At 36.9% G+C, this 72,089-nt stretch overlaps 1 protein-coding gene and 1 pseudogene across 1 annotated transcript; both read left to right on the top strand.

Moving 5' to 3' along the window:
* The first annotated feature begins 26,669 nt into the window (after positions 1 to 26,669).
* Positions 26,670 to 51,302, top strand: LOC114082165 (rho GTPase-activating protein 29-like). Its single transcript, XM_071603842.1, has 10 exons — positions 26,670 to 26,705; positions 29,672 to 29,898; positions 40,087 to 40,219; positions 40,867 to 41,055; positions 41,326 to 41,463; positions 44,648 to 44,880; positions 47,609 to 47,924; positions 48,051 to 48,159; positions 49,934 to 49,958; positions 50,459 to 51,302. The coding sequence occupies exons 1-10, from the start codon at positions 26,670 to 26,672 to the stop codon at positions 51,300 to 51,302; spliced, it is 2,250 nt and encodes a 749-aa protein (XP_071459943.1).
* Positions 51,303 to 52,104: 802 nt separating this feature from the next.
* On the top strand, positions 52,105 to 54,067 carry LOC114084243 (endoplasmic reticulum chaperone BiP-like; annotated as a pseudogene).
* Positions 54,068 to 72,089: the final 18,022 nt, after the last annotated feature.

The raw sequence follows: 72,089 nt of genomic DNA on the forward strand, positions 1-72,089 counted from the left end.
ATACAGGTGTTAGTGTGAATAGACAAATCCTTCTTGAAAGTACATAAGATATAAATAATGGATAATTGTCTCTAACATGCAGTAGGACAGAATCAGACTTTTCCATCTTAAGGGGCTAGATGAAATCAGAATAACTGCTCTTTGCCCCATCAGGAGTTCCTGTCAACCTTTGCCTCAAAGTTCTGAAAGTCTTTAAAATTTACTCTGTGAGGCTTATTTTTCTCATGTTCCTCTCCTCCATCTAGTGCAGATGATATCCTCTAGGACTGAAACACCTGGGTGGTCTCTCTGTTCCACAATGGCATCATGGAGCTCCCTCAAGAATATTAAATGTGTGGAAATATTTAAAAATATACATATTTATTTGGTCTTTGTCCCCACTTCCTTACACTAAGTTTTTAAAACCCTCAGAGTTTCCCAAGTGTCAGAGTATATGCTATCATTCCTGAGAAGCCCCTTTGACCATACTTGAATCTAAGCTCTTGACTTAGGATAAGGACCCTAAATACCTTTAGGAGAGAGGACTGATCACCAGATAGATCAAGTGATTGGAGAATTGGAACTTTCACTCCCATCAACAATCTCTGGAAAGAGGTGGGAGCTGGAGATTGAGCTCTGTGAAAACTCCTGGCCAATGGGATTTTAAAAGATTCTCAATAAATACATCAACTTTGTGGGAGGATTGTACACCGGAAGGGTTGCAGATGGTCCACTCATGCCCCTTTCCCTACACACGAACACACACACACCCTGCCTTGCTGTCCTATGTGTACTTTCCCTGTGGTTACAATAATAAATTCATTATATACACATTTTTTAAAAAGTGAGAAACACAGGAATTTCCTGAGTTTCAGGTGCCATTCTAGCAAGTTATTCAACATAAAGGGAGAATCACAGGGTACTTAGAAATACTGGTAGCCCATGACCTCCTCCCAGCCTCTGAAAAGGAGACCGAACATTTAAGCCATCGGAAGGGAAAGAAACATGATAGATCTAATTGATGTTGGAAAAGGGATAAAAATAAGGGAAAAGAATATGAAAGGGAATAGAAAACGATATTCAAAACAAGTAATTTCAAGTCACAATGTTGAAAACAAAGAGTCAAATAGGAATACAAAGATTCAAGTAATTTTGTTACATAAAAGACATACTAAATTATATTAAAGAAAAATGGGGAGTCATACATCCAGCAAATATTGACATCAACAACAACAAAGACTATGTAGTAATGACAATATGTGGCAAAATAGGCTTTACAGCAAAACATAACTCTAGGAATAAAGAGAGTCATGAATGGTGGAAAATAAAGATGCAAGAATTGTGAATATCCTCATATTTGATATCATCTCTAAATAAGTAAAGGTTGAAATACTTAAGCTGAAATACTTCTGAGACTATCTTTACCAGAATGGCCCACAGACTCCAAGATTTTACTTCAACAGAACAAATCACAATTGTCAAATTGGGGGCCCATGCTCACACAGCTTTTAAGAAGTTCCATGATGCTTCTTAAGCACACTGGTGTTAGGAACCTGATATATGCAGGTCAATCATCCTTTACATACACTACAAAATTTCAGGAGACTGGTAAGCCATGACATGGAGCAGTGGTTTCTGACTTGAGCATGTGGCTGTTATGTGGAGATGTTCACCAGTGGGTTTCAGGCATCTCAGAGTTTCTGACTGAGTCAATCTGACCTGGAGCTAAAGCTCTGCATTTCTAATAACTCCCCAGAGGAAACTCACAATCCCAACCTAAAGACTGTACTTGGAGAATCAATGATATAAAGAAATATCCAATTAGCTCACGGCAATATGTAGTGGGGAGCCAATTCCCTCTATGAAAGATACTTCATTAGCACACGGTGATGATTAGAAAGTCCTTGGGAAATACACATATCTACTCTAAGAGTGAAATCAGCCCTTATAATTAAGTTTCTGCCTATTTTAGTCAAATGTAAACTATGAAAAAAGAACAATAAAATACTTGTTTTTAAAATTCTACTTTAGGATCATAAGTAACACTCAGAACAGAACATTCAAATTATCTGGTTACTTTGATCTGAAGTAACTTAATGTAGGTGATTTTATTCAATCTATTACTCAGCAATTGAAGTGTTTTCATCTCCCTTTTTGACATTTTCTTTTATTTTTCCAGTGGCCCAAATCCTCCAAAGTGACCTAATGTTCTGCTCAAATGGGTTTCTTTCTTTTGTTTCCATCTTCAATTAATGTCACCTTCAGTGTCATCGTTGAAGTATAACTCCTCACCCCTCACACAGAATTACATTGCTGATCCTATTGATTCTATTTATATTAGAACATTTTAATTCCTGTGATCTTCTCAATTTTCATCTCACTCACTCAGAGCTTCTCAGTTGGATATTGCAATATATTCTGAGTGATCTCCCTACCCCCAGTTTCTCCTGCTTCCCATTAAATCCATTTTATAAGCCTTACTTGTTATGTTTGAAGTGTGTCTTCAGTTATTTCACTTTTACTTTTTAAGTGCTTATTTCTGTCTCTCCAAAGTGGAGTAACTGCAAATTGTTAACACAACATTAACTTGTTCATTTAATTAATATTTACATTTATAGAATACAATTGCCTAATGTGTGCAAGCATCTCTGCTAGGCTGTGGTGGTAAGGTGTTTAAAAAGGTAAAAACTATTATTTTCCATTGAGATGGACTCCAATGGAGAAGACAGACACAGCACAGGGGATCACAGGGAGAAGGGTAACCGGCAATAGGGTTGCTTACTGACTTTCCTTATATGAACTAAGTTCTTTTTAGGTACAAATTTCTTCCTGCTCCTCTCCATACTTTGAGTCACATTGGATTACATTCCCTTCTCAGAAAAGGGCTGATTATTTTGTGTCTTAATTTGTAGTTTTACCTCCATTTGGAATTCCCTTCCCCCATTTCCCCACTTGAGATTCCACTCATCTTTGAAGACCCAATTCAAAAGTCTTCCTTTATCCACGAAGTCAGAATTGATGGCTCCGTCTTCTGCACTCCTGCAGCATATCGAATTTCAATTTGTATAGTGACTTACTTATCAGTCACTCCCACCAGATGCATCCTATGGGAGGGCAGAAGCCGTGCCTGCCATAGCCAGCACAGCCTCCTGTGCAGAGCGTAAATTTAAATCATGTTTGTTGAATAGATGAAAAATATAATTTAAACTTATTTTCTCTTGCTTTACAGACAACATAGCATTTGGTGATGGTTTTTTCCCCCCACTTTTTAACCCATTGCTATAGTGGCTTACAGATAAGGAAAAAATAATCCTTCTTTTCAGTACAACTTAAAGTGAAGAACTGAGGCATAAAAAAATATGCTCTTTCTCAATTATCCATTAATCAAAAATTAATCAAAATCACAAGTGATAGCTATTTCTGAGTTTGGAGTAATTATATGTATAGCCCTTCTCTAATGAATTTAAATCAAATTTAAATTTATCTCTTAATGGATCAAATCTGTATTTGAGCTGCATTTTGTTTCTCTGTAATACTTCAGTCGCCTCGTCTGAAAATTTCAGCCTCTTAACCAAGGATTCGATATTCTATCATTTTACACAAAACCCAAGAGCTTTGCCAGTCAAACTTCTGTAGTTAAAAATCAATGGAAAGGAGTGCAAATGATGAGGAGGGATGATACTAGAATAAGCCTCGTGATTTCACAAAATGATGAGGAGTTAGCTAGATCTTCAGCTTAATTCATGCTTTATTATGGGAAATACTGCAATTTGAAAATCCACTCGTGTATTGAACATATGAATTCCGGTTGCTGCCATGAGCACAGCTGTTCTGAAGTAGAACCATCTCACTCACAATCTGCCATTAGGAAGCAGTGTTGGGTGTCATGAGTTGGTGACCCCATTGCAACAGAGCTGATGGAGACAGGAATCCAAATGCTACAGTGCAGCAAGATCCAAGATCTTGTAACAAGTAAGGGACAAAAAAAAAGGTACTAACTGAACCTTTAAGTGATCTAAAATCAGGATTATCTAAGGTTAACCTACCTTCTTGGATCTGGATGTTCATACCTTTTTGATGAGTGGAGAAGTTTTCAGCCATTATTTTGTGAAATAGGTTTTCAAAGCCTTCCCTCTTTTCTTTGTCTTCAGGAATTTCAGCTATGGGTGTATTTGGTGACTATGTCCCCCAAATTGCACAGGCTTTCTTCATTATTTTTAGTTTGTTTTCTTTTGAATGTTAACTTCACACCTGCAATCCCAGTGGCTTGGGAAGCTGAGACGGAAGGATCGCAAGTTTAAGGCCAGCTTCAGCAACGTAGTGAGGTCCCTAGCAAATTAGTGAGACCCTATCTCAAAATTAAAAAAAAAAAAAAAAAGTTTCAAGGCACAAATAAATAGCTGACTAAAGGGAAATCCTTGAGGCACATTAATAGTAAAAACGGAGAAACAAAAATCAAAGAGCTCCTGCTTCTGGATTCCTAAAGCTGTCTTGGTTTATTCATGACCCCCACTCCTAATGTGCATTTCATCTTTAAAGATAGGCATGTTGCAGTTGTAATTTACAAATATTAAAATCCATTCTTCTGATGTATGTAGTTCTATGAGTATTTTCAGATGTAGATTATTGCAGAACTACCATCACTATCAGGGTTTAGGATATTCCCATCAACCCCAGAAGCTAGTTCAATTCTTGGCTCTACTACTCTTCCTGGGGGGCCTTCTTGATTCCCATGAAGTATGACCAAGCTGCACACCCGTGGCACACACTTGTAATTCCAGTGGCTTGGGAGACTGAAGCAGGAGGATCACAAGTGTGAGGTCAGCTTTGGTAACTCAGTAAGGCCCTAAGCAACTTAGTGAGACCCTGTCTCGAAACAAAGGTAAAAAGGGCTGGGGATGTGGCTCGGTGGTTGAGTGCCTCTGGGTTCAGTCTTTGCTACAAAAAAAACCCACACAAATAATTGACCAAATTGTGCCTGAGAAGTTAAAACTAAAAAGGTACACACATCCTTTATAAACCCATTTATCTATATTGAATCTTCCATTACTACAGTTACATGTTTGTCCATTCATCTATGCTACTAGAAATCAAGAAATTTTCTTCTTGGATACTTGGGAAGAGACTAATGGCTGGAATGGGACCTGAATGGAGCCACTGGGATGCTGACAATATTCTGTTTTAATATGGGTACTGGCTGCAAAGGTGTATTTAACATGAAAATTCCTTGATTTCTATGAGTATACCTTTTACAATTTTCTACATGTGTTATAGTTTAATACAAACATTGACTCCTCTCTCAGAAAACCTTTAAAAACACCCTACAGAGGCCCTAAGTAAAACTCAAAATCCTTACTTTGGGCTGAACTCCTGGGCGAACTCTGTTGCTCTCTGCTGCTCTTCTCTCTTTGCTTATTCTTATCCAGCCATCCTGGTCTCTTTGCTGATCCAAACACACAGGCTGCGTGCTTCTCCCTCCGGTTGTGGTACTAGTTACTGTATTGTTTGAAACACTTTTTAGATATGTGTATGATAAACTCCCTCCTGTTCTTCAAGTCTGTGTTTGAATGTAATATCACAAAGGTCTACCCTGATCACCCTTATTTTTATACAGGAATTACTCATCTTTTCCACCCCTGAAATGTAGAAGCCATAGGGTAAGCAGCACTGTGAAGGAGTGAGATGTTCTTTCACTGATGAACAAAATGCCATTTTCTGTTAGTCACCAGGTGGGCACTTTGAGGAATTAGTTTGATTTACAGACATGAACATCAATCCAGATGTATAAATTTGGAAGTTCTGGACCTAGAAAGATGTTTAAAACCTTGGATTCCCGAGAGTACCAGGACTGAATACATAGTGAAGAGAAATAGACCAAGAACCGGACACTAAAGTGAACCAACTTCAAGAGGCTGAGGAGAAGAAATGATAAGTCAGGAGGAAGAAAATGGTCAGTCAGTGAGGCAAAAGAAAAGTTAAACTACTGTGATGTCCTGGGAATGGGGGGAAGAGAGGGGCAGAGAGGAGAGTATGTTAGACACTGGTTAAAGTTAGTGGCCATTCAATCTGTTATATAAACACATTAGAGAGTAAAAACAATACCTGTGTTGCTCGACAGTTTAAAAACAGAACAGCCATGATCCATATCAATCAAGTAAGATGAGGACATAGAACTGATTCAATTTAGAAATGGGAAGGTTGTTGGAACAAGGAAGATAAATCTACCAGGAGAACTGGGGAATTCTAGTGGATCTCCCCCATAGTGTCTATAACAAAATTCGTAAGTGACTTTATTTGGAAATGGAGTCCTTAGAAGTATAATTCATTCTGGTGCAAGATGAAAACATACTGGAATATAGAAGGCTTTAAATTCGGTGAGAGCGCCACTATAAGAAGAGGAGAAGACTCAGAATCAGGCCATGTGAAGAGGGAGACAAAGACTGGAGTTTTGGAACCCTAAGCCCAGTAGACCCTGAGGCCACCAGCTGGATAGGCTCAGAAGGGTTCTCTCTCAGAGCTTTTCAGAGGGAGCAGGGCTCTGCCAGCATCTTCATTTCTGACTTCCAGATTCCAGAAGTTAGAAAGAATACATTTTTTTTAGTGTTTTAAGTTTCCCACTATCTTTCGGTACTTGGGTTATAGCAGCCTTGGGAAACTAATAGAGAAAGTAAACAAAAGCATATTTTGGAAACAGGTTGAGCAAAGAACACAATAAGAGAGCCTGGCATGGTGGCACACTCCTGCAATCCCAGCATCTCCAGAGACTGAGACAGGAAGATGGAAAGTTCAAAGCCAGTGAGTTCAGCAACAGCCAGATGCTGAGCAACTCAGTGAGACCCTGTCTCTAAATACAATACAAAATAGGGCTGGGGATGTGGCTCAGGGGTTGAGCGCCCCTGAGTCAATCCCTGGTACTAAAAAAAAAGAAAGAATAAGGAGAGAGAAATCATTGTTTGGGTAGCACAAAAGAATGCTATTCTAATTGCCTTACAAACTTGAAGGACAAGCATTTTATTTTCTAATTTATTACAGAACAATGTCTGTGTTAAATATAATAAAAATAAACTAATTACCAGAAAAAAACTGAAATTAGGAAACAAATATGTTGAAAACACATGCCCTGCATTATTTGATTGAATTTGTCTGTAAACATTTACTATAATTATCTCTAAAATTTTCCTCTCAATCTTTGTCTCCACATAGAAGGGACTCACAGTTCAGAAACTTAAATGGCCACATACTAAGACTATCTTGCTGTTGAAGACAATTCTTAAGGAGATCTTAGAGAAAATCAAGTTCATTCTTGGAAGTGATATATGAAGATTACATAACTGTCTTTTTTGTATACACTTTCCTATATATTCTGAGAATAATTATATACAGTCTTAATAAGTATGACTTTGCATTTTGGGAAAGACTACATCCTTGATGAATTCAAGCTACCTGTAGCAAATGTGTAGTAGCTACTATTGGTCCTCTGCTTGGGTACTCTGAGATGCTTTGAGACAGGTCTCTATTACTGTGTAAATTTGCTTCTGAAGACCTACAGTAAAACTCTCTTCTGTGATACAGGTCCTTTGGTTACTGAAACTCCTTTTGTCCACAAAGGACATGGGAATTTTATTCATCTTAGGGTTCCAGTGCAGAAGTGTGAGAGCCCAGCTCCCTGTGTCCAGTAGAACCAAATGCTGAGGCACAACCAAAGCCCAGAGCTTCCTCTAAGAATAGGATGAGAATGGAATTTTCAAAACTCACACAGATTTGGCTTCCTCTTCTTCTTGCTATTTTCTCCACATACTTTCTAGTTTTTTAGGGAAACATTTCCACAGCAAGCAATTGCAAATGAATCTTCTTGTCAGAGTGTGCTTCTGTGGAATCTGATTTAAGGCAAAATATAGCTACTTGAAATCTTAAAAAAAAATGATTCCTTAAGTTGGTATCTTTCTAATATATTATTTTGGTGTTAATTGATGTATCATTTTGGTATTAATTAAGATATTATTTTGGTATAAATTTATTAGTCATAGCTACTATGACTTGATTATAAGGAATAAGGAAGAAAATATTCACCAAACTTTGATCTTTTACATAAAGTTTGAAAAGCATAGAAATATAAGAGATGTTTTATTTATTAATAAACTTTGAAAGTATTTTTCAATGTAAAATTTCTCTCAGGAGCACAAAATTTGTTTAAGTTTTAGAAGTACAATATGGTCTATAATTAATGTGTTTTTATTTTTTACTGTACCATGATTATTTTAATTGGTATTTTGATGTTTTTTAACTGTAGCTAGTATTCTTAAACTCAGATATTTTCATTTTATAATATGTACATATAAACTTTGTATATATCATAAATTCATTAAGTAAAGTGTATATATTATATAAATACAATCAAATGTAGCTTAAAAGCACTCAATATGTGTGTGGGGGAAAAGGAGAGCAATAATAATTATATAATTCTCTTTCCTTAGACTTTTACAGTAAAAGTAGACTCTGACAAAGCATTAAGCAAAATCAAATATAATTTACTTGACCTGCAACCAATTTAAGTTTTATACAAGTTTAAGGATTAAACTATGAATGCCTTATAATTTTCACTTAATATAGCCTTAATAAGATGAATTAATTCTTATTCTTAAATATGCTTATTTGGGAGCAAACAAAGCAAACAGAGATCACTGCTATATTGCCAACCCAAAGCTCTGGGCTATTGTATAAACTTTGGATAGGAACACAAATTTCCAGAAACTGACATGTTGATGATAAATTAAGACTTTGTATAAGACATTTAGGATATTATTAGGAGCATCTCCCATTTAAGAAGACTATGTAGATTACAGTTAGCAGAAGAGATTTTTTTATAAAGTTGCAATACATTATTAAATCCATATCCATTCCTTCCTTCTGAATACTCTGCCAGCCCTGCCCTTCTCTGGTGCTGCTAACAGGCCTGTGGATGATACACCCATCAACTATGTCCTAAGGCCAGATGCAGACTCTGATTCTGGCTTGCTCTGGTAGCACATGGAAAGTCATTTAATATTTCCATCTTTTTCCTACTGTAAAAGAAGGTTTGAATGACATAAAAGGTAGTGCATTGCAAAGAGAAGGAAAAAAAAAGGTCTCTGATAGCAATGATATAATAATCTATGGAAAATCATCCTTTTGCTGTTGTGTGTAATTTCTATGTGGGAAATCATATAAAAGATGACACGAAAGATCACAAATCTCTGATTACGTTTGGTGGATGACAGAGTAGCAGGGCTGAATGGGACTTCAAAAATCCATTTAGCCAGACCTCTTTCCTTTAGGTTATGGAGATTCTGAGAGAGCACAGCCCATATGCTTTGTAGGCTGTGAAAAATCAAATGAACGGAAAAAAGCATTTTTGTGAATCAGTGCAAAACGCATTGGCATAATGTCAGTGAAGATAACAATTTTAAAAGAAGGAAAATATTTCAGTGTGAACTGAATTGGACTCTGATAGGCAAATGATGAAAAGCTCAAGCAATTCTGCAATGAAGTTATATTATCGCCAACAGCTGGAGAACAAAACATATCCTCGTATCTACTAACTCATCCTCACTTGCTACCCAATCCTAACTTGAAACAAGAGGAACAGATAGCTAATGGAGATATCAATGCTGAAATCTATAAATCTGCATTTAGATACTATGTAATTATCAAGCTGTTTTGGGTATGTGCATATTGTACTATTATCCAATTGAAGTTAACTCTATAGTTGTGAATCAAGACAGGGAGGTTATAAATGAGTCTGATTATACGAAATGGCAATGTTTGTCAGATAAATGTAGCAGTTATGTTGAAGGATATGAGTAGGGTTTTCCACATTGCCATTGGTATTGTTTATTTGCCTCTTTGCGTTTGTTTCATACTGAAATGATCACACAGATTCAAAGCCTTGAACTCTCAAATAGTCATTTTAGCTTTCTGATCTTGGAAGAACCTCATCCCTGCAATGAATAGGAATGGCACATTGTCATTGTCATTGAAATGCAACAGCCTTCTGCCTCATTCTAACTGTTCTTGAGAATTCTGGCAACTTGTTTGCCTAACCTCAAGCACAAGTGTAGGTTCCTGAGAAGTCAATGGCAAGCCAGATGTCCCCAGGGATTTTATCATAATGTCTCCAGGCTGTTCTGCACTTCTGTTATATTCCTTTATTTATGGAATTTTAATAATAAATTTGGCTTAAGGATCAAAACTATGAAGCTCTTTCCCAAGAACACCAAGTCACACTTACCTACCAAGAGGTTAACTCTCGATGATGAAAAATGAAGTCCTTTCCACTGCAGCCAAGAAGCATAGGATATCTCTGACAACAGCTGAAGTAGATGTGCCAATCTCTTCCCTTCTTGAAAGGGCAAAAGTCTCCTGAAATTGAGAAAATTAATATATCGACTTTCTAAAAACTGAGTTCTATTTGAGCAAATAGCTCAAAAGAGAAAAAGTAACACTGAACACCAAAGTGATCTGACAGTGAGCATTTAAATATAGTGGTTGTGGTGGAGGAAATGATCAGAGAATCTCCCACAGAGGAGTGGGACGAGTCACATGGAGAGCGTACCCTGCACTGGTTAACTCAGGGCTACAGCAGAGCCTCAACCGCAAGTCTGGGTGTTTTTTAGAAAAATGAGAATATACTTGGCCACTTCTGGGACAGTCAATCCTTCCTAATTTGTTTTAGTTTTCCAAGAAACTGCATTTGTTTCTCTTCTAGATTGAACCTACTGTCTTTGATGTCTGTCTTGACCTTCACAGAGACTCCACCCACTGACATATCTCCTTTGAAATGTTGAGTAAAAACAAGCTCAAAAGCACCTAATTGAGTGTCTCATCAGTCATACATCTAAGCTACCCAACTCTGGATTTTCCATGTGGCTATGGTTTCTATCTTTATTTTGTTGTTCATCTTCCAAACGAACTGCATGAAGTTATCATGATCTGTGCCATTCATTTTCTTTCTTAATCCAGTCTTTGTGGTTTCAACCTACGGAAATTTTTAATAATTCAGTATAGTTATATCAACATTATTTTGTCCATTTGCATCTTGAAGGAACCTACGTGGGGGCCAGTGCTCTGATTAATGAGAGCCTACTTTTTTTTTCCCCTAAATAACATTTCACTGGACTTTCACTTCAGTCTTTAATGGAAGGATTAGAGATGTGTAGCGTTCTTTGATATTGCCAACAAAGCTACTTTTTAATATTTATAAGAATTAAGGTGACCATGTAGAATGTCACATATGCAGGTAAACCAAAGGATGTACTAGACTCTTATTGGGCTCAGCTAGTAAGGAAGATGAAAGGGGTATAAGTTGAGACTAGAGAAAATTGGCTGTAGGTGTTGGTCCTGAAGAAAAAAAATATAGTAGCAAAAATCAAAATGCCCAGTGAGTGAACTTAAGTTCCACTTGAAGCAATACTGGTGTTTAATATTGTAGGCAGAATGAAGTTTGTGTCTTCAGGGAAATGGCAATTGAAATAAGAACAATGGGAACACCACAGCTTTATTACCTCCTCCTATTCACTCTGGCTTGTCCTCTAGGAAGCAAGTTATTAGGGAAGTAGTCTGGTGCCAAGTGACAACATATTGGAAAGGGATAGGCAGGTTTTAATTTTCAAGGCTTTACCTAGTAGGCTGCAAATCAAATCAGAGGATCTTATTTCCTACAAATCTCAACTACAGATCTGGAAAATAGTTGAGCTGACACTTGAGTTCTATTACAGGGATAGCTGCCCCAGGCTCAAGATGGAATGGAAATTGAGGGAAAATAATTTGCGGTTAGCAATTGGAAAACAGAGTTTCCATGAGGTACAAGAGTCCTTTTCAAGGATAACTCCAGTCCCCAGAAGCTAGAAGATTAGAGAAGACTGAAACAGAAAAAGGATGGGCCAAAGCCAGGGGTGACATAAGACCTGTGACATCATCTGACGCTGAAGAAGTAGAAAAATAACCAAGTACTGGCCTGATATTTTCCTGCACAGACTTTGTGGTTGGAAGAATCCACATAACCATATATGTAGTTACCAGAACCATCTATCATTCAGTCCAGTCAGTTTTATACCTGGACTACAATTGAGAGCTGCCCACTTTCTCCAGCTGCCCTCTCATAGCACAAGGACATTCTGCCTGTGACTTCTGCAACATTTTTTCCCTAATCAGTCTATCTGACTTCATTCTTGTTAAGTACAACACCAACCTAAACCCATTTTGCTTTATATTAGAATGATTTCAATGTATTTTATTTTCCAGTTACATCACTTTCCTATATAAAACTTTCTAATAGCTTTCTGATACACTCAGACCAAAATAATGATGCCTTTTTTAGCATACGATGTTCTACCTCTTCCTCTGTTTCCAGTACCATTTCCATGACTCTCCTCCTGGATTTCCATGCTTTAGCCAAATGGTCCTTCCAGTTCCTATGACAGGCCAAAAGTCCATCTGAATGGAGCTTTCTTCCTCCAGCCCTTAGCATGGCTCACCTATTTACCATCATCAAGTTTCAGTTCAAACGCCAATCCCCCAGGCTTTTCTAACCTTCCTCCAGTTTAGTCCCTATCATATTAACCTAACATTTTTTGCATTTATCACAGTCAAATGCACTTATTTATTTTCACGTGTCTCCTACCACTAAAATACAACACAGATGTTGTCTCTTGTTACACCACCCTAGCTCTGGTTCCTAGAATAGTGAATGAACAAAAGGCTTGAATTAAGTTATTACAGATCTCATTACTACTTTTGCTTACGTGAAGAGATGTATCTTGAAATTTATTTATCATTAAATTTCCACTTTTTCCATGTTGGCAGCTAATCTAGTTTGAGATATATATATATATATATATATATATATATTTCATTTTAGATTGAAATTCATTATGAATTATTGTCTACCAAAGGTAATAACTGTTGTCAATCCTATAGTAAATACTGTATATTTGTCACTGTCTGATAATTTTACACATATTAATTTATTTAATTCTCATTGCAACCTAATACCATTAGTAATACCTAATCAGGTGGTTACTATGATTTTCCCTGTCTTATAGATGAGAACATTGAGGCACAGCTGGGTTAATATAGATGGTAAATGCCACAATCAAGTTCAAAGCTAGAAATTTTTGTTTTATACAAAGTATACATAAATATATGCATACACTGTCTTTTGAGTTGAATGCCCCTTTGACTTGCCAAGAAAAATCACAAGAATTGCATCTACTAGAACCTTTATATATAAAGAATTTAGGTTTATGCAAGGATCAGAAAACAAGATCAGGTACACGCATAAGGAATGTAGTGATTTTTTTCAGTATTGATAAAATGTGCACTTGGATTTTGCTTTTGTGTTGTCCGTGGTCACTTGATAGATTCAATAAAAATATGGTTTGGGTTTGAGGCCACAAGGTGTAGTTTATTCTCTTCTTCTGAAATTACAATACTGTGAATAGAATAAAATAAAAAAAGGGTGGAGAAAGGCAAGATTCTCTAGAGGAACATAAACATAACTGTATGTCATGCTTGTAGGGAGAGCCAGACCTCTTTTTTGTGACCAGTGATATTGCAGATTTTCATGGGTCATTGATATCCAAGTTATTCTCAGGACATTGGGGGTTATTGGTTCAGCAATAATCCACATCATTGTAATGCAAAGGCAATAAGGAAAATATTGTGGGCATGAATACAGAGGCCTACTTCTGGCCTTCATCTCACTATGGTAAGAAAAGTTTCTGTGTGTCTGTGTTACAGTATGATGAGCTCTTGAATGTGTTTAAGTGTGAAATGCACAGTCTGTGAAGTTGTAGAGATAATATAAAAAGTGACAGAGTCCATCAATGATATTTTTTAAACTCTGAGGATGGAACTGACTCATTGATAATTTTCTTCAGCCCTTAGGAACAGAAAAGGGATTGATCTGATTAGAGTACTATCAATTTCCACAATAAGTAATGAAGTGTCAAGTACCTTATCGAAGAGTCAAAGCAACAAATCAAGTTGATGTCTGTAGAAGAGGGGCAGAGGTCATGGGCAGAATGTCCTTGTGTGGTAGGAGGGCAGCTGGAGAAAGTGGACAACTCTCAATTATATTTCAGGAGTAAAACTGATTGGACTGGAGGATGAATGGTTCTGGTAACAACATACGGTAGTACATTCACATACTAGGGAGATTGTGTACTTATTGGGTTTCACAGATATAAAAGGGTCTCCATAAGAAATAACAGAGGGAGATTTATCTGCTATTGAGAATAAAAAACAAGGGTATAATGTCACTGGACAGTTCCCACAAGTCTGGCCTCAGTGCACTTTTCTTTCTTTCCTGTTTAGATACTTCCATTACTTTTCTCTTCTTTACAGCCATTTGAATACAAAGTACACTATGTTTTTCCTGAAAGACTTTAATAACAGATTGGTAGGTAAATAGATAGGAAGGTCACTTAACTCTAACCTATTTAGTGCATAATTGTTAACATTTGACACTGGAGATGGTACTGTGGCCCCAAGTAGCACCTGCAATGCTATAATGGAAGGACTCTTTAGGACATTTTTTCAGCGGCCACTGGCACTTGTAGAATATTAGACCATGCCATATTTCCAGAAGAAGAAAATACAATGACTGAATTTTGTCACACAAAGAAAGAAAACCCAAGGGAAGTATGAGAAAGTTCACTTTTCAGGCTTCCATTTCTGAAAATGTCACCAGACTGCACTGCAGGTTATGAGTGGTTTTGGTCATGACCAATGGCAACAGAATAAAAAAGGTTTTGGGGAAATGTTGCAATGAAGAAATCACAGCTGACATAACACATCATCAATGCATGCTGCTTCATTGCACCAGTACTCTGGCCCCAACTCCATAACATTAACTCATTGACACTCCAGCAAGCTGGAGCATTACCATGTTTGAAAGGGAAAGAGGTGAAAATTGCAATTGCAAAAATAAAACCAAGAGTTTTCAGATGAGACTGGATGTGGTGGTGCATGCCTATAATCCTAGAGGTTCTGGAGGCTGTGGCAGGAGGATAGCAGGTTTGAAGCCAGCCTTGGCAACTTAGCAAATCTGTAAGCAGCCTAGTGGGCTGGCTCAAAATTAAAAACAAAATAAAAAGTACTGGGGATGTTGCTCAGTGGTTAAGCATTCCTGGGTTAAATCCCTTGTACCAAAAAAAAAAAAAAAAAAAATAGTTTTCAGGTCAGTACAACTGGGTTGAAAGTGAAAGGAGACAATCACCATGATGCTATCTAAATGTTTTAACTATTGGAGAATCTGCAAATATCTGGATAAAAGACTGACTTTTTTTTTTTTTTAATGTGGAGGAGACATTGCTTTCAAATAGGATTAATGGGAAATGGAATATGTAATGAGAAAAAAGGATTCTTTGGTTTGCTGCCTCAAAGCTCTACCTGGTGAAATGGCATGAGAGAAATGCCCAGCCCAGGGATATGACAAAGCCATTTAATTGGCCTACCTCACCAGAGCTGCTGGAGTTCCTTTGCTGTCTTTGGTAGATTCCATTTGCAATGATTTAACAAGGGGAATTCTAACTGCAGCACAAAGCCCTGCTTTATCCTCAAAGACAGCAGTCTGTTTCACCCTGACAAACTGGTAAAATGGAGATGATAATAGTGCCATGGACAATGTGGATAATAACAGTGTGTATTTTTTTGGTAGGTGAGCAAACATGTTAATGCATATAAAAAGTTTAGAACAAATCCTGTCCATACTAAATGCTATGTATGGATTAACTATGATCTTATTATTGCATTTCAATTTATTCAAAAATAGTCCTAAAATCCTATTAGTGATTTGTGATCTTTCTGCTGAGACTTGGAGATTAATATTATTAAAGGGCAAGTGAGCAAAGAAACCGATATTTTTATTACGGCAATACCAAAAAAAAAAAAAAAAAAACAATAAAAGAAGATTGAGAATCTTACAAAACATACAATGTTTGGTTTACAAATTGACGTGTTCATTTTCAACAATGATTGAAAGTCAAATTGATAAATGTGCAGCGCAAGTATGAACAACTTTGAATTTTAATTTATGATACCTTTCTTAAATAAATTTTTAACCAAGCTTGCAAACTAGTCATTGTGCCTGTTCAAGAAAAAAAAATATTGATTCATAATACTTTGAACTGTTCAATTTAAGACATGCAGAAGCTAACCACAGTATGTGTGCAACATGTTAACACTGAAGAACAGTGCTTTACCCTGCAGATATCAATTTGAAAGCCTGGGAGCAATCATGAAAACTCAGCAAGGCTCAGGACAGTGCCATAGACATTTTTTTTTTATTTCATTCCCTTAGAAAAAGCCAAATTTAATTGAAGGAACTAAAATCTCTTTAATGTTATTTTGCAAATTATTTTAAGAGCAATGAGACTTGCAAAAATTCTTTTAAAACTCAAACTTTAGAACTCTAATACAATATATAAAGATAATATCCATACATATAATTATAATAGTGTAAAGGGAAGTTCTGAGCCCTCTCGTGCTTCTTAACATGAGGTCTCTGGATTGTCAGTGGTCTGAAAACTGTTACAGAATCGGAAAAAGATTTAAGTACAGAAATTAAGTGAGCAAACAGAAAATACGAATAATAATCTAACATGGCTGTGGCATTCAAATATGTGATCATTTTTCTTTGTAATTTATTTCATTTTAAAATAGTGTGGGTTTGTGATCGCTAATTTTTAAAACATTCAAAACATAATGAAAGGAGATTGGCAACTGTACATGAAAAGCAGCAGCAGGGTGTAAGTTAAGTCACAGAAGACTTGATTCACCTTTCGGATAAGATCTAAGCCATGAGAAAGTTGGAGAGTCTTCTCTGATGGCCAGACGTCGTCACCACTATTCTCTAACTTGCAATTTGTGCTGCAGTGTCATAATGAAGGCATAGTTACAAATCCTTCGAATGTTTTGGTCCTGGTGATTTCAAGAGCTATCCAGCCCCCTTTAAAAATGACAGTGGAGTCCGTGTTTTCCTGGTGTCCTGCCACCTGACTTGTCTACTTAATCTGTGAAGGCAAATGGGTGTCAGACTCACTCAGCAAAATGGCATATGGTATGGACCACACTCATTTTTTTTTTCCTTTTTTTTTTTTTTTTTTTTCCTTTTGGAGAGCTTTAACTCTGTTTTTCACATTTTTCTACCTCTCACCTGTTACTGTCAGAAACTTGACTTTGAATTTTTCCATGTCTTGACATTTTCACAGCCACCAGAAGCAAGTGCTGTCCTTGATTTATCTCCAGCTGCTCCCACAGAGTCTAGTGAAGCAGACCTCCACCTCTGTTCTCCAATTAAGCAACCTCACAGCTTCCACATCTCAGGTCCTACAATTCCATAAACAAAGATTGCCCAGTTTCTTGGTCCAGCTTGTCCTGCAGAGGCACAAGAGAGTTAGGGATTATAGCTTTGAACTTGAGAATGACAGAAGCTACGAATCTGCTTCCTTCGGTGTCTTGTTATTTTCAGAGAGGGAATTTGGAGTTGACCAAAAATTGTTCTATGATGTTTCATTTTGCTTTATGAGAGGCAATTTGTTCTATCAGATATGGAAGGAAACCCGAAGTCAGAGGAACGGATTCTATATTCCTGTCAGGCTACTGACTTTGGAAATTTGTTTTATCTCTGAAATACAGAGTAGTTGTTTTTTTTCTTTAAATATATAAAACTGAGCTCCAAATATTTACTTCCCAAGTTTGTAGTGATGACTGACTGTGATGAAGTTATATGACAACTTGATTTATAAATATTCATTGATATTTTTGTCCGTAATTAATACCCAAAGCAGAGGAGCAATATTTGCTTAAGTATATTGTGTTAGGCAGCTTTTTCACTGCTGTGACTAAAAACTCTGAACAGAAAAAAATTGTAGAGAAGGAAAAGTTTATTTGGGGGCTCACAGTTTCAGAGGTTTCAGTCCATAGACAGTAGGCTCCGTTCCTCAGGGCTCAAGATGAGGTTGAACATCATGGTGGAAGAATGTGGTGAAGGGAAGTAGCTCACATGATGATCAAGAAGCAGAGGGAGACACCATTCACCAGACACAAAATATATACTCCAAAGCCATGCCCCCAATGTTTTTTCCTTCAGCCACACCCTACCAATCTTCAGTCATCACCCAGTTAATCCCATCAGAAGACTAATTCACTGATTGGGTTAAGACTTTCATAATCCCTTTGTCCTCTAAACCTTTTGCATTGTCTCATACATGATCTTTAGAGGGATATCTTAAATCCTAACCATAACATTCCACCTTTGGCTTCCAAGAGCTCAAGACCAGCTCATAATGGAAAATACGTTTTGTCCATTTCTACATGTCCCCATAGTCTCAAGAGTTCCAATAATACCTAAAAGTTCAAGTCCAAAGTCTCCATTGAGAGACTCAGGGCAAGCTCACGTTGTGAGCTCCTGTAAAAATCAAAAGTGATTACATGTGCAATATATAAAGGTACAGAGTAAACATTTCCATTCACCAAAATAGGGCAGAGAAAGAAGGAAAATTACCAAAACAAGACTGAAACCTAGCTGGGCAAATAAATCTTTAGTTCCATGTCCAGCATCTGCAACTCACGGCACCAAGATGGTCTCTCTACAGAGCTTGTGTAAATCCTCCCCTGTGGTCTTGTAGGTTGCAGTGCAAGTGACCTTTCTGTTGTCTCATCTCTGCTCAATTCTTGCAGCTTGCCTAGGATGATGTCCCAGGTTACTGGCATTTCTTAATCCTGTGGTCTCCAGTGCAGTATCAACTTCCTCCTCACATCTCCACACTTTACCTTCTCAGGGGGTATCCACAGGGACTCTAACCCTGCTGCACTTTGATGGCCTCCCAGGCCTTCCTTTCAAATCTTGGTGGAAGCTTCAATGACCCCCTAACTCTAGTATCCAGCATTTCTGAAGCACCAGCATCATGTGGTTAACACCAAGGTCTATTGCCATATCAAAGAGAAATAAAGTCTCTAGAGACCATGGCTGCAGCAGCCTCTGAGTATCTGGGTGGCTGAACACATTGAAAAACATTCCTAGGCCCCTTTGTGCAAGAAGGATGCACCATTGGTCTTTTCTCAAAAGAATTTTTACTTTCACTCCCTTAAGTCTGAGATGGGTGTGGTCTTGCCAATTCCTGAGATGCCCTCAAGCCATCTTTCTTATTGTCTCTAGACAAAGTGTTCAGCAAATCTTTAGTGGCAATAATGTCTTTAACAGCTACAACTTTCTTAACACCATTTTTACTACCACATTTCAAGCCCAGGTTTTCAAATCTTTCTGTACTGCATTCTGCTCCTGGATATCACAATAAACTTGGCTAAAAGCTTCCAGAAATATCCAAGACACATCCTGAAGTAGCTCTGCTGCCTAGAAATTTTCTCTACCAGATTAAGAAGTCCATTGCTTTTAAAAATCAGCCTCATAGAAAGCCTCAGGACATGAGCAAAATTCAGACAACTTCTCAGCCAGAAAAAAACTTGAATAGCCTTTAGCCTAATCACCAATGGTGCCCTTCTTTTTCTCTAAAACCTCATAAGCACTTTCTTCACTCTCCCCAGTCCTATTGGCATTCTGGTCTTCTGAGCTCCCATCAGAATCGGACATTAAGCTCTGCTTGCAACAATCTAAAGCATTTCTAGCTTGCAATGATAAGCACCTCAAAATTCCTCCCACCAATTTCAAAAAGTTCCAAAAATCTCTGAACCACATGATCAGGTTAGTCATAGCAATGGCCCCATTCCTGGTACCAATTTCTGTCTTAGTCATCCTTTTTGCTGCTGTGACTAAAAGACCTGACCAGTAAAATTGTAGGGGAGGAAAAGTTTATTTAGGGGTTCACAGTTTCAAAGGTCTCAGTCTATAGAAGGCTGGCTTCATTCTTCAGGGACTCCAGGTGAGGCAGAACACCATGGCAGAAGAGCGTGGCAGAGGGAAGCAGCTCACATGATGATCAGAAAGCAGAGAGAGATTCTACTCACCAGATACAAAATATATACCCCAATGGCATGCCTCTTCCAGCCACACCCTAGCCACATTCAGTCACCACTCACCACTCACTTAATCCCATCAGGTGATCAAATCACTTATTGGCTTAAAACTATCATAACCCAATCATTTCTCCTCTAAATTTTCTTGCATTGGCTCACATATGGGCTTTTGGGGGACATGTTACATCCAAATAACAACATACATGTGAACTACTCTAAACTTAAATACATCTTATTGAATAAATGTATATGCTTTGTAAACTTATGAATGAATTATACTTCAGCAATAGTTAGCAATAGATGAAACAAAGAAAGATAAATTTGCTCATGGAGGCACATGTTCCCTGTTGAAGGAGGATTTATTTTCACTAAACCATAGACACAACGGATACAAAGACAGAATTGTCCAAAAGAAAACAAAAGCAGCAGCACAGAATATTTTTTAACTTCTGGTTAATTAGTAAAAGACTTCAGGAGGAACACTAGTAGTAAGATATCCCCATCAGCCATATACTCCTTTTTACTGATGATTTTAATCTGCAAATAGTATCATAAGAATTTTTGTACCAGCTGGGTATGGTGGCACAGTCCTGTAATTACAGTGACTCAGGAAATATAGGTAAGAGGATTGCAAGCTTGAGGCCAGCCTCAGAAACTTATCAAAGCTCTGAGCAATACCCTGTCTCAAAATTAAAAAAAAAAAAAAAATTAACTGCTGGGGTTGTAGCTCAGTGGTTGAGCACTTGCCTAGCATGTGTGAGCACTGTGTTCAATTCTCAGCATGACATAAAAAAATAAGTAAAGATATTGTCTCCATTTACAGATAAAAATATTTTTAAAAATAAATAAATAATTTTTTTTTAAAAAGAAGGGCAAGGGATGTGGCTCATGTGCCCGTGGTACCAGAATTCATCAAAAAAAGCACTCTAAATTTCCTTCATAAATGGTGTGGGAAATCCCCAATGTTGTAAATGTGATTAGTGACATTGGAACCTATGATTTTCAGTCTTGATCTTTCACAGGATAAGGGAAACTGACAAAGTAAACAGTATTTTTGGGAACATCTCCTATATGTAGTGTTCTCTAGAGTGAAACACCTAGTTTAAAAGCTAATTATATTTAGGAAGAAGATTAGTGGCTCTATACAAACCTCAGTAATGTGAATATATTTCAATGCCAATTGTTTCTGGGTTAGAAATGACTACCTGGTATAAAATAACAGTATGCACTTTTTCATGTTCCAACTATAACATTTTTTTGTGTGAAATACATGACTTGCATTAACTGTCCCTTTATTGTATTGTCTTAAGCCGTTATAACAGATAATTAGTTTTCCCTGTAAGGAGCAAATCTGATAATCAATAATTGGTTACCTGCATACAAAACTAGCAATCTTCAAAATTACTTTATGTACCAGAACAGTAAGACCCAGGGGCAAATTGTTTCTATTGTTGAAAGATGTTCATAAAAACACAGAAAGGTGAGATACATTTTCATTTTATTGTTCCTAGTTATTTAATATCTGTCTCCCAGTTTCCAAGTTTATTGAATTGAATTAGTCTAGAGTACATAAAGTATATAAATTTGAATATCGAAAATCTATTTTAGTTCCCTGTAAATAAGTGCTCCTAGGGATGACACTCATCAGTTATGTTATGATCACTCAGATGAAAATAATTTTCATAAAGTTGATCAAAACTCATCTCCTTTAGTCTGAATAGGGAAACTTTTAACAATTCAAGTACACTTATTAATATTTAACGGAAAGGAGATATTTTGCTAGTGAGAATCACAGGCAGTCTTTTATAAACTTGGTTCTTCATCTGGCTAAAGTTGGGCACACAATTTTAAAAGTTCTCAAATAAAGAAAATTAGGCTTAGTCCTTTAAGCATTTTGATGTCAACAAACTGATAGTATAAATATGGAAATTGAAAAATAAACTTCAGGTAAAAATTTAACTACAATGTCACATCAGAAATGCTTTTTTGAAAAGTTATTTTTTCCCAACCTTTTTGTTTTTAAATGCTTTAGCCTACAAAAAAGTTGAAAGAATTATATAATGAAGACTTCACATATATTGCTAATTATCATTTTGTCATAATTGTAATCTCTCTTTCTCTCTTCCTACACACACACACACACACACACAGAGAGAGAGAGAGAGAGAGAGAGAGAGAGAGAGAGAGATAAGTGCTTTATATATGGTTTACTTTTGCTATTGCTAAGCCATTTGAAATAAGTAACTTTTAGACAGTATGACAATTTATCATTGGGTAATTCAGCATTCATGTTCTAAAAATAAATTCTCCTGTACAACCCCAGTAACATAATCCATAATGAAACTGATTTAATATTTCTTACAATTTAGAGCACACATTAAATATTCTGACTTATCTCTAAAATGCCCTTTAAAATTGTTTTTTGTTGTTGTTGTTTGTTTATTTGTTTTCTTTGTTATATTTTACAGTTAGGATATAATTGGGGTAGATCTATGAATAGGAGGGAATCCAGTTTTATATTACATATAATCTTCTTTTGTACCTTTAATTGCCCAAATCTTCAGAATACTGCATTTCTGTCTAACACAAATGGCTAATTAAAGAGGAACACAAATAATTCTTCCATTAGACAAATCTTCATTGAGAATTTTTTATGTGCTATGCAGTGATCTAGACTTGAAAGCATAATGGTGAGTGAGCCAGACAGAGAAGTTTTTGTCCTCATGAAACTTGGGCTTAGATGAAATGAAGAGGCAGCAGGAGGAGGGAGGAAAGGCACGGCAAGGAAAGGAAAGGAAAGGAAAAGAAGGAAAGAAATGTGAAGAAAGAAAGAAGGAAGAGAGAAGAAATAGATAGGGAAGAAGAGTGAGAGGGGAATGGAGGGGGCAGGGCATTAACAAGGATGGTGGAATGTGATGGACATCAGTACATGTATGAAAACATGAGTTGGTGTGACCATACTTTATATAAAAACAGAGGTATGAAAAATTGTTCTATATGTGTAATAAGAATTGTGATGCATTCTGCTGTCAAGTATTTAAAAAATAAAACCAATAAAAGAAAAAAGGAAAGAAAGAGATGGATATAGAAATAGACATGAAAATATATAAAATCTATTCCAACAATAAGTATTGTGAATGAATGGAGTAGGATAAAATGACACAATACATTTTTGCATTCTGCTCTTACTTAGCAGGTTGAGAAAGTATCTCTTTGAAAAAGTGCTATTGATGGAAAAAGTGTCATTTGAAGTAGGAAAGTCCCCCTGGTAGAGGGAACAGCCAGTACAAGGGTGCTGAGGCACACACATACTTGTGCAATGTGCTAAGAAAGGCATTATTTTTAGATGAAGTAATCCCTTGGCAGGTCCGGTAGCAGATATTCATTACCTGAAGTTTATACCATGATGTAGCTTTCTCCAGAGATCAGAGAAGTCTTCCAATAGGACCCTTGTATTCTAGAGCAACGGCCACTAAGAAGGAAGCTGGCAGTATTCTACAGCATTACTGTCAACTTCAGGTGTTGTATAGCTCCCCACAAGACAGATAGAAAGAAAAAGTTGCAACATGGTAACGTAAGAAATAAGCAAATATCACTCACTACACAGAAGAGTTACTTCCTCAAAAATTTCATTTCCCAATCATTTATTTTTCCTTCTCTTATCCAGCAATGAGGCAGATAATCTTCCAAGAGATGAATATTAGAATCAGAGAATGGAAATTTACTAGGAAGAAAGATCAAATTCATGGGAGATTAAATTTCACCAGGATGAAAGGAAATGGAGAAGACAGAGCATGATCCCAGAAAGTCCAGAGAAGCCCCTGTGTTTGCTGGGTAGTATGGTCAAGAGAATGGTAAATACATAGAACTCAGTTTAAAGATGGAATTCTAGCCTTAAAAGCACAGATCAGAAGAATAACAAATTATTTTATAGGCATTCAAATTCAAAAATGGAAACTAGACTAAGAATCAAGGATTTCAGCAAGGAGACAGGAACATGTGGCATTATATCACAGTTCTGCCCTGTTCTCTTCCTCTGCATTCAAGGTGAAGCCCATCTCTAGTTTCAGTTGCCTTACCCAATGACAATTTCAAGGCTTAATAACAAATAGATTTCACTTACTTTTGGCTACACTGCTTACTAACTGTGGAATATGTGTCTGATCACATGACTCCATAGACTTAGTTCCCTGCGCCTACCTCCACATGTCACTTATGAGTGTACAACACCTTAGAGACAGTACTTCTAAGGTGTTAATATGCTTGCCCAAGGTTGCCATGTGAGCCTCACACTTATTTCTACATTCTATTTTCTCTTTTACCCTGTAAATTTCAACACATATTCAATCCAATTTAAATATCATTATACTATGTGAGTATTATAACCTACACTTCCCACTTTTCTTAAAAGCATTTTTTAATAGGAAAAAAGGAATAATTTATATTTTATAAATATGAAATTTTCTGAATTCAGAAAGAATCATGTCAGAATTGAATGACATAGTTTTGTTACAGGTTATGGGAAAGAACATTTTGAAGTTATTTCTAGAATAATATTTTTAGTTACTTCAGACTCCAATACTAGAAAAAAAATATTTAAAGATCTTCCTGCCTGATCTGGGGAGGAATTGCATAAGAAAAAATGTTCAAAACCAAAAGAATGATAGCAGTCGATGTGGTGGTAGAAAGAACCCTCGCTGCTAGTCCTGATCAGCTTCACTGTGAACTTGGCAGGATGAGTCATGCCCAGTGTGAATTTGGCAAACCACCTAGTCCTCTTAATGTGTCTTCTCATTAGTAAAATATCAGTTTAAGTCTAGCAAACACCACAGGCTGATGACCAAGCACCAAAATCTAGTTGGAAGATATATTTGGTATATCTTTACTATTTTTCTCCACAATTTTTATTGGTGTATTATAGTTTTAAGTTGTACATAATGATGGGATTTGTGGCTACATGTTCGTACATGCACAAAATATAGGGATATGATTTGGCCAATATCACTCCCAAGCAAGTCCTTTCTATTTTAAAAATTTTGAGAGCCAACATCTTTCTTTTTTTCTCTTTATGTGCATGTGTTTAAATATATATATATTGGCAATATATATTGGCAATAGGCATTGCGGGCCACTTGGGCTGCCACAGTGGTTATGGATGCAGAGGGTGTCCACGGTAACAGACATGGTCTTGGCTGGATCAGGTTGAACTGTTTCCGGCCCAAGCTGTATTTGTACAGCTTGTCGATCATCTTCTTGGTGATTCTCCTGGGCCCTGGGCCCGTGAGCATGCAGATCTCCTCTGTGTCCGGGTAGTAGCAGTACAGCGCCCTGAACTGGCAGCCTGTGTCACGAAATAGGATGAAGCAGTGGTTGGCGTCACACTTCTCCAGCTCCTCCAATATGGAGTTCTTGTGAGGCTCCTTCACCTTCCCAGCAGTGGGAGATGGCCTTGTGGATGATGGGCTTGTTGGACTTTCTACTGGGCTCCTTGAAGAGCTTGGGACCTGTGTACTCCGCCACCTAGGCCAGGGAGGAAGCTGCCAACGCTGTTTCCCAGTCCTGGTCTGTTCTCCTGCTTGGGTTGACGGCAGAGTCCTCGCCAATGAAATCCTGTTCCACTTCTTCTATGTCTCCCATATCAGAGTCAGAATCTGGCTTCAGGCAGCCCAGGGCTCCTTATAGGGGGTGCCAGAGATTCTTGGGCCAACACATAACGTCCCCTCTGTGTCACCATCAGCCCTGACTAGGTGAAGGAAAAAGCCATTGGCAGAATGTCACTGAGACAAGGGATCCAATCTGCCAATGGCCAGAGCCCCTCCCCCGCCACCATGCACTTCTGCAGCTTCTGCAGACTGCAGCCCCACTCTGCAGGGTCAGTGCTGGCAGCAAGCTCTGAGGACGAATTCGGTGAAAGTGCTATTCAAATCACGATGGCGGGTCATCTTCTTCCGGGCAGCAGGTTGAGTGCCCTCCCTGGGCCTCCTGGGCACAATGCTCCAAGGTCTCCTTTCCCCTGGCTCAATCTCCTTGGTAATGGTCTGCTTCTTTTTGCTGGCCTCAGCACTGCTGCCAGCAGGGGCTCCAAGAAATATCTGTCAGGCTTATTCTCTAGGGCATCCACCTGCCTCTGGGGGACTGGATCAGTGTGCTTCACAGCTGATAGCCTGTGATCCACAGGCCGCCCTCATCTGCCGCTGGCCCTGGTTCCACCCCCACGAGCGCTGGCCAGTGGCTGGTCTCTGGGGACTTGGCAGTGCATGGCGGGGAGGGGCTTATGTGGCCAGGGTGGTCTTGAAGGTGGCTTGATAGGGCATCCAAGGGCCATGCGTGGGGATGGAGGCAGGGAGCTCTGGCCCTCTCTTGCCATGCATTTGGCAGGGGATTGAGTCCTGGAGACTGGAGGAAGCACGCGGATGAGTGTGGGATGGCGGTGGTCGCTCTGGCGCTGCATTGGGCTGGGGACTGCAGAGATGGCTGCTGACCAATTGCCATCCAGGGTCAGGGCGGCCACAGGGTCACGCGGTGGTCCCAGAGGGGAGGCGGCTGCGGGCGGGGCGGGGTCTCCCGCTAGGATGGAACCTTGGGATGTGCGCCCAGGAGCTGTAGACGTCAGGAGCGGGAACTATGGGAACCAGAACACTGGTCCTTGGTGATCAGTGAGCAGTTGGAGTAGGACAATGACGCTGCGGCAGCTGCGGACCAGAGCGATACTCGTGATACTCAGGATACTCACGGGTTAACTTGACTTTTCCTTCTTGGTTTTCGGGTCTTCACAATCGTCTTTCCCACTGGGATCTTTTTGTAAGTGTTGTGACATTTCCTGAAATTTCATTCTGATGAGTACCTAGGTAAAGAAACTAACTGTTAGAGCTGTTCCCTTTTTACTTTTTCTTTACCCACTTCACCTCATCTAGGCCTTGGTTGATGACTACTTTGGGGAGAGGAGGGGGGCTTAAAGGTGCAGGGACACTTTCCTTGCTTTATTTCTGAGTGCCCCCTCGGTTACATCTCTATCCTACCTCTTCTCCGTCCTTCCCTTATTACTGTCCCTTCTGTTTTCATTTACTATTTTTCAACCATGACCTTAGCACACAACCTTAGGGTGTAAATTGGAATTGATAAGCTGGGAGATCCCAACTGCTACAAGGAGAGTATGTCCCTGTGAGTATGTGGCCAGGATGCCCCAAGACCCTGTCGGTGATAAAAATCTGGTGTTCCAAAGGTCGCCCCCCTTCTGCGGAAACCAAGTGGACCAGGACTGTCCTTTTCTTTGAGTAAGACAGGTGCTGGTTTATTTCACTTTTTCACTACTGTCCCTGCCTTAGAGACCAAGGATAGGGTTCCACACTGAGTCATTTGGATCTTTGACATCCACTGAGTTCTTTGGATCTTTTGGGGGAAGGGAGGAGTGTTAGGTGTTTTGTGAATATTCCAAGACCATTTCTAAACAGCAGGCAGCTTGTTGTTCTATATCAGTTTTGTTCTTTTCCTCTTTGGGTTCACTTCACCTCCTTATTGAGTTTGGGTGTCGGGGTCTCCCTCTTCATGAAAAAGAATTCAAAATTAGATGTGAAGGTGAGTATTTAGGATGAGTAAATAAATCACAGCACATTATACATGTATACATGTGTGTCTTTGAAATTTAGATCCTTCTCTCCCCCCCCCCAGTGTGTTCTTTAAGCAGTTTGCCAGAAATGCCTACCTAGAAATGCTACCTTATTGTAAGAACTGTGCAAGTGAGGAACAGTGACACTTAAGCCTCATTAGGTTGACAATACCTATAGCTCTGGTCTCATGATTTTGATAAAACCTTTCAGACTTAATTGGAAGAAAGCCCAAAGGGCCCAGGTAGAAAAGTTTCACCCCCCAAGTTGGCAGGATATTTAAGTTTGGCTGAGTTGAAGAATCACTATTCAGGGAATGTAGGGTAACACCAGCCCACTCCACCTCCCAAAAATAGAACAACCTCTCAATTATCATCGCCTTCACCTCCAATCTGTAAAAGTCCTTGACCTAGGAATGTGGACATTTACAACTGCTCTTGGTCCCAGGGGGTTAGTACTACCAGTGAACAAAGATGATTCTCAGAAGGGATTCTGGAAGGATTTTGATTCCTATCTATTATAATTTATTCAGCATTCACTCTGAAAATTTAGCAGGATCTCACTTTATGCTAGACAGAGTACCTGTAGAACCTTTCCATTTAATGAGTGGCAGAATACAATAACCAAAAACTAGAACCAAAGGAATGATTATTTTCAATGGAGGGAATGAAGTGATATTTTTGTGTAAGCTTGAAAGTAAAGGGTAACTTTAATAAGCACAGAAGTGGGGGGGCTTCCTGCACAGAATTGCTGGTTATCTCTAATGTCTACCAGGATCTCACTGCTTTGACAGTGCAGCCATGTGCTCAGAGCCACTGAGGAATGTGAAAGAGAGCTGTGTAGGTGGCCAGAATGTGCAGGTGTCTCAAATCAAGCCAGAACCACTTGATTTGAGACAACAAGTCACAGACAATAGCGCTGCTTTGAAGCTTTGAACAGTAGTTGGTTTGCTGTTTCTTTTTAATTTCCCATTCACTTTCATCATGGTGATGAGCCACACACATAAAGATAATTCGTGTGTGTAAAGAATCCGGGGGATTGATAAATGTTGGGAGCACATTCTGGTATTTTCTGTGGAAAGTGGTATGTGTTTTATTAATTGTCTTTATTATTACGTGATAAGGAAATGAGCCACCTTGTTCATAGAGCAGATATTCAGCAATAATGCCTCCCTTGATAAGAGTTTTATTTTTCTTGAAGAAAGTTTCAGGATGTATTGCTGAGAAAGTTTTCAAATGTCACAGTCTTCCTTTTTATTTTATTTGTTGTGGTGTTACATATTGAACCAGGGCTTCAGGCATGCTAGGCAAGCACTCTACCACTGAACTACAGTCTAGCCCCATAGTCTTCCTTTGAAAGGAAGAGGTAGGAGCTAATTAACATGTTTATAGAAGTGTTAGGGAAGGGTAAGTTCAGTTTCAACTTCAGGGTGTATGCAGACAGAACCTTCCATAATTTTATTTATAATATATTTCTCTAATATTCATTGAGTACCACCATGATGTCACATTTGTGCTTAGCATGTTAGAATGAATGGCTGGTTTCCACAGGACATTCAGGGGACTCTAGGCTTGGTTGAGCCTTGCTGGAGAGAAATGCGAAGGAGAGTGATGGAGCTTATGGGGATGACCTTGAGATAGCCCAGAGCAGATCTGAAGGTAGACTAAAAAAACAAAAACAAGTTTTTATTATGGGAAATTTCAAACAGGCATCAAAGTAGGCCAAACAGTATTTGAACTCTGTGTATACAACCTCAGTTTCAAAAACTATCAACACCTGAACAGTCTTTTATCTCTACTACCATTATAATTAATAATCCTTAAAAGCAATTATACACAATACATCAACATGGCTGTGTTCCTAAAACATCCTTTATTTATAAAAATAGGCAGGTGCCCTTCATAACCCTGAATTCAAAGACGGATAGTGTTAGGTTGTATGTTTAGGTGTGTGGTTCCTGTTCATTTTAGAGTTGACTGAAATAAGGTTGGAGGTTCATCCCTCACATTATTGATATCTGTTATTTCAGCACCATTTATTGAAAGACCACGGAATTATTTTGGCATCTCTGTCAGAAATCGGTTGACTGGGATCCAAGGTGGCAGAGTAGAGGAGATCCTGCTTCAAGCTGCTCTGTGCCTGAATCAGAGAAAGCTATCAGGTGGCTTCTCCTGCTCAGGCGGGGTCTTGCCTTGAGGGAACACAACATCTCAGCTCATGTGACAGGACACCATCCAGCAGATTTTCGCAGAATCCACCAGAGCTGCGAACACCAAGCAGAACTCAGAGCCTCTCTGTTCAGGTGAGACTCCAGGCTTCTGTCCAAAAGCTTACAGTTTGAGCACAGGCGCGACTCTCAAGTGGGGGAGCAGAGACACCAACTCAGCACCTCAGTGGAGTGGCAGAACTCCAGAGGACGCTCTGCTCCCATGCAGGTCCCCAGACCACATTCTAGGCACAGCACGGGGACATCCCAGCTCCCCCCACCTCACCAGACACCCTGACTGGGGAAAGGACTGACTCGACCTTTCTCACCATCTTTGGTGGGTGTGGTTACCAGCCGGATCTGTGACTGAACAGGTACCTGGGTTCCAAATCCCCTCCCCCAGCTGTAATAACTCAGTATAGAAACTATCAGCACAAAATCAGCTCTCAGTTGAACAGGAGCGCAGTGCCACCAGGACGCCGCCCACCTGGTGCAATCCTAAGGTGGAGGGCGTGAGGTCCCCCAGCTGAGACCTGATAAGCAAGAGAGGTGAGGGGGCTAAAACCCAGGATCAACTCAGAGAGACCAAGATTAGGGAAGCCCAGATAAGAGAGGAAGAGCTTTAGTCTTCTCACACTGGTTACCTACACCACCCTGAGGGCAGAGACCCAAGCTTGGAATAGACAACTCCACCTACTGAAAAAGAAGAGAAGAAAAGGGAACTATGAGAATATTTTGTTGTTTGTTTGTTTTGTTTTTTGTTTTCTTCTCTTCCATTTTATCCTTTTTCTTTCTCCTCTACTCCTCCTCCTCTGGTCCTCACAACCCCAACATATGTGAAACCAAGAACTTTGCATGAAATAGAACTGAGTGACCAGAATAATTTAATAAAAAGGAATTGCATAAGCCACCCCTCTTTTTTTATTTTTCTCTCTCTCTTTTTTCTCTTTTTTGCTTCCTTTTTATTTATCTTCCTCCCTCTCTTTCTCTTTCAACCTCCTAATTTTTACTATTTTTACTTCTTGTAATTTTCTAAACACATATATGTGTTTGTTTTTATGCATTCTACTGTCCTCCCACATACTTGTCTCCCCTAAATTACCTCCTGTCTATTCCCCTGCTACTAACCCTCTTGATTAGAGTTCTCCTCCAAATTTCTAAGTTTTATTAATCCATTGCCCTCACATATTTCACCCTTAACATAACGTCAGATACCTGACCTCCAGTTCTCTGTCCACCACCAGAAGACAGTGTACAACTTCTATGAAACTGCTGATTATATTTTAAATTATAATTGAATCCAACAATACTAGAGATTGAGACTAACTATAAATGTCTTAATAGCAGTAACTTACACATAGGTGATGTATTGTTGATATTGGGAACTGTCAACATTGTCCTTCCCCACAAAAAAGGGATCTTGGAATATACAAGAGCACTACAAATCTATAGGGTAAAAACAATAACACACTAGTCCCACAGAGCAGGAAACAAATACCAGCAACATGAAAAGACAAGGGAAGAAAATACCACAAACAATTGAAGACAATGCATCATTAGAAGAATTATCAGAAACAGCAGAAAAAATGACAGAGAAAGATTTCAGGATTTACATTATTCAGATGTTTTGGAATCTCAAAGAAGACATTAGACAACAAATACAGACAGTGAAAGATCACTTTGACAATGAGCTACATAAACAAATCCAAGAAGCAAAAGATGACCTCTACAGGGAGATTGAGGATATATATACATATATATATATATATATATATATATATATATATATATATATATATATATATCTCAGAAATCCTTGAAAGAAATAATGAGCCAAATTAAAAACACAAATGAGAGCATCGCCAGCAGAGTATACAACTTAGAAGATAGGACATCAGACCACAAAGACAAAGTATATCATCTTGAAAAGAATGTAGACAGCACAGCAAAAATGATAAGGAACCACAAGCAGAAAACCCAAGAAATATGGCATAGCATAAAAAGACAAAATTTAAGAGTCATTGGGATACAGGAAGGCACAGAGGTTCAAACCAAAGGAATGAGCAATCCATTCAATGAAATAATATCAGAAATACTTCCAGACATGAAGGATGAAATGGAAATCCAAATCCAAGAAGCCTACAAGACAACGAATGTGCAAAATCACAACAGACCCACACCAAGACACATTATAATGAAAATGCTCAATATACAGAAATAGGAGAGAATTTTAAAAGCCGCAAGCAAACAGAATCAGATTACTTATGGGGTAAACCAATTAGTGTAATGGCAGATTTTTCAACACATTCCCCGAGAGCTAGAAGATCCTGGAACAACATATTTCAAACCGGAAAGATAATGGGTTCCAACCAAGAATCTTGTATCCAGCCAAACTAAGCTTCAGATTTTAAGATGAAATAAAACTTTCCATGATAAACAAAAGTTAAAAGAATTTACAGCTAGAAAACCACCACTAAAACACATCATTGGCAAAATATTTCATGAAGAGGAAATGAAAAACAATGATAACCAGCAGAAGGAGGTGATACACTAAAAGAAAAACTAATCAAAGAGGAAACCAAGTCACATTAAGTAACAAAAATAAACAAATATGACTGGAAATACAAACCGTATCTCAATAGTCACCCTAAATGTTAATGGCTGAAACTCACCAATCAAAAGACATAGGCTAGCAGATTGGATTTTTAAAAAAGATCCAAGAATATAATGCCTACAGGATACTCATTTTATAGGAAAAGACATACACAGACTGAAGGTGAAAGGTTGGGAAAAATCATACCTCTCACCTAGAGTGATGAAGCAAGCAGGGGTCTCCAAACTCATATCAAATAAAGTAGACTTCAACCAAAGCTAATCAAAAGGGATAAAGTTGGACATTACATACTATTCAAGGGAACCATACACCAACAAGACATAACAATCATAAATATATATGCCACAAACAATGGTGCAGCTATGTTCATCAAACTCTTCTCAAGTTCAAGAGTCAAATTGACCTCCCAGCACAATAAACTTGGGTGACTTTAACCAACCTCTCTCACCACTAGACAGATCTTCCAAACAAAAGTTAAATAAAGAAACTATAGAGTTCAATAACACAATATCTTAGACTTAACACAGACACAACATATCAAAATCTCTGGGACACTGTGAAAGCAGTACTAAGAGGAAAATTCATTGCATGGAGTTCATTCCTTAAAAGAAGAAAAAGTCAACAAATAAATGACCTCACACTACACCTCAAAGCCCTTGAAAAAGAAGAACAAATCAGCAGCAAAAGCAGTGGAAGGCAACAAATAATTAAAATCAGAGCTGAAATCAATGAAATCAAAACAAAAGAAACAATTGAAAAAATTGACAAAACTAAAAGTTGGTTCTTTGAAAAAAAAATAAAATTGACACACCCTTAGCCATGCTAATGAAGAGAAGGAGAGAGAGAACTCAAATTACTAGCATATGTGGTGAAAAAGGCAATAACACAACAGACCCTACAGAAATAAAGAAGATAATTAGACATTATTTTGAAACCTTATCCTCTAATAAAATGGAAGACAGTGAAGGCATTGATAAATTCCTTCAGTCATATGATCTGCCCAGATTGACTCAGGAAGATATACACAACTTAAACAGACCAATATCCAGTGAGGAAATAGAAGAAGCCATCAAAAGACTACTAATCAAGAAAAGCCCAAGACTGGATGGCTACACAGCTGAGTTCTACAAGATCTTTAAAGAAGAACTAATACCAACACTCTTCAATGTATTTCAGGAAATAGAAAAAAGAGAGAGTACTTCCAATCTCATTCTATGGGACCAATATCACCCTGATTCCAAAACCGGACAAAGACATTTCAAAGAAAGAAACCTTCAGACCAATATCTCTAATGAACACAGATGCAAAAATCTTCAGTAAAATTCTGGCAAATCCAATGCAAAAACATATCCTAAAGATTGTGCACCATGATCAAGTGGGATTGATCCCAGGGATCTAAGGTTGTTTCATCAAACAGAAATCAATAAATGTAATTCATCATATCAATCGACTTACCGATAAGAATCATATGATCATCTTGATAGATACAGAAAAGCATTTGACAAAAGACAGCACCCCTTTATGTTCAAAACACTAGAAAAACTAGAGATAACTGGAACATATCTCAACATTATAAAGGCTATCTATGCTAAGCCTCAGGCCAATATCATTCCAAAGGGAGAACAATTGAAAGCATTTCCTCTAAAGTCTGCAACAAATCAGGGATGCCCTCTCTAACAATTTCTATTCAACATAGTTCTTGAAACACTGGCCAGATCAACTAGACAGATGAAAGAAATTACAGGAATAAATATAGGAAAAGAAGAACTTAATCTAGCACTAATTGTTCATGATATGATTCTATAATTGGAAGACCAAAAAACGACACCAGAAAACTTCAAGAAATAGTAAATTAATTCAACAAAGTAGCAGGATATAAAGTCAACACCCATAAATCAAAAGCATTTATGTATATCAGTCACAAATCCTCTTAGCAGGAAATGAGGAAAACTCCCCATTCACAATATCCTGAAAAGAAATAAGATACTTGAGAATCAACAAAAGAGGTGAAATAACTATACAATGAAATCAACAGAACCCTAAAGAAAGAAATGAAAAGAAGACCTTAGAAGATGGAAAGATCTACCTTGCTTATGCATAGGCAGAATTAATATTATCAAAATGACCATATTACTAAAAGCATAATACAGGTTTAACACAATTCCCATCAAAATCCCAATGGCATTCCTCATTGAAATAGAAAAAAGCAATCATGAAATTCATCTGGAAAAATAAGGGATCCAGAATAGCTAAAGCAATTCTAAGCATGAAGAACAAAGCAGGTGGTATTACTATACCAGACCTTAAACTATACTACAGAGCAATAGTAACAAAAACAGCATGGCATTGGCACCAAAACAGGCTGGTAAAGCAATGGTATAGAATAGAGGACACAGTGACTAACCTACAAAATTTCAATTACCTTATAGTAGACAAAGGAGTCAAAAGCATGCACTGGAGACAAGAGAGCATCTTTAACAAATGGTGCTAAGAAAACTGGAAATACATATGCAACAAAATAAAATTGAACCCCTATCTCTCACCGTGCACAAAATTTAACTCAAAATAGATCAAGGACCTAGGAATTGAACCAGAAACTCTGCATGTAATAGATGAAGAAGAAGGCCTTAATCTTCATCATGTGGGATTAGACCCCAACTTCCTTAATAAGACCCCTATAGCACAAGAATTAAAAACAAGAATCAATAAATGGGATGGATTCAAACTAAAAACTTTGTTCTCAGCAAAAGAAACAATCTGCGAGGTGAACAGAGAGCCTACATCCTGGGAGCAAATTTTTACCTCTCACACATCAGATAGAGCACAAATCTCTAGGGTATATAAACAACTCAAGAACCTAAGCACCAAAAAAACAAATAATCAATAAATGGGCCAAGGACCTGACCTGACACTTCTCAGAAGAGAATATAAAATCAATCAACAAATATATGAAAACATGCTCATCATCTCTAGCAAGCAGAGAAATGCAAATCAAAACTACTCTAAGATATCATCTTACTCCAGTCAGAATGGCAGCTATTATGAAGACAAACAAAAACAAGTGTTGGCGAGGATGTGGGGGAAAAGGTACACTCATACATTGCTGGTAGGACTGCAAATTGGTGGAGCCAGTTGGGAAAGCAGTAAGGAGATTCCTTGGAAATCTGGGAATGGAACCACCATTTGATCCAGCTATTCCCCTTCTCTCACTTTACCCAAAGGATTTAAAAACAGCATACTACAGGGACACAGCCACATCAATATTTATAGCAGCACAATTCACAATAGCTAAACTGTGGAGCCAACCTAGATGTCCTTCAGTGGATGAATGGATAAAAAAATGTGGCATTTATACACAATGGAATACTACTCAGCATGATAAAAGAACAAAATCATGGATTTGCAGGGAAATGGATGGTGTTGGAGAAGATAATGCTAAATGAAGTCAGCCTTCCAGATTTTAGAGGGAATGCCTTCAATTTTTCTCCATTCAGAATGATGCTAGCCTGAGGCTTAGCATAGATAGCTTTTACAATGTTGAGGTAAGTTCCTGTTATCCCTAGTTTTTCTAATGTTTTGAAAATAAAGGGATGCTCTACTTTGTCTAATGATTTTTCTGCATCTATTGAGATGATCATATGGTTCTTATCTTTAAATCTATTGATGTGGTGAATAACATTTATTGATTTCCGTATATTGAACCATCCTTCCGTATATTGAACCATTCATCCCAGGGATGAATCCTACTTGATCATGTTGCACAATTTTTTTGATGTGTTTTTGTATCCGATTCGCCAGAATTTTATTGAGGATTTTTACATCTAGGTTCATTAGAGATATTGGTCTGTAGTTTTCTTTCTTTGAGGTGTATTTGTCTGGTTTCGGAATCAGGGTGATGTTGGTCTCATAGAATGAATTTGGAAGAGCTCCCTCTTTTTCTATTTCCTGAAATAACTTGAAAAGTATTGGTATTAATTCTTCTTTAAATTGAAGGCGTTCCCTCTAAAATCTGGAACAAGACAGGGATGCCCTCTATCACCATTTCTATTCAATATAGTTCTCGAAACACTGGCCAGAGCAATTAGACAGATGAAAGAAATTAAAGGCATAAAAATAGGGAAAGAAGAACTTAAATTATCACTATTTGCAGATGATATGATCCTATACCTAGAAGACCCAAAAGGGTCTACAAAGAAACTACGAGAGCTAATAAATGAATTCAGCAAAGTGGCAGGATATAAAATCAACATGCATAAATCAAAGGCATTTCTGTATATCAGCGACAAAACTTCTGAAATGGAAATGAGGACAACCACCCATTCACAGTATCCTAAAAAAAATAAAATAAAATACTTGGGAATCAACCTAACAAAAGAGGTGAAAGACTTATACAATGAAAACTACAGAACCCTAAAGAGAGAAATAGAAGAAGATCTTAGAAGATGGAAAAATATATCCTGTTCATGGATAGGCAGAACTAACATCATCAAAATGGCGATATTACCAAAAGTTCTCTATAGGTTTAATGCAATGCCAATCAAAATCCCAACGGCATTTCTTGTAGAAATAGAGAAAGTAATCATGAAATTCATATGGAAAAATAAAAGACCCAGAATAGCATAAGCAACTCTAAGCAGGAAGTGTGAATCAGGCGGTATAGCAATACCAGATTTCAAACTATATTACAGAGCAATAGTAACAAAAACAGCATGGTACTGGTACCAAAACAGGCGGGTGGAACAATGATACAGAATAGAGGACACAGAGACTAATCCACAAAGTTACAACTATCTTATATTTGAAAAAGGGGCTAAAAGCATGCAATGGAGGAAGGATAACATCTTCAACAAATGGTGCTGGGAAAACTGGAAATCCATATGCAACAAAATGAAACTGAATCCCCTCCTCTCGCCATGCACAAAAGTTAACTCAAAATGGATCAAGGAGCTTGATATCAAATCAGAGACTCTGCATCTGATAGAAGAAAAAGTTGGCTCCGATCTACATATTGTGGGGTCGGGCTCCAAATTCCTTAATAGGACACCCATAGCATTAATATTATTAGATTAAATTAGAATTAATTAGAATTAATATTATATAATTATTAATATTATATAATAAATTAGAATTAATATTATGTTAATATGTTATTAACCATAGAGTTAATAACAAGAATCAACAAATGGGACTCACTTAAACTAAAAAGTTTTTTCTCAGCAAAAGAAACAATAAGAGAGGTAAATAGGGAGCCTACATCAAGGGAACAAATTTTCACTCCTCACACTTCAGATAGAGCCCTAATATCCGGATACAAAGAACTCAAAAAATTAGACAATAAGATAACAAATAACCCAATCAACAAATGGGCCAAGGACCTGAACAGACACTTCTCAGAGGAGGACATACAATCAATCAACAAGTACATGAAAAAATGCTCACCATCTCTAGCAGTCAGAGAAATGCAAATCAAAACCACCCTAAGATACCATCTCACTCCAGTAAGATTGGCAGCCATTATGAAGTCAAACAACAAGTGCTGGTGAGGATGTGGGGAAAAGGGTACTCTTGTACATTGCTGGTGGGACTGCAAATTGGTGCAGCCAATTTGGAAAGCAGTATGGAGATTCCTGGGAAAGCTGGGAATGGAACCACCATTTGACCCAGCTATTGCCCTTCTCAGACTATTCCCTGAAGACCTTAAAAGAGCGTACTACAGGGATACTGCCACATCGATGTTCATAGCAGCACAATTCACAATAGCTAGACTGTGGAACCAACCCAGATGCCCTTCAATAGATGAATGGATAAAAAAAAAAAATTGTGGCATTTATACACCATGGAGTATTACGCAGCACTAAAAAAATGACAAAATCATGGAATTTGCAGGGAAATGGGTGGCACTAGAGCAGATTATGCTAAGTGAAGCTAGCCAATCCCTAAAAAAATGCCAAATGTCTTCTTTGATATAATGAGAGCAACTAAGAACAGAGCAGGGAGGAAGAGCAGGAGGAAAAGATTAACATTAAACAGAGACATGAGGTGGGAGGGAAAGGGAGAGAAAAGGGAAATTGCATGGAAATGGAAGGAGACCCTCATTGTTATACAAAATTACATATAAGATGTTGTGAGGGGAATGGGAAAAAGAAAAACAAGGAGAGAAATGAATTACAGTAGATAGGGTAGAGAGAGAAGATGGGAAGGGAGGGGAGGGGGGATAGTAGAGGATAGGAAATGCAGCAGAATACAACAGTTACTAATATGGCATTATGTAAAAATGTGGATGTGTAACTGATGTGATTCTGCAATCTGTATTTGGGGTAAAAATGGGAGTTCATAACCCACTTGAATCTAATGTATGAAATATGATATGTCAAGAGCTTTGTAATGTTTTGAACAACCAATAAAAAATTAAAAAAATAAATGAAGTCAGCCAATTCCAAAAAAACAATGCCAAATGTTTTCTGTCATATAAGGGTGGTGATTCAGTTGGGTTAGGAGGAACAGCATGGCAGGATGAGATTAATTCTAGGGAGGGATGGGAGGGAAAGGGAGGGGGAAGGGGATTAGCAAGGATGGTGGAATGTGATGGAAATCATTATACAAAGTACATATATGAAGACTTGAAATGAGTGTCAACATACCTTATGTACAAACAGAGATATGAAAAATTGTGGTTTATATGTGTATTAAGAATTGTAATGCAAAAAAATAGAACATATATAATGGCATAAACTGATGTGAACATACTTTATATCCAGAGATACAAAAAATTGTGCTCTGTATGTGTAATAAGAATTGAAATGCATTCCAGTGTTGTCATGTATTTAAAAAAAATAAATGAATTTTTTAAAAAAGAAATAGCTTCACTAAATACAAGAGAGTCTACTTTGAATTCTATTTTATTCTGTTGATTTGCATGTCTCTTCCTAGGCCAAAAGCACACTGGCTTGAATCCTGTAGCTCTACAGTGAATTGTAAAGTCAAGCCGTCTAGATTCTCTAAAATTTCTTTGGTTCTCCTATATCTTTAACATTTTCATATAAACTTTAGAATCAACTTGTTAATTTCTGCATAAAAACATGCAGGATTCTTCCAAAATCCTATATACTCAGCAATAAAAGAGAATAAAATTATGGCATTTTCAGATAAATGGATGGTGTTGGAGAAGACAATGCTCAGTGAAGCTAGGCAAGCCCAAAGAAACAAATCCAAATGTTCTCTCTGATATAAGGAGGCTGATTCATAGTGGGGTAGGGAGGGGGAATAAGGGAGGACTCTGGAGCAGAGGGGTGGGAGGGGAAGGGAGAGAACATGGGGTTAGAAATGATGGTGGAATGAGAAGGTCATCATTATGCCAAATACATGTATGAAGACACAAATTGGTATGAATATACTTTGTATATGACCAGAGATGTGAACTATTGTGCTCTATATGTGTAATATGAATTGTAATGCATTCCACTGTCATAAGTAAATAAAAAAAGAAAAAATGTGTTTTATAAGAGATCAATAAATGAGATGCTTTTTGATGTTAGAAATTCAAAATAATAGCTTTTTGTAATATATAAGTAATCTCAAAGTCTAAAAATTATTCCAAGTACAATATCATGTGGTATGTTTTTGTCATTTTACCCTTCTTACATACTAACATTTCTGTTGTAAGGACTCAGCTCCCTTGGAACATTTCAGCAATCATTAATGGCAAAAGCAGCTGCCACCCATAAGTTCAGAAAATGGAGATTTCCAGCAAGATGTAGATACTGTGAACGCATTGTCATATTTGGAGGTCTTAAATGCGAAGAGGTAAGATCTTTTTGGAATCACAATTTTTTTCTTTTGCTATATACTTTTTTGTTATGATTTTACTTATTTAGAGATGTGTGTGTCCACACACAAACACACATTTAAATATATATAAATTTGTTGTTTGTACTCCTGGGAACTAAATTCAGGGTCTTGCACATGCCATATTTTTAGAGAGAGAGAGAGAGAGAGAGATTTTTAATATTTATTTTTCAGTTTTCGGTGGACACAATATCTTTTTTTTAAATTTTATTTTTATGTAGTGCTGAGGATCGAACCCAGCACCCCGCGCACACCAAGCGAGCGCATTACAGCTTGAGCCACATGCCCAGCCCATCTACCCTTTCTTAAAATTGTGTTTTGAAATGGGTTCTTGCTAGATTGGTCTGGCCTTCAACTTGTGAAATTCCTGTTTCAACCCCTCAAGTAGGTGGAATTATGGGCATATGCCATCACACCTGGCTTGCCAGCACATGTTTAATAAAGTCCCACAGTTTATTTCTATAGTTTTCTTGTTAAATGTAATTCACAAACCACAAATAATACTTTTTAACTTATTTTTGTTGTTATTAGTCGGCCTGTATTTTGCTTAGTTGTGAATAAGTTTAAGGTGAGTCAATCAGTTTTCAAATATCATTTTCTTATAGTGTCTTCTTGTCTGCCATAAAAAATGCATGGCAAACTTAACCATCGTTTGCGGACATCGGAAACTTCGGGGGAAAATACACTTATTTGGAGCAGAATTGTCCTGTGTTGCCAAAAAGGAGCCAGATGGCATTCCTTTCATAATCAAAATGTGTACTTTAGAAATTGAAAAGACTGCCTTGTGTTTACAAGTATGTTGTTTACTCTTAAAACTCTAAAAACAAAATGCCTTTGTGATTTGTTTTAATGAAAAAGAGATTTTAAGAAAATCAGCACTCTCCATTTGTAATAACTAAATTTATTCACATTTATTTGGAAAATGTTAATTTATTTGACTTCAACTTGTATTTTTTAAATACTAATAAAAATTTAAGTAGATACATCAACTCTGTCTAGATGTCTGCATTTAGCCCTTTGTACTAAAGTAAAATATTGCATTCTGTTTTTCTTTTCTCTTCAAGGGAATTTATCGAGTCAGTGGCAACAAGGCAAAAATCGCAATACTGTGTCAAGCTCTGGAAAACGGAAGGCATTTAGTAGATCTGTCCGAATTTTCTTCACACGATATCTGTGAAGTGTTAAAATTTTACCTTCAACAGGTTAAAGTTTTATTCTAAACCGACCATCAAATGCAAAGAGCAAAAATATTTTATATTTCATATTTTTCATTGGTATAGACTATGTCATAACCCCCCTCATTATTCTAAGATTTTATAATGATGTACTTTGATGTGGATATATTTCCATCCAGTATTCTGGCCACTCCACGAGCTCCGTCAGTTGTGAGCACTTTAGTTCTTGGAACTTTTCTTGACTTTTATTGCCATTCTCCCACCCACCATCTGTCTTTGTAATTTGCACTTGAAGCTCTTGTTTGGAGATGTGTGTGTGTGCACATACACAAACACACATATAAATATTTATAAATTTGTTATTTGTACTCGTGGGGATTAAAAATTCAGGGTCTTGCACTTGCTTGGCAAGCATACTTGTTCTCCAGTTCCCTTACCTTTTCTTTATAGTTCTTTTTTTCTTCAAAAACTTTCTAAGACAGTTCCTTGTCTTTTTCTTCTTGAATGAGTAAATTACTCCATTTGTGAGATCATGTTTTTATATTCAAGAAGTCTGATTTTCTATTCTTTTGATAACATTTTTAAATGATTATATAATGCTCTTTTATTGTGGATATTCATAGATTTTTCTCATTAAGGGTTCTTTTCTCTATTTGGCCTCTAACCTCTGTAGAAATACAATGTGACCCTCATATGTAACATTAAATTTTCTATAGCAACATAAAAATTAAAAATAAAGTGAAGCAAATTTTAATATATCATTTAACATTTTGAATATCTAGTTTTTCAAATTATGAGGTATTTTGTTTATTTATTTATTTGTATTGCAGCTCTTCTTCTTTGAAATCTGGTATCTATTTTTCATTTAGAGCACATCTCAGTTTAGATCAGTTGCATTTCCAGTGCTCTTTTATCATATCTGACTTGTTGCCAGCATATTGACAGCATAATTTTACACCTTCAATTTGTTCTTTTTCTACCCATTTTGATTTTTGTCTTTCGTGGTGTCTAGTTACATGAGTTTGGACTTGAAATCACTTTGGAAGCACTTGAACACACATCAAGGCTTTTTAAAAACTTTGAACTTTACTATAAAGTGGTCTAGGTGGACTGTTTGGTATATGCCTAACTACATGTCTCTAGTTCCCTGTTCTGGCACTGGTGTGATCCTCCTGGGAAGGCATTTTTTTTTAATTGTAGATGGACACAATACTTTAAATTTATTTATTTATTTTTATGTGGTGCTGAGGATCAAACCTAGTGCCTCACACATGCCAGATGAGTGCACTACCACTGAGTCACAACCCCAGTCCCCCAGGAAAGGGTTTTTTCCTTGCCTAGAGATACAGTACCAATACTGTGGAAGCCAGGGTTACTAAGACTGCAGGATCTGTGCTTTCAGTGTGCATATAGCCAACATATCCCCATTGGAAGACAGTTACCTCTCTGTTCCTTATGTTTGGCATTGCCTCGATTCAGAGAGCCTCTGTATCCCATTGCCCAGAGAAAAATTTTCCAGAGTTTTAGAAAGGAGATTGCCCTAGTACATGGAGTGGAGACAGGATTCTATAGAGAGCTAAGCTTTCTCAGCTGGCCCACCTGCAACCTAAGCCAAGATCAGAGGACCTGGTAGTGATTGTCCACGTCCCTTTAGGATTCTGAAAATCATGTTGAGTGACAAAGGGTCAGTTTTCTTGGAAATGCTGCATCAGGACTTATTCATCTGCTCTTCTACTTGTGAATTGTTGCTTTTTGTTTTCTATATTTTCCTAGTCCTTATGAGCCTACTGTATTTTAGTGGAATTGCAGGAGGGAAAGAAATTAAGTATAAATTGCTGGATCTATAATGTTAGCCCAGGAAAGCATTGATAACCCTTTAATCACATTCTACAGACCCCTCAACTGAGAAATGGAGGTTGATACCTTTGAATGACTGGAAGTCTCATAATGTGTCATCCTTAACCTTGTTTAGTCAGTCAGGGAGAGGAGATGAATTGGGTACAATACAATAAACTTGCATTCTGTTGAGGAATTTTGTATATCTAAGACTTTCATTTGGGAAAGTGTGTTAGAGTCTGTAAACAAGTCAGGATGGTGCCTGGCATTTTGCTAGAGAAATGTTAGAGTCTGTAAACAAGTCTGGTGTGCTCAATTCTTGCAATAGTGTTAGAGAGTAGCCTTTATCTGACTCATTGACCTAAAGCTCCAAGAGGTGATGTGACTTGCTTCAGATCCCAGAGTGGTGAAGATAGAAACTGATCACAGGGCAACACCTTAACTTCCCACAGATATTATAGGACATCAGGTAGCTAACAGTTCACTGAATTTTCTATTGTAGATCAGTAGAAACATTGAAATTCATTATGGCAGTGGATATTTGTTGTAAGAACTACTTCTTTTGATCTATTCATGGCAAATCAGCCTGTTTTAAAGTTTCATGAGATGATGACAGTATGTTTTTGTAGGTCATATTATCTTGTGCTGATCTTCATTCTTTCCCAAGTAAAATCTGTGCCCTTTTGCACTTTGATATTTTTACCCCTTACTCATAAAATCCATGGGTTTCTGATTCGTTTTATAGATTTTGTTCACTATTCTATGTTTTTTCCAGTAAAACAGCTGAAGATTATGCTATTTGGGGGGCAGATGTGAATATAATGTGTTTAGGATAGAGATGAAGAGTTTTAAAATCCAATAATGAAGCTTAAAGCTTAAACTTTATTTAAAGTTTAGAATTTCACTCATTATCTATTAATTTGTTATTAACATAAATATAATTTATAGTCAAGAGTTTGATTTGCTTTCTAAGTCACTTCTCTACCAAACATATATATTTTATTTTATGGGCAGGGATGAAGCTCAGTACTAGAGTGCTTGCATAGCATGCTTGAGGTCCTAGGTTCAATCTCCAGTACTGAAAAAGATATCAATAAATACAGATTGACTTTAGATTTTGTTAATCTAAAGGGACATGCTAAATTAATTGAGTAACTCTCACTTATAGTTGACTTTAACAAAGAAAACAGGCAGAAGATTTTTTCAAAATATTTATTTTTTGGTTGTAGCGGGATGCAATACCTTTATTTTATTTATTAATTTTTATGTGGTGCTGAGGATCAAACCCAGGTCCCCATATGTGCTAGGCAAACAGTCTACCTCTGAGCCACAACCTCAGCCCAAAGGTATTTTTAATATAATTTTGTTTCTTTAGCTACCAGAACCATTGTTTTTATTCCAATGGTACCAGGAATATATGGAGCTTGCAAATGTCATCCAACATATTAACCAACTACAGGACACCAAAAGGGACAAACCTGAAGACAACACATCTCCAAATATGTGTACGGGAATCAACCAAATTCTTCTCAAAACCAAGGACCTTCTAAGACAATTGCCACCGTCCAATTTTAACACTCTACATTACCTTATCATCCATCTTAAGAGGTAAGAATTTTTATACCATCTTAGCCATTTTTAATTGAACAGGGCAATAGTATTCAGTACATTTATATTGTTGTGTTATGATTTTCAAAATGATTTTTAGGATGTTCTTATTATGTGTTGGGAGAGGGAGACACTGAATACATGTTCATGCAGCAAACATGGTTCCCTCAGATGCTTCCTGTGTGCCAGGTTCTGGCTGGGGAAACTAGGATGGAAATATAGGGTTTCTGCTATTTGTGGGCTTATCCTCTTGGGGTACAGATCTGTATATAACCACAGTTCACCATCATCCTTTTTCTAGTAGCTGTGCACAGCTTGTAGGCATGCAGAGGAAGTTTTGGGGGTAGGAATAGAGCAGAAGAGGCAAAATGCCTTGTGTCTGATTTTAAGAACTGAGTGGTGATTTGGTAGTGAATGTGTAGAAGAGCATATGAGGCAGAGAGAAACAGACATGGAGACACAAGGAAGCATTTTGCATTTAGAAAATTTGATTTCATTAGGCTACAATATAGCAAGCAGTAGCAGGAACTGTGCTACCCTTCCTAGAGACTTGATAAAAAATCTTACCTACTTGGCAGTTTAGTTGACCATGTTATTTCTATACCCACTAAAGAACTTGGAATCAGAATTTCACATATTCAGATTTGCCTGCTAGACCTTTCTGACAGCAATTAAGATCTCCTTTTTAAAATTTTTTTAAATTTATTTTTTGTGGCTGGAATTGTGGCTCAGCAGTAGAGCATGTGCAAGGCCCTGAGTTCAAACCTCAGCCCCACATACAAATAAATAAATAAAATAAAAATTTAAAAAACATATATTAGTTCAAATCAGTTATACATGACAGCAGAATGCCTTTCAGTCCATTGTACACAAATGGAGCACAAATTTTCATTTCTCTGTACATGATGTAGAGTCATACCACATGTGCCGTCATACATGTACTTAGGGTAATGATGTTTGTCTCATTCCACCATCTTTCCTTCCCCATACCCCTCCTTTTCCTTCCCTCTCCTGAGCCCAAACAATGTTCATCTATCCTGAGAGACCCAATTATGTATCAACATTTATTTATCAGAGAGAATTTTGGCCTTTGATTTTGGGGGATTGGCTTACTTCATGATATTCACCATCTCCATCCATTTACCTATAAATGCCATTATTTTATTCTCTTGTAATGCTGAGTAATAGTCCATTGTGTATATATACCACAGTTTTTTTAACTATTCATATCTTGAAGGGCTTCAAATTATTCCATGAAATAGGAAAGCAGGAAACGCTTCCAAACTCATTCTGTGAAGCTAGTATCACCCTGATACCCAAACCAGCCAGAGACACATCAAGGAAAGAAAATTTCAGATCCATATCTACCCGAGGAACATAGATGCAAAAATTCTCAATAAAATTCTGGCAAATCACATACAAAAACATATGAAAAAAAAAATGCACCATGATCAAGTTGTGTATTCCAGGGATGCAAGGTTGGTTCGACACATAGAAATCAATAAATGTAATTCATCACATCAATAAACTTAAATAGAAGAAACCTATGATTATATCAATTGATGCAGAGAAAGCATTTGACAAAATACAGTACCTTTTCATGTTCAAAATATTAGAAAAACTAGGGGTAGTAGGAATATACCTCAACATAGTAAAAGCTCTCTATGCTAAGTCTAAGGCTAACATCATTCTAAATGAAGAAAAATTGGAAGCATTCCATCTAAAAATTGTTCAACATAATCCTTGCCACTCTAGCCAGAGCAATTAGATGAAAGAAATTCAAGGGAATACAAATAGGAAAAGAAGAACTTAAATTACCATTCTTTGCCAACGACATAATTTTTATACTTGGAGGATCCAAAAAACTCCACCAGAATACTTCTAGAATAATAAATGAATTTTGCAAAGTAGCAGGATATAAAATTAATGCTCATAAATCAAATGCATTTCTATACATCAGTGATGAATCCTCTGAAAGACAAATAGCAAACCTACCCCATTCACTATATATATATATCACAGTATTTTTACCCATAGATGAATCTAGTATCATCCTGATAGCTAAACCAGGCAGAGACAGATTTCTTTGGATAGTCATAGAAATAACAAGCTGAGAGTGTTTGAAGTAAAACCAGAACATTGATAGTGGCAATAGAACAGAGAGATGTTCAGGAGAGAGAATCATCTAGGCTAGAAAACTAGCTGTGGGCAGCTGGGAGTGTGGCTAGTGATAGAACACTTGCCTAGCACATGTGAGACACTGGGTTTGATATTCAGCACTGCATAAAAATAAATAAATAAAATAAAGGTATTGTATCCATCTCTAGGTAAAAATTATTTTTTAAAAAAAGAAAACTAACTGGGCAGTGAGAGAGAAATTGACAGTGCTGTTTCAGTTTCCAGTATAAGAAATGGGGAGTATATCCCACATACAACGATGGAGCAATTTTTAGAGGTGTTTTTCTTCCTTCTGCTACTGAGTTCAGTAGTTCCTTCTACTTACATGCATTTTATCCTAATATAGTACTCTGAAACTCAGTTTGGTGTGTGGTAAGTATCATAATGAAACAAAGGATTCTTTCCCTAGACCCACCAAACTTGACCCTTGACAAACGTTTTGTAGTCTTCTATAGCCCGAGTTTTCTCCAACCTTCTCAAGTCATAGTAAACTACCATTAAGGACATCTATTAGGCAAATCTCATGCACTTTATGTGTTCTTCTTTTCAGGGTTGTAGACCGTTCTGAAGAAAACCTGATGAACTCAAAAAACTTGGGGGTGGTATTTGGACCCTGTCTGATGAGGCCCAGGCCTACAACCACTCCTGGTACCATCTCCTCCTCTCTTGTTGCGTATGCCAATCAGGCCCTGTTAGTAGAGTTCCTCATTACCAATGCACAGATGATCTTCGATGGGTCCCTAGAACCACAAAATGTTTCATCTAGTACTGACGTTGTTGCACCTCGGGTGGTTAAAAGCCCTCCTTCCAAACCCGTAATATCAACAGAACATTCCACAAAGTCACAATATTTTTCTACAAAGCAAGTGAGTTTTGACCATTACAGAATTGGATTAAATTTGTGATGTTTATGTTAACAAGTTAATAGTCTTTGAACTGTTTGTTTTGAGATGTGTTTTGCTTTTAGTTTAAAACTTTTCTTGTATCAATAGGATATTCACACTGCAGACATTGAAATTAAAAATTACGAATTGGCTACATCATTTGAGGAATCAGAATGCAAGCAAAATGCATTGGAAAAAAGGGATGCATGTCTCATTGGTGAGTGGTCATGTAACATATATCTTTGCATATTTCAAACCTTGCCAAGAAGTCGTGATTAAAAACCAAGGTGAGGGCTGGCCGTAAAACGCTTGCCTTGGCATGTGTGAAGCCATGAGTTGGATCCTCAGTACCATATAAAACAAATAAATAAAGATAAAAATATTGTGTCCATCTACAATACTCATCCTTTAAAAAAAAACAAGGTGTATTAAGTTGAGGTAAGTTCAAACTTCAAGGTTTTATTAGTTAACTTTTGTAGCCATTGAGAAAGTTTAATGAATGTCATTTAAATGAATATCGTGCTTTGTTTCTTTCTTGTAAAAAGATATCTTGAAATTCATAAATTATTTTTGTTCTCTTTCTGAGATTTGTTTTCACCTTTACTTCTTTGTCATCAATTAAAGTCAAAACAGAAAAAAGCTGGACTCCTGAAACTCAAAAAAAATAGACTACTAAAGATTTTAGATGTCCCTTTACCTGTGGCCTAACTTTAGCACATGAAGCACACATGTCTTCCATTTTCCTGGCTCCAGTCTTTTTGTTCACTGTTTTTTGATCGCTTTATTTCAGTAAATGGTTTCTGGTTAAGGGGGTTGAAAACCTTTCATTCGTTACTGCTTTAGTAGAGCTAAATCCGAATTTTTCAATATATAGCCATAAATGTTAAATTTGATATATAAAATTAATGAAATATCAATTAGTGTAGCCTGAGAAAGTCTGAAAACAAAGACAGTCCGTTACCTCTCTGCAAAGAAAAGCACTGGACTCACTGATTCCATTTATCTGATTTGATCTTATTAGCACTTCTGTGCTATGAACCTTGGCCTCCTTTAAGCCATAGCTAACAGTCTGAGGAAGGTAAATAATGCCAAGGGTCATGTCCCTAAATTATTGTTGATTCAGGATTTGAACCTCATCCTGTCTCTTTCCTAAATGTAAACTTGTTTCGCTGTCCAATGAAATTGGATTCCCAGGTAGGTATAGTAATAACAATAAATAATTTTAAAATATTTGAAATTTTCATTACATACCAGGTAATTCTGAGCCTTTTCTCTAGAAGATCATTAACACCACATGCCAACATATCTCCACATAGGAGTTTGTCTTGACACAAGAAGGCAGGTAGGGCTAGTGCACTAGGCTTGCCCAGGGCAGAACTGGAGCAGGAGCTGAGACAGCACCCAGGCAGCTAGAAGTGGTGCTAGAAGTTCTCCAGGACTGTAAATATGTTCTGGTGGTTGCCATCCAACCACAATGGCTCAGCTCCCTTCTATCAATGTGGTGAAGGTTCTAGGACAGCAAATCACATGAGCACTGCCTGGGAACCAGGGAAGAGACACCAGTAGCCTCAGGTGAAGAAGGAGGTCAGATGGGATGATGACCTGAGATCATCATCAAGTGATGCTGCTGTGCACCTGTCTGCAAACCACTGCCCAAGGATATGGGAGAAGCACCAGGTGGCAGGGATGAGGACTGTGGGCTATGAACAGGGCTGTTGGAAAGCCATCAGACTAGTGGCAAGGCACACAGTTGTCTCATGTTTCTCAGCAGGGAGACGAGGATCATGGCCAGATGGCCGCACCTTTCTAGCAACAGGAGCTTCTGGGGTACATGCAGCAAAGACAGAGTGGGAGATGCTAGGGTTCTAGGTGAGAAAACAGGGACCTTGGGACCAGACTAGAGGAGAAAGAGTAGGAGGTAAATCTGGAGTCTCCAGGACCAGTAGCACAATGGCAATTTTGACAGCTCTTCAACCTTCCTTTGTCCAGAGGATGTTGCCATGTATTAGTGGATCAGCTGGGAGAGCATCCAAGTCCTCTTTGGTGTGTTGCCCTCAGTATGGACAGAATGTAGCCGGAAAGCAGATTAAGTGACAGGCAAAGTACTTGGGATTCCGGACATGGCGATTGTTGGTATACAGAATAATGTTACTGTTCTAGAGTTACCATTGTCTGCCTGTTGAAATCAGGAAAGTCTTAACACAGAAAATATTCATTCATGGGTAGTATATTAAAACAAGTTACTACAGGAAGTGTTTTTTTTAAAAATTTTATGTGATTTGTGACTATTTGTTCTATTAAGATAAATTTTAAAAAGTAATGCTTTAATTAAAAATGTGCCTTTAATATTGTATGGATTTTTAATTCCTCTGCATAGATGACTGAGAAAATAATGTTGGAAAAAATATGTAAGACTCTGTTGTTTGAGAGAATGCCCATTCATAAATAACCACACTTCCTTATTAACCAAGCTTCATGAAGTTAAAAAAAAAAATCTCTTCTTTTTCAGATCACAGAGAACTTGAATCATCATCACAAAAGATGGACAATATGTGTAAAACCACGAAACCACTTAGTCTGAAATCTGATGTGACAACAAATGATATACAGAGGCCTATGCCAAGCCCCAAGATCAGATGTTTCTGTTTGCCTGTAGATAGGTTCCATCTTGCAAGCTCTCCTAATGAGAAAAACAGCAGAAATGTGGGAAATGTCAATTCAGACAAGTTTTGCCAGAATCTTACCTTTGAAGGACTTAATAGAAAAGGTACCTCTACTACTGTTGGCTCCCAAATTAATGGTTTTGATCAGCAGATTCCACAAAAAACTCAGGAACAACAATGTGAACCAAAGAACTTAACTGGCATGAGTGCAGTGATTGTGCCAAGTGTACTCCAGGAAAAAGTGACAATGAGCATCAAGGTTAGTGGTGACCATTCCAACGGTGCCACACAGCCCAACACACCAGCCAGTTCAGCAAGAGAGGCACCAGTGAGACTGTCCTCTCATTCTCACCGTCTTGCTCCTGCAAGAGCACCCAGAATACTGCAGCCCCATCTCGGGACAACTTTTTACAAACCACCTACCCCGACCAGCAAAGTCAGGGGGACTGAGGAGAGACCAGCTTCACCTTCAGCAGCAGTGCCTCCTAGCACAGCTCTTACTCCCCTGAGTCATGTGGAGAAATCTGTTCCAGAGGCAGACAGCACATCAGCTTATGCTTTGAAACCAGCTGCTGAGCCTAAAGAGAACTGTGAGGAGCTGGGCCTGCCTGACATGAATCCAATGTGCCAGGGACTCAGGCTAAAACAAATGGAAGAGTTACAAGACTTTGAATGTGGAATGCCACAGTTTGTGTAGGTTGTCAAAATTCAGTTCTTCTTTTTCTTGTTTCGTTTTTATGTATTGTGTTTATTTTATGAAAGAATGTTGTAACAGAACCCCTTTTGTATAGGATTGCCAAAGTATATATTTTGCCTTTTGGCCTTGTATAGTGTTTGCTAGTCATATAGAATGATAGTGTTTTAGTCATATAGAATGATAGTGCTCACTGGTATTGTCTTTAAATTCTGTGTTTTTGAAGTTATGCATAAAATAAGTATTATAATTTTAAATTTAAAATAATTTTCTCTATAAAGTGATTCATGTAAATGCATCTTTAATGTATAATATTGTTCTCAACAAATAGGGGCAGTAGGGGAAAATGAGCTTTATTTTGGAGCAAACCTGGTGCTGATTCATAAAATGCTTCTGAATGCAAGTGCCTGAAAAATCTTGATTGGGTATGAATATATTTTTTTCCCACATAATGTTCTAGTGCATCTTTGAACACTTGTGTTGTTATAGCATGTATGGAAGCATTGGCAATTCACTTAACTTTTTTAATATATACATAGTGGCCTAAAAGCTTGCAAATCTGTGTTTACTAGCATTCTACTTGTCAATTTTTACATATGGTAATTAATACAATTGTAGAAAGAAAATGCACTTCAATACTAAAAAGTTTGAGACATTGGCAGAGACAACACAGACGGACAGAGTTGAGGCATCTTGAGTGTAAGAGACCTGTAACCTCTCTGCTCTCAGCTGCGGCCTGTTGCTGGATTGCCTGCGACTTCTGGCTTTCTGCTGAGGAGAGCAAGTGGCCAACAGCTAGGGCAAGATGAAGTTCTCTCTGGTGGCCGAGGTTCTGCTGCTGCTCTGCGCAGCACAGCTGAAGAGGATGACAAGAAAAGGACATGGGTACAGTGGTCGGCATCGACCTGGGGACCACTTACTCCTGAGTCGGGGTGTTCAAGAATGGCCACTGGAGATCATCTCCAACGATCAGGGCAACCGCATCAGGCCATCTTATGTGGCCTTCACCCCTGAAGAAGAACGTCTGATCCGCAATACAGTCAAGAATCAGCTCACCTCCAATCCTGAGAACATGGTCTTGGATGCCCAGCGGCTCATTGGCAGCACTGGGAATGACCCTTCTGTGCAGCAAGACATCAAGTTCTTGCCTTTCAAAGTGTTTGAAGAGAAACCTAAACCATATATTCAGGTTGATATTGGAGGTGGGCAAACTAAGACATTTGCTCCAGAAGAAATCTCTGCTATGATTCTCACTAAAATGAAAGAGACTGCAAAGGCTTATTCGGGAAAGAAGGTTACCCATGCAGTGTTACTGTACCAGCCTATTTTAATGATGCCATTGGCAAGCAACCAAAGATGCTGGAACCATTGCTGGCCTGAATGTTATGAGGATCATCAATGAGCCTACAGCAGCTGCTATTGCTTATGGCCTGGATAAGAGGGAGGGAGAGAAGAACATCCTGGTGTTTGATCTGGGTGGTGGAACCTTCTATGTGTCTCTTCTCCCCATTGATAATTTGATGTCTTCAAAGTCATGGCCAACAATAGAGATACTCATCGGGGTGGAGAAGACTTTGACCAGTGTGTTATGGAACATTTCATCAAGCTGTACAAAAAGAAGACTGGCAAATATGTTAGGAAAGAAAACAGAGCTGTGCAGAAACTCCAGCGTGAAGTAGAAAAGGCCAAGTGGGCCCTGTCTGCTCAACATTAAGCAAGAATTAAAATTGAGTCCTTCTATGAAGGAGAAGACTTTTCTGAAACCCTGACTTAGGCAAAATTTGAAAACATGAACCTGTTCTGGTCTACCATGAAGCCTGTTCAGAAAGAACTGGAGGATTCTGACTTGAAGAAGTCTGATATTGATGAGATTGTTCTTGTTGGTGGCTCTTCTCAAATTCCAAAGATTCAACAACTTGTTAAAGAGTTCTTCAATGGCAAGGAGCTATCCTGTGGCATAAACCCAGATGAGGCTGTTGCATATGGTGACACTGTCCAGGCTGGTGTACTCTCTGATGATCAAGATACAGGTGACCTAGTACTGCTTGATGCATGTCCTCTGACACTTGGTACTGAAACTGTGGGAGGTGTTATGACCAAACTGATACCAAGAAACACTGTGGTACCCACCAAGAAGTCTCAGATCTTTTCTACAGCTTCTGATAATCAACCTACTGTTCCAGTCAAGGTCTATGAAGGTAAAGGACCCCTGAAAAAAGACAACCACCTTCCGGGTACATTTGATCTCACTGGAATTCCTCCTGTGGGGTCCCCCAGATTGAAGTCACTTTTGAGATACATGTGAATGCTATTCTTTGGGCGAGAGCTGAAGACAAAGGTACAGAGAACAAAAATAAGATTACAATTACCAATGATCAAAATTGCCTGACACCTGAAGAAATTGAAAAGATGGTTAATGATGTTGAGAAGTTTGCTGAGGAAGACAAAAGACTCAAGGAGTGCATTGATACTAGGAATGAGTTGGAAAGCTATGCCTACACTCTAAAGTATCAGATTGGAGATAAAGAAAAGTTGGGAGGCAAACTTTCCTCTGAAGATAAGGAGACCATGGAAAAAGCTGTAGAGGAAAAGATTGAATGGCTGGAAACCACCAAGAAGCTGACATTAAAGACTTCAAAACTAAAAAGAAGGAACTAGAAGAAATTGTTCAGCCAATTATCAGCAAACTCAATGAAAGTGTAGGCCCTCCCCCAACTGGTGAAGAGGATACAGCAGAAAGAGACGAGTTGAAGACTCTGATCTGCTAGTGCTGCAATATTGTAAATACTGGACTCAGAACTTTCCTTAGGAGAAAACTGAGAGAACTTAAGTCTCGAATGTAATTGGAATCTTCACCTCAAAGTTGAGTTGAAAATGCTACAGCCCAAGTGGCTGTTTACTGCTTTCCATCAGCAGTTGCTCACATGTTTTGGGGAAGAGAGAGAGAGGAAGAATTGGCTATCTTAAAAAATTGGATATAAAAATGTGGGTCAGGATGTGTGTTCACCTCATAAATGTTCTATTTAATGATTGGGTCATGCAAATCTGGTGTAGAAACTTTTTTCTACCATAAGTGACACCAATAAATGTTTGTTATTTAAAAAAAAATACTAAAAGTTTGGAACTGTCATAAAATAAAAATTTGTACAGATAAAGCTAAGGGATAAAACACTATAAGAAGCATTAAAACCATCTAAAGCCAAATAACTAAACTATATAATTTAAATTATAATATATTTATATATTATATATTATGTATTATATATTATATACTACATATTATAGATTTACATATATCTATATGATATATTATAAGTTGTTTATATATAATTATAATATAATCCTTATGTTTTATATATTATATTAATATAAATTATACTAATATAATAATTGTATTATCTTATTAATAATAGAAATTATATTATTTTATAATTACATTACAATGATATGCAATGTAATATAAATTAATATAAATCTAAATATATTATATGATATATAATAAATATGTTATATATAATAAAATAATATTTATATATTTAATTTTTATATTATTTTATTATATGTGTTTATAATATATATGTATTTCATATATTATATATAATTTATATTAAATACATATGAATCATAAACATTTGATATGTAATATATATAATTTATATAATATATATTTATCTATTTATATATTAATATATATAATTTATATATAAATATATAAGTATGTTATGTAAATATATTATATAAATTATATATAATATATTATCATTAATATAATATAATTATATATTAATATACATAAAATATAATAATTTATATATGTTTATTATATGTATATATGATAAAATAAATGTATTATATATAATATAATATAAATTAGAATGTTATATAATTATATTGTATTTAATTTATATTATATATGTATTATATATTTATATAATATATTTATATAATATTATAATTTAAATTATATAGATAAATTATGTCTTATTTGACTTTAGATGATTTTAATACATTTGATAGTTTTTAACCTCTTAACTTTATCTGTATAAATTTTTATTTTATGACATTTTTAACCTTTTTTGTATTTTTTGTAATGGTCTTTAAAAATGCTTGCTTCAGATATTTTTAATTTCAATGCATTTTCTCTTGACATTATGAGGGTTTGGTTAAAACCATTCCTTTGGATGTATGCCTGTAATCCCAGTAGCTTGGGAGGCTGAGACAGGTGGATCTCAAGTAGAAAGCCAGCCTTAGCAATGGCAAAACTCTTAGCAACCCTTTCTTTAAATAAAATTCAGAATAAGACTGGGGATGCGGCTCAATGGTTGAGTGTCCCTTAGTTCAATTTCCAGTACCCCCCAAAAAAATCCTTTTGTATGAAATGTTTTGACTAATAAATCACTTTACATACTTTTTCTACCTGGACTATCAACCACTGAAAACGTATACGTCATTAGAATTGAGCAATAATTTATTTAAGTTCATTTTGAGAGTACAGTAAGCCACATTGTTTGCAATTTGAGAGATGTAGATGACTGAATGTGTTTCACTTATAAAATACCCAGTTTTTATAAACTAGTCCATTCCTGTTATTTTCTGGGTTTCATCATCTTGCCTAAAATATGATGTAAAAGGGACAAAAATAAAATAGCCTTTTTTGGAATGTGTGTACTATATTGTGAGTCAATGTTTTTGTATGATCATATTATACTTGATAAAAATTATATGTACAGGTTTATACACACATTATTATATGTAAATTATTTCAAGTACAATAAGTTATTGTGGCTTCTCTGAAATTGTTGCCTCTTGGAGTATGATACTTTAAGATTATTAACTATTGACTCAGTGGTCAACACATGGGCTCATCACTTGACTATGATATGAAATGGGTTTTAGGGCATGTTGTCTTATAGTTCTCCATAACATTAAGGACTAAGGAGAAATGAACAAATAGCCTTTTTAATGCTAAAGCCATTTGTTAGCCTTCCTTATACAAAGTACAAGAATCATATTGGTTTGAAAACTTAAAAATAAAATCAGAGCTAACATTTATTGAGCTTTCTTTGTGTATTTACACTTTACCAAGTTGAAATTTCACAGCAACCTCTAATGGGTAAGTAAGCATTTTATAATTCCTGTGTTACAGATGAGGAAACTGAGGCTTAGCTAAGTGACATGCTTTTAGTTTTCAGAGATGCAGCAAGCAGAATTGAATCTCAAATACAGGGTTGTGAAATTTTGATTAGTGCTTCTTTTTTTGGGTACCAGAGAGCCACATCCACAACCCTATTTTGTTTTTTATTTAGAGCAGGGTCTCACTGAATTTTTTAGTACCTTGCTTTTGCTTTTGCTGAGGCTGGCTTTGAACTTGCAATTTTCCTGCCTCAGCCTCCCAATGGGATTACAGGCATGAGCCACTGTGCCTGGCTAGTTAGTGCTCTTAATGAATGTGATTACTAAATAATAGCAGGAAACACTGAACAATAGAAAATGCATCTTTCGATGTTTTTATTGTAAAATACACTTACAATTTGCCATTTAGACCATTTTGAAGTGTACAGTTAAGTAACACTAAGTATATTCACATTGTCCAAGGTGGCGTGTATTGCTGCATCATCAGATGACAGAAAGCAGAAGCGGGGAAAGGGATGTGAATGAGGTGTGAAGCCTCTTATATAAGGGCATTCATTCTGTTAAAAAATATAGAGCCCCATGACCTAATCACATGTTTTGACTTTTAAATCACATTACATACTTTTTCTACCTGTACTATCAACCAGTGAAAACGTATATGTCATTAGAATTGAGAAATAATTTATTTAAGTTGATTTTGAGAGTATAGTAAGTCTCATTGTCCCTTTTGCTGCTGTCACAATGGTGATTGTCACAACATATACATTTGGGAAGAACATATTCGGACCATAGCAACCATGTTTAATACACTGTAAAGAGAAATCCTTCTGGGGAAAGAATGTTGGTTTAAATCATGTGGAAAGTCCTTTCTAACTCTGAACCTAAGACTGTAGGGTAAATAGACCTTGATTCTAGTTGGGCTGTTTCCAAATATGTGTCCATACACATGGCAGTGCGCTGTGCTGATGCAGCTTGCATCCTGAGGTTTCAGCTACCAGCCAGGGATCACTGCACTGTGGCCCTGGATCCCATCTCCTTCTTGCTACTAACATGAACTGATGTCACTATTGGATTGTAGGATTTAAGGACTGTTGTGTAGTTTGAAGCTTTAGGTTGTGGATATTTAATTATAATAATTAAACATTTAATGACAATTTACTATATACCATCACTATGCTAGATAACAGAGACAAGACAATCTTTAAACACACTTACTGGGCTGGAATAAAGCTCACAGTTAAGTGCTTGCCTAACATGTGCAAGGCTCTGCGTTCAATTTCCAGTACTAAAAACAAACAAAAAACCTTTCTGTATTTGTGGAACTTACAACTAAATACTATCGGGAATTGGCAGCTAACTCTCAGTGGATTCTATTTTCACATTTGAAAAAGTCAGATTTGTTTAAGTACCATGTTTTCAAGAAAAAAATAGCAGGATGTCCTGTAAATAAAGTCTGAGAATAGGAGTAAACTTTTAAATTGAAGCTAAAATTATGTAACTTGTATGATTTCAAAAATGTTATTTCCCATTTGTAAAATTCTTATCTTCCCCTTGGAACTGCAAAGTGAACCCTGGGGAGCTTAACCACTGAGTCACATTCAGAGATCTTATTTTTTCAGACAGGATCTCACTAATTGATTGAGACTGGCTTTGAGCTTATGATCCTCCTTCCTCACACTCCCAAGCCTCTGGGATTAAAGGCATGGACCTCCCATTTCTAAAACTGTAATTATCATATTTGTGCACCCAGCTTTCTTTCAGGAGATTTTAATTGAAAACTCTCCTGAAGGCTGGGATGTGTTTCAGTGGTAGAGCAGTTTCCTTGCATGCTGAGGCCCTGGGATTGAGCTCCAGTGCTAGAGAAGGAAGGAAGGAAGGAAGGAAGGAAGGAAGGAAGGAAGGAAGGAAGGAAGGAAGGAAGGGGGGAAGGAGAGAAAGGGAGAAAGGGAGAAAGAGAAAGGGAAAAGTGAGGGAGAGAGGGAGGAAAAAGAATGGAAGGAAGGAAGGATTAAAGAAAGGAAGGCAGGTAAGGAAGATCAGGAAAAGAAAATTATAATGAACACCAATTAAAATGTCTTCTGCTAACCTACATATTAGTCATTCAATACAGGAACCAAAACCCTTGTATGACCATTTAAATTAATTAAAATTCTACAAAATCAAATTTCAGTATCTCAGTACCACCACTTATTTCAAGAGCTTAGTAACCACATGGGCTGGTGGCTATCATACCTGACAGTGCAGTGCAGATACTGTACATTTCTGTCATGGCAGAAAGGTCTATTGGACAACACTGATAAAGAGGAAGCATCACATCAAGATACTGGTATTGTGGATGTGTTAAAGAATATTCAATAAAATTAAACACCATACATGTTAAAAAAAAAAAAACAAAAAAAAACAAAAAAAAAACCACTTAGCAAATTGACCTACAAGAGGACGTCCTGAAACCAAAAAAAAAGGACCTTCTTAACAAGCCAGTCAAATCAGCAGCATCTCATTCATGATGTTGGCAAAATAACATCATTTGGAAAATAGCCTCTTTGCTGTGTATATACAAAAAAGCATCATAATGAGTTTAAAAGTCCCAACTCTTGTATACAAATCCTAGTTGATTATCAATTGAATGTTACAAATAGAAAACCAACCAGGAAAACTAGTTCATCTAATGCATAATAGCACAGCACTAAAATAACAGACTGGAAATTCTTCCATGAAACAAAGCCAAGTGAGGGGTGTGTTAACACAGTGAAAGTTCTTTCTTGACTAACTGCTCAACAGGGGTCAAACTAGACCTTTGAAATTCATAAGGAATTTTCTAACTTTTTTTGACTGTGGTCTGCCTTTAGTGAATACACATATGTGAATATACTTTTTTTTAACTATATTTCACTCAATTTTTTGTAATATATTTTTGTTGTAAGATTTCATAAACACTGATTTAAAAAACTACTTCTTGCTACTGCAGTTCTAGATACAAGTAGAGCTAAATTCCAATTGATATATGAAAATAGGGTCCTATATGATATCTTAGATCTTAAATCTGGTATCAGTAATCATAAGGTCTAAAAACCACTGCACTGAAGTTTAGTAATTCCTATTTATTACATGCTGGGCATTATACAAAGTGCTTAACTCTATTTATTTTATTTACTTCTGTAACAACTCTGTGTTATGAAGTAGCTAGTATTAATCCTATAGCCTAACAGGCTGATCTTAGTTTAATAATGTGCTCCAAATGAGTCGTTCAGTCAGAATTTGAACCCAGCTAGCTTCCATTAATTTTACTATCGCAAGATCTAGAGCTCCTAATGAGGAATATTAAGAAAAGATAAGTTAAAATTTTTAATTTTGACTGCTTATTACATACCAAGTAATTCTAAGCCTGTTCCTTAGTAGATCATTAAGACCACATGCCAACATATCTCCACATAGGAGTCAGTCTTCACAGAGGAAGGAAGGTAGGGCTAGTGCAGTGGACTTGCCCAGGGTAGAACTGCAGCAGGAGCTGAGCCAGCACCCAGGCAGCTGGCTGCAGAGCCTGCACTCTTCATGGTGCTAGAAGTTCTGCAGGACTGTAAATATGTTCTGGTGTTTACCATCCAACCACAATGGCTCAGCTCCCTTCTATCAATGTGGAGAAGGGCCCAGGAGAGCAAATCACATGAGCAGTGCCTGGGAACCAGGGAAGAGAGGCCAGCAGCCTCAGGTGAAGAAGGAGGTCAAATGAGATGATGACCTGCAAATGATGCTGGTGGGCACCTGTCTGCAAACCACTGCCCAAGGATGTGGGAGAAGGAGCAGGTGGCAGGGATGAGGACCATGGGCTATGAACAGGGCTGTTGGAAAGCCATCAGACCACTGGAAAGGCACACAGTTCCACTATCTCAGGATATATAGTACACAATAAGAAATGTTGATCTTAACCAGGTGATGGTGAAGTGTACTGAGAATTTATTAGGTGAGTTACTGTTCTAAGCACTTTTCATCTCAACAAACTCAAAGGAAATCCTAGTTGATCTACATAAGAGTTGGCCCTTTCTCATTCTATGATTGCAAGAAGAGTTTGTGGTGCTATTTAGTCCAGGGCCAGTGCAGATGGTGTGAACAGTTTGGTCACGTGGGAAAATCCTCAGGGAGTTTAAATTAAAGACACAGACACCATTTTACCTTTAAACCAGCTCTGGGATGGCTCCTTGAACCCTCAGCCTCAAGCTCCCCAGGGGGGCAGTGAGGTTTTACTGAAGAGGGGAGAGAGAGAGAGAGAGAGAGAGAGAGAGAGAGAGAGAGAGAGAGAGAGAGAGAACACGCTAGGGAGAGGGCTTTTATTGGGGAACAAAAAATTCTGGGGAAAATTTCATCCAATGAAAGTCAAGGGGGGGGCAATGTGACAAGGTCAGGTGTGATGATTGGATCTTTGGGGCAGTGGTGAGACAGGCCTCCACACAGAAAAGCTCTCAAACCCAAGAAGGGTGGAGAGAGCTCTGCCACATTAAAAGTGTCTGAGCACCTCACACCTAGCCAGGGAGTAAACTCAGTCACATTCAAGGATGGACTCCCACAGTGCTGCACTTTAAAGGGAAAGGAAACAAATATATATAATGACTCCTCTCTAGTAGCCACTATTAAACATAGCATCTGGGTTCATACAAACACATGTATGTATGTATGTATATGTATGTATATATATATATATATATGTTTTACAGCATTATAGTTAAACATAGTATCTGGGCTCATCATGACAAAACCAAACATGCATGGAATCTAATCCATTCCACTTCATTCTCTGTTTCTCCCCATCTCTACTCCACTGATCTCTCTCTCTCGCTCATCCATTTATCCATCCTTGACTGATGCAGTCCACACACACATAAAGGTGAAATTCCCTAGAGTATATTTATATATGTACAAGAAGTAATTTTATTAAATATATTCCATTTTTCCTCCCCTTTCCCATCCCTCCTTCTTCCCTCCTCTCCATCTCCTTATTCTACTCCACTGATCTTTCCTTATCCTGATGATATTTGATCCCTGCTTTCTTTCCTGTTTTGCCCTAGATTCCACATAAGAGAGAAAGCATTGATCCCTTGATTTTCTGAGTCTGGTTTATTTCACTTAGCATGAGGCTCTTCATTTCCTCACAGTTGCCAGAAAATGGCATAATTGTGTTTTTCTGAATGGCTGGGTAAAACTCCATTGTGTATGTAAGCACATTTTCTTAATCCATTTATCTATTGATGGGTATATAGACTGATTCCATAATTTGGCTATTGTGAATTGTGCTGCTATAAACCTTCAAGTAGCCATATTGCTATGCTGTCATTATTTTAGGATTATTTTTGATAAATAATGCGGAGGTAGATAGCTGAGTCACATGGAGGTTCCATTCCCAGTTTTTTGAGGTACTTCCATATGGCTTCGCAGAGTGGCTGTATTAATTTGCAGTCCCACCAATGATGTAGGAGTGTACCTTTCTCCCACATTCTCACCAGCATTTCTTATTGTTTGTATTTTTGATAATTGCCATTCTGACTACAGTGAGATGAAATCTTAGTGTAGTTTTTGCATTTCCCTGATTGTTCCACATGTTGAACGTTTTCTTACATATTTGTTGGTCATTTGTGTTTCGTCTTTTGAGAAATGACTGTTTTGTTCTTTTGCTCATTTATGAATTAAGTTATTTGTTTTTGAGGTGTTAATTTTTTCAAGGTCTTTATATGTTCTGGATATTAACCCCCCATCAGAGGAGCAGCTGGCAAAGATTTCTCCCATTCTCTAGACTCTCTCTTCATGGAGAACCAGTGTCTTAAAAATGGAATATTTTAACATTAAAAAAATTTGCCTTTCTGCCTGATCTTGAAAAAAGTAGATGATATAACAAATTCAGGCTTGTATTTCTATTTGCCAACAATTTTTTGGCAATAAGTAGCTACTCCTTTCTTTTATATAGAAAACACACACTTCTCTGCTTACCAATCACAAAACACAGGCTCTAAATATTCCCAACCCATTTTAGCCAATTTTAATTGCATTTTTATTAGACCCTGAGCTGAAGGTTGAGCGTTCAGTTTCAATTATCCTTTGCAAATTGTGCAACTGTGAGCGGAAACAAGAGAATCACCTTAAAGGAGTAATAAGCTTTGTGTGACTGAAAGATCAAGGATATAAAGTCACAAGAAAATAATTTGCACATTGGACCTATCACTTTAGTAATAGCCATTAAAATATATTGAGTATATTGGCTGAAGCTAAAATCCCTCTCAAGCATTTTACATATAACATCGTCTGTTTATATATAACATCAACATCAACATCAGTAAGCTTCTCACCTGGAAAAAGGGTTCTAAATAACTTGGCTAGGTTACATGAATTAATAAGACTGCCATTATCACTGAAATTCTGGAGTCTCTCTAGTGCAAAAATTCTGTTCATCATTACCGTGCTTCAGTGTTGCCCATTTGCTTAAACATGAAACCCAGCGAAGCTTCATTATATTCTGTAACTCTGCTCTCTCCCCTTTAGTTGGGATTAACATTATCTATCTACAGGTTGTTTATTCTGGTTAAGTAAAACACAGTACATGAAAAATCTAAATACAGAAATTGATATAGAAGCTCAATAAATACCTGTACCTGTTTCTAGATGATGCACTGCCATATATCCAGGGCTAACAAAATCATGGAGCTGCTCTGGATTGCAAAGCACCTAATGGTTACATGAAAAACGCCTTAGGCTTCTGTTGTTGTTAGACCAAAGAATATTTATGGACATTAGAAAGAGATCATCAGGGTTTCTATCTAGAACAGAATGAATAAACACATCCGCTCTCAAGTGTCCACTTTGAGAAAAGCAGTTGTTTTTAAAATAAGCACCAGGTGGACAAACAGCATGTGTAAATCTGCCATTGATCCACAGGCTTTATCAACTCAAAACTAGAGTCTGGAAAAAAAGGGGAAACACAGTCTGATTCAGCCAGCATATAATAAGACATAAATGCCATGGCATCAGCCAAAGAAAGCAAACCGGCTTGTGAATATTGCAAATGAAATGGTTGTCACATTGCACTGCCGTCCATCCTGTGTTCTGCTCATGCAAATGGTTAAAGTCACAGTTCATTCCAAACCCTTCTGCAAAGAAACATGTACAGGAATGTCTCCTACTTTAAGCAAGTTCTGTGAACCAGGTATGAGATACTCGTACTTAAAGAGATATTCCTTCATGTAGTACAAACATAAATAAATAGAGAGATGGTGTGTAATTTTTAAGGACTTTTGTCCCATCACAGTTAGTCTATTCTTTTAACTTAATTTGCTATGTTTTTCTTAAGACAAAGAATGCCATATTTTTTATTTAAAAATTAATAACAAATCATTCAATAGACATAACTAATATAGCATACACTTTAGTTCAGTGGTTGACAAATTATGGTCTATGAGTCAAATCCTGCCTGTTGTCAAATTTTGGAAATATATTAGAATACAGATATGTTCATTTATTTACATCATCTGTAGTTGCTTTCACATTGTATGTATGTGTGTGGGGGGGGATTTTCAAGGACAAAGAGAAAAAGAAGGAAATAAATGACATAGTGGTTACCTTATTGTTTAGAATCATAAGGGCATTAAAATAATTTTCAAGAAACCTATTTCTTACCATCTATTTTGAAAATCTAGTTCTTTGAACAGGATTTCAAGTTCTGTTGAACTTTCATATATAAGCAGAATTCAATTGGTTTAATTGACCCAAGAAGCAGAAATAGGTTCTGACAGATGACATAGTGTTTAATGCTTACATAGCTTATTCAAAATTAAGTCAAAGGCCAATTCAGGCCCAACTCTAGTATTATATATGACTCTAACAAAGAGAACTTCTTCTTTTGTGTGTGTGTAAGCAATACAAATATTTCAAACCTAATTAAAAAACCCACAATTTTATTAAATCTGATTAGTGCCTTTCTAATAAAATGCCAATGAAATTATTCTAAGCTGAAGATTGAAAATCTAGACAGTACGCCAACACAGGCCTCTGACTTCAGCCAAGATGAGTTGGCATGCCCTTAGGATGTGCTGTGACATTTTGCTTTGTCAAAGGTATGTGACATTGCCACCCCTCTTCCTTCTTTTGAATATTAAAACTCTAAACTAGATCTAAGCTACTTTCATCAGCAAACACTCCAGAAGTTTTATATCAAGAAAGCAAAATTTATTCTCTATAAAAACATAGACCACAGTCAGTACAACAGGACTCAGTGGCCAAGTCTACTAGCACCTGATTCTGTAATATAAGCCCCGTAAGCCTTGAGTGTCTTAGGCAATTGTCTGTGGCTGACTTTGTGCTACATCAGAGGTGAGTAGTTGTGATAGAGACTGTATGGGCCACAAATCACAATACATTTGTTACCATCCTCTTTACAGAAAAAGTTTGCTGGTCCCTGTTTTAGAGAGTTCTCTTGTTTAGGATAAATAAAATTCCCAGTATTAGCCTTTAAAACAACTTCCACACTTACCCTAATTGTTAAAAGTTTTGCTCAATTAGTGGCATTTATTTCCTAGGTGACATTCATGAGAGTACATAATTCTTTAGGAAGCAAACTGTTAAATCTGTAGTCAGTTATTCAGTCAATTGAATTCATTTACTCAACAAAATTTTGTGAAATATAATAACCAGACTTATTTTACTAGTGATAAAATCCAGTGATGCTGACCTACAAAAGCCCTCACACTGTGTGAATATGTGTGTGTGTGTGTGTGTGTGTGTGTGTGTGTGTATTAACCTGTTTGTCAAACATGGTGTCTGACATGTGGTATATATTTAATAACCATCTGTGTAACTGAATAACCATGTGGTTTCTGTCCCAGAACTACACGCAGTCCAGTACAAGAGACAAACACAAAAAAAACAGTTTCCTCTAGGACCTTGAGTGAAATAAAAATTACTTCCCTGTGAAACAGGTGAGTGAGTCTCACAAAGGTGGCAAGGGAGAGGGAACTTGAGAAGCAAGTTGTATAGAGCAGTCCATGTTGGTGAAGATATCTTGATAAGCAAAGAATTGTCAGGACTGAGTGGGCTTAGGGTGACCCAAGTCCCAAGTAGTCAGGAAATCTGGCAGCTGCAGCAGAGCCAGTGAAAGGGTTCAGCAAGGGAGTTGGAATGTCTAGACAGATGTCCCCTTTCTAACCAGGGAACCGGATCCCAGTGTCTGGAGGTTATGATGATAAGTGAGAGATGCCAGTCTGAGCAGGCAGATCCCTGGAAGTTCAGCAAGGTTGATAAGCAAGTCAGAGAACATAATAATTAGGGATCCTGGGATTCAGAAGAAGCAGAGAATCAGTAAGACAGGCCTGATGGAAGACAAAAAGGTCAGAAAAGTCCAACAGGAAATGGGGTTCGTGCCACAGATTATAAATCAGGCTACATTCCAGTCCCAAACAACTAATGAGATAAAGATGTCAAACTCAGAGACACTGGGCATTTAAGTAGGTTACCAAGGCAATGTAAGGAATTATGTTGCCTCTCTCTGCCTCCTTCCCTTCATTCCTTCCTCTCTCCCTCCCCCTCGCTCTTCTCCCTCTCCCTCACTCTTCTCCCTTTCCCTGGCTCCATATGTCTTTCTCTTTCTCTTTCTCTCACATACATATCCCCTAAATGCAAAAACAAAAGCATAATTAGAGGCTTCTTATTATTATTGTTATTATTTTGGTAGAGGGCACTTTGTCTCTGAGCTACCACCCTAGACCTTTTTTGTTGATATTGTTTGTTTGTTTTAAGACAGGGTCTTTGTAAGCTGCTTAGGACCTAACTAATTTACTAAGTTGGCCTTGAACAGCCTTCTGTCTCAGCCTGCTGCATTTCTAGGATTACCGTGGGTCACCAAGCCCAGCTAGAAGTATAAGTCATCATATCAGATCTGTGAAGAGACAGTGCAGCACTGCACAAATATGGCTGGCCACCAACTGCTTGGGTTGCTACTTCATGGAGATTCTTTAAATGTGCTTTGACCATGAACAGTGCTGCTTCCAGAACCCACCATTAGTCCTAGTCTACACTTCAAATTCAAGAGCTTTGACGAAGAAGTTTGGCAGAAAATTGAGACCAAAGACCAGGGAGATTTCATAATTTAAAAACCAAGAAAAATATCAACTGCAGATTCTCAGTTACCTTAATAAAAATTGAAGCACAGCCAAATCCTGTATCGGATTTCAAAGCAGAACATCTTGAATGCAAGGACCACCAAATACCACTAAATGCTGCATGATCCTATGAAAGTTCTGATATTATTCCACTTCTCCTCCAAAACTATTTAGTAAACTGACAAATGCTAGTGAAAGATGAAAGGCAGCTTTAAATTTTCAAAAATAATGTAATATTGTTATAAAATTCTGAGACTAAGAGTACCATTCAATGACTGATGGAAAATAAATTTACTCAAAAGTTAAAGTAAACCAACTATATACTCAAAAGTGTGTTTCAGAATTCGTTCCTTGGCTTTATCTTATTCACATATACTTACCAAGGACATGGGTAAAGAACCAGAATACATATGTCAAGATAGTTTAAAATTTATTTATGGTATAATAGCATTAAAACAAATTTTTACATATATATTTGGTCTACATATGGAAGAAAAGCTGATATATTGAAAAAGCATTAAATTAAAAAAATACAAAATATAATGTTTGATCAATGGCCTATAATCAAGTTTCAAAGAAAATGAGATTTGGCAGTCGATTCTGTGAAAAACACTTTGTTCTTTTAGGTAATTGTAAGTTTAATACAGGTTGATGCAGTAGCTCAAAAAAAATAATGCAATTATAGCCTGCAGTAATAAGAATGTAGGATGTTATTATTTTGAATGATCTCACTGTACCACTGGGTCTTCCATTCTTAGCAGACAAGAGTCCAACTAGAGTCCTGTATGCCAGAGCAATGAGATAGATGTTTAGTTTGAAAATATACACATGGGATAGAAGTTGCTTATAAACCTCATGTTCCATGTAGAAATATCCAGGAATGAGTTGTATAGAAATAATTTAGTACAAGTCTGTCAGAGTAAGAATAACTAAGATAGTTGCAGTCTCTGAGGAAGTAAAACTGGAGTGTGCATGTGGCATGTGGAGTATTGCAACACTATTCATAAAAGCTAAGACACTGAACCAAATTAGGTGTCCATCAGCAGATGAATGGACAAATCAAATGCAATACTTAACACAGTGGAATACTATACAAGCATAAAAGGAAGGCTATTGTGTCATTTAAGCCAACACTAAATAATTGGAAGGCATTATGTTCATTTAAACAAGCCAGACACAAAAAAGGAAATATTGCATTATCTCTTTCATATCTGAAATCTAAAATACTTGGTCTCATTGAATTAGAGAGTACAATAGTAGCTATCAGAGGTTGGGAAGGGGCTATTTAGGGCAGATAGTTTCAGAGATGTTTGTCAACAGATACATAATTAGAATTAGATTAGAGAAATAAATCCAAGAGATCTGTTATACTATATGTAGTCAATGTTACAATCTTGAATAATGCCAAGAGAGTAGATATTAAATATTCTAACCCTAAAAATGATAATTGTGAGTTAGTGCATTTGTTACCTTTGACAACCTTTTACATTGTATATGTACTTTAAAATATTGTGATGTAACAATAAATATATACAATTTCACTTGAAATTTTTAAAAATAAATAAACATTCAAAATAATTGAATTCTGGGCTTGAAAAAATGCAAGTATATCTGGTGAATGCTGAATTCTTGAAATCAACTTTCCCCTAAATAAAGAAGATATATATATATATATATATATATATATATATATATATATATATATAGGGGGTGTAGGAGACTTTGATGAGCTATGTTTTCTGTTTGTTTCCTAAATATGTACAGACAACTAAGTGAAAAATAATAACATTAAAGCTTGAAGAAACTAGTACATCATAATAAACTCTAAATTTTACAGGGAAAGCAAATTATAATTCTTGTAAGAATAGTAAAATTTCAGAGGCAGAACGGGAGAAGGGTCAAACTTTGAAAGGTTAAAGAAAAATTGAGTATGGGTATATCTTTTACTTTGGGATTTAAGAAAATGACTTCATAGCTGCTAAGATGTCTGAGCATTGCTACCTATTAAATGCATCAAATGGATTAAACTGAGAACGTCCTCTCAGATACAAAGATTCCCCCCCCCCCATTCAACATGTAAAACTCAACTTGGTGTCAGCCTGAATCCCATTCACAAGACCACTGTCAAATTTACTCAGACTAGCAATGCATAAAACAGAAGAGAGACAGATGAAAATTTCATTTGAGTAGCCCAGGCAGTGTTTATAAAAGACACAGTAATTATGGAAAAGGTAATAAAATTAAGTAGCTGCTCACGCTCTGTGATGTCAAGTCCCATTGAAGATGGAATAACCTAGCTTCTTATGTCAGCGTCCCTTCTTACCAAGCAGCATAAGAAGGCAGTTTTTTGGACAATGACCCAGTTAGAGAAGATTTCACAACATTTATATATTTATATAAATATATATAAATATATACACATATATAAATATATATTCTTAATATTTATATTATTTATATGTTCATATATATTTGAATATATATTTATTTGAATTACTTAAATAAGCATTTGTTGTAAAATTTGAGATGATAAAACAAAATAATGCTTAATCAAATCTTAGTATAATCACAAAGAATACTGGATAAATTTTTAAACTATTGGTGAATTTATGTATTTCTTTGGACCATTCATTTATCCTGTAATTGGAAAAGTCCTATAATCCTTTATTCTCTAATTATAAAATTCTTTAATTATCAAATAATTATTAAGATTTTATAATTCTTCAACCCATTGGTTATTAAATGTTCATTATAGTGATATGCTGGATCTAGCATGGAAGGGTTGATGAGAAAACCTGATTTTTAAATTTTCAAAAAATAAACCTGATTTTTAAATTTTCAAAAAGTTTTCAAAAAAAGTAATTGTCACTTGCTATTGTACTATTAAAATCAAGTGGAATTAGAACTGAAGCTAAATTTGGGTTCATTTCAGTGAATTAAGTATTTATAAAATAGTTTAACACTAGATTGCAAATGGATTCAATGACAGAATAGCTACTGGGAAAGAAATGAATTAGGATGCAAGCCCATTAGCCATAGCTGAACTGCATCCAGAGGTTCACTGCTGAAGACACAGATTTTATTTATCGCAAGTATGAGTAGTTTCCCCTCAGAATTTATGAATCATAAAGTTAATCAGGAAAGAATAATAATGTGGGTAATAAAATATAAATGACAGGATAGAATTTTTTATAACAATATATTGAAATTTAATTATAAACTTTGCTTTATAAAATCCCGCCAAAGCATGTATGAGTAACAAAGTGTAAGGTTTCAACTGCTGGGTATAAAATTGAAGCATAATCTAAATTTTTTTAAAAAAATTAATCCATTCAGAACTTGTGAAATGAGTACCTATTGTGTGCAAAAACTGTCAATCACAGAAGATGCAAAGATGAGAAAGACTTTTGACTAATCCCTTAGGGGACTTTCAAAACAAATAGGAAAATGTGATGGATTCTATACTACAGAAAGGAACATGTTCAGGCTGGGTGTAGTTGGGCATGGCAGTAATCCCATTTACTTGAGAGGCTGAGGTAGGAGGACTGCAAGTTCAAGACCAACCTGAACAACTTAATACTTAGTGAGACCCTGTCAATACAAAACAAAAAAAGGTTTTGAAGAATGTAGCTCAGTGTAATGTTTGCCTAGCATGTGAAAAGCCCTGGGTTTAATCCCCATTACACCCCCCCCCCAAAAAAAAAAAAAAAAAAAAAAAACAGAGAAACTTGTCTTAGTGTTCCCATCAAAATAACAAACTTATTTTTACAGAATTCTGAAAAGTATGTTTACTTCAAAATTCTGTGTCTTTCTGTATTCAGGATAGAAAGAACAATCCCTTTGTCCTCAATTGCCAGGAAGCTACAATGCTACCTTATTTCATGGAAACTCTGACATTGAAGAATTTCTTCTCAACATGCAGGCAAATTCTATAAAATCATGTCTTTGATTGTTACTATTTTTAAAAAATTTGTTATGATTTTGGAAAGTCAACAATGACAACTTCTAAAATTTAGAGGGCCCAGGTCTAGCTGGTAATTATTTAGAGCACAGTGACAAAGTGGTGAATCCAAAGGGGAAAACATTGTGGTTATTCTATTTTTAAGGTGAAAAATTGCTAGAAGCTATAAAAAAATTCCCTGTGTGCTCCAAGTGTTTTAGACTTATAGATGAATTTCCTAATGGAGAGCAGATGCTTATCCCAGGGGTTAAATGTAAGTAATGATTTGGTGGAAACCAATAGGAGGGGCAATATAAATCCATGATTGGAAATAAGTAGTGCTTCTACATTAGAGAGAGTAATTCCATGAGTGGTTGTTATTCTATATTTTAAAGTCTTATTTTGAGCAGTGTTGACTTAAATATGCTTTTAAAACCGTAAGTCCAAAGTGGCTCCTCACAGTTTGGATGGAAATTAGTCATATTATACTAGTATATAAGATGCATGCAAACAGAAATTCCTATTTTATTTATTACATCTACTCATGGTAAATACTGCTTTACTAATATATTTTTATTTTTTGTTTAGTTTGTGTTCCTTATATTTTAAACAGTGCCAGCATACAATAGAGAATTAAATATTTAATAAATGAATGAATGATAGAAAGAAGTTAAAAAAATTCTACGATAGTCACAACTAGCCTGAAATCTAGGGATATCATGTATTACCTTTGCTAATTAATTGGGTATTTAACATCACATAAAAAGGTTCTGATTACTAGTTTCAGATTTTATTAAAATAATTAAAAGATGGCATCAATAGGGTCTGTATGTTTATTCTGGAGCATTAGCTGAGCACATTCCAGTATAAACTATGGAATTTACCAAAATAAGAAAATTTTGGAAAAAAAAATAATAACTCTCACTTTGTTTATTGTCATAAAGTTATGAAACTTGGAGACCTTATAGCAATCTTGTTTGTTTGTTAATTTAATTAGGAAACAAAATTAAACCCATACATAAGTACATTGTTAGCTGTCAAATAGATATTTTTTATAAATTGGGATAGGGATATAGGTCAGTGGTAGAGTGCTTGCCTAATATGCATGAGGTCCTGGGGTTCATTAGCTCTGTGGCTCCAAACTAGATCTGTGCCCATTCTTTCTCTCATTTTCCACCATCTGTAATGGCTTCTATACCTTTTCTTTTTATTTGTTCTCTGGAGTGTCTCCCTTTCTTCTTTTGCTCTTTGTTCCTTGTATAAAATTCTCAAATAGATTGTCTTTGTACCCCCAGTTTTCCTTTTCTTCAGTATAGGTGCTGGGTAGGGTTATAAATTCCTATTCTGATTTTTGGCATCAGGTTCTGAAAAGAAAACTATATTCTGTATGATTGTGATGGTCAGCAGCAAACTGACTCCTTCAAGTATTCTTACAAAAAAAATGACATTACCATCTCATGAATATGCCATAAATAAATAAATGAAAGAAAGAAAGAATGAATGTATATATGTATGTATGTATGTTATCTGGTCTTCCTAAAAAAAAAAAAAAAAAAGTCTTCTAACTGGGCACAGTAGTGCACA

Source organism: Marmota flaviventris, chromosome 17, assembly GCF_047511675.1.
Source record: "Marmota flaviventris isolate mMarFla1 chromosome 17, mMarFla1.hap1, whole genome shotgun sequence".
Lineage (NCBI taxonomy): Eukaryota > Metazoa > Chordata > Mammalia > Rodentia > Sciuridae > Marmota > Marmota flaviventris.

What these genes read in the sequence shown, in the direction of transcription:
- LOC114082165 (XM_071603842.1), top strand. Translation starts at nt 26,670, where the DNA reads ATGACGCTGCGGCAGCTGCGGACCAGAGCGATACTC. An exon ending in GAGGTCTTAAATGCGAAGAG is followed by an intron (nt 40,220 to 40,866) that starts GTAAGATCTTTT and finishes ATTTTCTTATAG; the next exon opens with TGTCTTCTTGTCTGCCATAA. An exon ending in CTTATCATCCATCTTAAGAG is followed by an intron (nt 44,881 to 47,608) that starts GTAAGAATTTTT and finishes TCTTCTTTTCAG; the next exon opens with GGTTGTAGACCGTTCTGAAG.